The sequence below is a fragment of the Anomaloglossus baeobatrachus genome, chromosome 5, assembly GCF_048569485.1.
Source record: "Anomaloglossus baeobatrachus isolate aAnoBae1 chromosome 5, aAnoBae1.hap1, whole genome shotgun sequence".
NCBI lineage: Eukaryota > Metazoa > Chordata > Amphibia > Anura > Aromobatidae > Anomaloglossus > Anomaloglossus baeobatrachus.
The window spans coordinates 492818089-492890177 of record NC_134357.1 but is presented as its reverse complement, the minus strand read 5'-3'; the positions used below and the strand labels follow the sequence as shown (position 1 = coordinate 492890177).

Below are 72089 nucleotides of genomic sequence, written 5' to 3'. Positions count from 1 at the left end.
TATGTAACTATGTAGAATATGTTGTCTGTCTCCCAAAATATGACTTATTCTGTCTCTTTCCAAAAATATGTCTTATTGTTAAATGAGATTTGGCATAATACTTCTTATCACATCCCTTAAAACCCTTATATCCTTTCGGCCCAATGCTATTCATTCTATTATAATCATATCCTCTACTCCCCTGTATCCTTGGGACCCATACTCCCTTGTATGTTTTTCTGTTCAAGTATTTCCTTGGAACATAATATTGGCTGTTCTTTGTTTATCTCAGAAGTATAACAAAAGATTAACCTTGACCTATGGTATTTGGTAACCACCTAAAATTGTGCAATTATATCACGTCTCATATTATGTAACCAGCTTAAAGGGTATAAAAGGCCCGAAATAACCATTAATAAACAGTGTTATATCGATTTTAGCAAATTACAGACGTGTCTGTCTTAGTTTGTTGAAGCTTCACACTCAGAATCGGCCGATCCACTACATCTACCTGAGAGGAAAGAGAGTACGACTCTAACACTTCCAAGCTTGTCTTTTTTCTAGGTCTGCCTAGCTCCATGCTCTTGAGTCTCGTCTTCCAAATTACGATCCTTATCCATTTAGTTTAACATTGCAATGGCCTTCTGTTCAGAGAAGAATCCTTCAGATCCATTAAACATTGTAAATATATTAGGAGAGTAATTATGACCTGAAAGATTTCTATCCTTATCAAAAAAATGCCAGGGACAAAATTTAAGCCCCTGGCCAGGACATTAATCTGCTCAACTAATAAAACTGTGGGTGTCAAAACCAAAATATTACGTCACGTCAAAGCCTACAGATGCTCAGTGTGCAGCATAACAAAAAGGTAACAACGGAAATGGTAAAAAAGGAAGGCCCTGATGATGAGGAGATGGGACCTCCTGCAACTCGCATGAGTCTGTACCCTACACTCCCTAACATCTATATACGGGTCCTCCCCCACCCGACGTCATCACGTGCCTAGACCTTCGCTTGCCCTGATCTCACCATGGCTAGTGAGAGGGCCGACGAAAACAGTAGTCTCACCACTGCACTAATACAACACAAGGTAAAGGAGACAAAGGGAAAATAGACACAAAAAGGAAAAACACTTCAAACTCTTCCAATGCAGCTAAACATCACAGCTGCAATAGTCAGAACTCCTCAGATTCGACCAGAGACAGGCTCCTTCCATAAAGGTCAGCATAAAATGAAAAGCTATAACCGGTGTCAGGTGGTAAGATACATGAATATTTCTAACAAACGGGAGTGGTCACAAAAGATATGAACCTGAGATTAAGGCTACAAAAAACAGCCAGAATGGAAAGAGTCCTTAACTCCTACAGCACTAAAAAAAAGTGGATTCACTCAAATCAAGTTGTAGACCTGTGAACAATAAGGTGCTGTGACGTTCTGATCCCAGAGTCGTCAGCGGTCTCCCCAGAGCGGGACACACTCATGACACATTATCCATAAATTCATTCATATTCAAGTTCATTTTTTCTCGTTCCGTATTGGAGATCTTCTCATATCCTTCTTATTGATTCTCCTTCCTCCTCTTCATTTTCTGAATTCCAAAATTCTCTGAATAACATATTAGAATGAACATTTTCTCTTTAAATTCTCAGGATTACAGTCTGGAGATGCCAGATTGGAAGATTTTTGCAGTGTCCGTGCAATAGTTATTGTGAGGGATTTTCTATAAGATTTACTTCTGTGAAAGAAGATGTTTGCCCGACATTGCGCTATGAGCCAAATGGCTATCATGGTGCAGAGAAAGGCGGCAATCGCTCTCCCCCTAGAAGTGGACTCCTGGGACAAACAGGGGACAAATGTGGAGTGGGAAAATGTGTGATCAGTGTTGGACAGAAATAAACTCCATTTTAGTATAGGTTATTACTTATGTTGTGCTCTGATCTGGAGGAACAGGAATTGTGAGCACTTTGGGAATGTCACAGAATGGATTAATAAAGGTATAACTAGATTGTGCCCATTATTTAGAGGAATGTAATATGTACATTGTGTAATGTCCAGCAGAGATTTGGGTAACAGAAGAATGACTTTCACTATCTGCAATTATTATTTTACTTGATAAAGGATAAAAATAAATGGTAATCACTGATAAAGGGGAGAATAGATCAATAGAAAACTAATCAATAGATGTAAGGGGAAGGGAAATTCAGAGTTGTCACAATTTTATCGAACTTGGTTGTATATTTGGCTGACAACATCCACTTGTTACACGCCTGTCCCGTGTCTGGGATCTGCTCCTTCCCCCGCTCTGCTAAACTTTCCTGTGCTCCATGTTGGGCTTTGTAAGTAGCCGGACACGCTCCATGTGCTGAGCTTAACTGGCCTATATAAGGCTACCAAGATACACCCCTGTGTCCTGGTATTAGGACTATTAGTCTGTGCACAGCGACCTGTCTGCAGTCTCCAGAACATCTCCAGACTATCTGTGGCCTCCAGCACCTCAGCTACCAATCTGCCTGTGGCTTCCAGTATGTCTGCACCTGTCTGAGGTCTCCAGGACGTCTGCGGCTTCCAATACCTCAGTTACCTGTCTGCCTGTGGGTGTCAGTACCTCTGCAGCCTGTCTGCAGTCTTCAGGGCTTCTGCTGTATGCCTGTGACTGGTAGTGCCTCTGCTACTCGTCCCAGGTTTTCCAGGATATCTGCTCCATGTCCGTCCCCGGCTTTCAGTCTCCTGTCTGCCTACAGCCTCCATTACCTCACTGTGACCTCTGACAGAATCCAAGACCATGGTTCCCAATGGCGCAGTTACACACACGGCTCTGCTCCGTACACCTCGCACACACGCGGCTCCGCTCCGTACACTTCGTACACACGCGGCTCCGCTCCGTACACCTCGCACACTCGCGGCTCCGCTCCGTACACTTCGTACACACGCGGCTCCGCTCCGTACACCTCGCGCACACGCGGCTCCGCTCCGTACACCTCGTACACATGCGGCTCCGCTCCGTACACACGCGGCTCCTCTCCGTACACCTCGTACACACGCGGCTCCTCTCAGTACACCTCGTACACACGCGGCTCTTCTCCGTACACCTCGTACACACGCGGCTCGCTCCGTACACACGCGGCTCCGCTCCATACACCTCGTACACACACGCGGCTCCGCTCCGTAGACCTCGTACACACACGCGGCTCCGCTCCGTACACCTCGTACACATACGCGGCTCCGCTCCGTACACCTCGTACACACGCGGCTCCACTCCGTACACCACGTACACACGCGGCTCCGCTTCGTACACCTCGTACACACGCGGCTCCGCTCCGTACACCTCGCACACACGCGGCTCCGCTCCGTACACTTCGTACACACGCGGCTCCGCTCCGTACACCTCGTACACATGCGGCTCCGCTCCGTACACACGCGGCTCCTCTCCGTACACCTCGTACACACGCGGCTCCTCTCAGTACACCTCGTACACACGCGGCTCTTCTCCGTACACCTCGTACACACGCGGCTCGCTCCGTACACACGCGGCTCCGCTCCATACACCTCGTACACACACGCGGCTCCGCTCCGTAGACCTCATACACACACGCGGCTCCGCTCCGTACACCTCGTACACATACGCGGCTCCGCTCCGTACACCTCGTACACACGCGGCTCCACTCCGTACACCACGTACACACGCGGCTCCGCTTCGTACACCTCGTACACACGCGGCTCCGCTCCGTACACCTCGTACACACGCGGCTCCGCTCCGTACACCTCGTACACACGCGGCTCCGCTCCGTACACCTCGTACACACGCGGCTCCTCTCCGTACACCTCGTACACACACGGCTCCGCTCCGTACACCTCATACACACGCGGCTCTTCTCCGTACACCTCGTACACACGCGGCTTGCTCCGTACACACTCGGCTCCGCTCCGTACACACTCGGCTCCGCTCCGTACACCTCGTACACACGCGGCTCCGCTCCGTACACCTCGTACACACGCGGCTCCGCTCCGTACACCTCGTACACACGCGGCTCCGCTCCGTACACCTCGTACACACGTGGCTCCGCTCCGTACACCTCGTACACACTCGGCTCCGCTCCGTACACCTCGTACACACTCGGCTCCGCTCCGTACACCTCGTACACACTCGGCTCCGCTCCGTACACCTCGTACACACTCGGCTCCGCTCCGTACACACTCGGCTCCGCTCCGTACACCTCGTACACACGCGCCTCCGCTCCGTACACCTCGTACACACACGCCTCCGCTCCGTACACCTCGTACACACACGGCTCCGCTCCGTACACCTCGTACACACACGGCTCTGCTCCGTACACCTCGTACACACACGGCTCCGCTCCGTACACCTCGTACACACACGGCTCCGCTCCGTACACCTCGTACACACACGGCTCTGCTCCGTACACACACGGCTCTGCTCCGTACACCTCGTACACACACGGCTCTGCTCCGTACACCTCGTACACACACGGCTCTGCTCTGTACACATCATACACACACGGCTCCGCTCCGTACACCTCGTACACACACGGCTCCGCTCCGTACACCTCGTACACACACGGCTCCGCTCCGTACACCTCGTACACACACGGCTCTGCTCCGTACACCTCGTACACACACGGCTCTGCTCCGTACACCTCGTACACACACGGCTCTGCTCCGTACACCTCATACACACACGGCTCCGCTCCGTACACCTCGTACACACACAGCTCCGCTCCGTACACCTCGTACACACACGGCTCCGCTCCGTACACCTCCTACACACACACGGCTCCGCTCCGTACACACGGCTCCGCTCCGTACACCTCGTACACACACGGCTCCGCTCCGTACACCTCGTACACACACGGCTCTGCTCCGTACACCTCGTACACACACGGCTCTGCTCCGTACACCTCATACACACACGGCTCCGCTCCGTACACCTCGTACACACACAGCTCCGCTCCGTACACCTCATACACACACGGCTCCGCTCCGTACACCTCGTACACACACGGCTCTGCTCCGTACACCTCGTACACACACGGCTCCGCTCCGTACACACGGCTCCGCTCCATACACCTTGTACACACGCGGCTCTGCTACATCCACACTGTAAACCCCTCCTGACCTCACACATAAACTTCCCCTCATCCAGCACCATGACAACCAGCACAGCAGAGTCCTGCATACACTGAGGAGCTGACCATGTGACCCCTGACTCCTCCCCTCCATGTGACATCATCACAAGTCCTGGAAGCACAGGGCAGCCACATGTATACTGTGGGTTGAGCCTAGAATGTACAGGCTGTAGTCATGCCCAGGAAGGAGCCTGTACATTCTAGCTACTTCAGTAGTGAAGCAGCTAGAATGTACAGGCTGCAGTCATGATCTGGAAGGAGCCTGTACATTCTAGCTGACTCACTACTGAAGAAGCTAGAATGTACGGGCTCCTTCCTGGGCCTGACTGTAGCCTGTATATTCTAGCTGTTTCACTACTGAAGACACTAGAACGTACGGGCTCCTTCCAGGTGTATATTACTGAGGATTTCAGATATACAGGCTCCTTCCAGGACCTGACTGCAGCCCGTACATTGTAATACACTCTTTACTGAAGAAACTAGAATATATGGGCTCCTTCCAGGTGTATATTACTGAGGATTTCAGATATACAGGCTCCTTCCCAGACCTTACTGCAGCCCGTACATTGCAATACACTACTGAAAAAACTAAAGTGTACAGGCTCCTTCCAGGTGTATATTATTATTATTTATTATTATAGCACCATTTATTCCATGGCCATTTACATGTGGAAAGGGTATACATAAAAACAAGCACTATAATCATGAACATTACAAGACACAGACTGGTACAGGAGGAGAGAGCACCTTGCCTGCGAGGGCTCACAGTCTCCTCAGATTCGACCAGAGACAGGCTCCTTCCATAAAGGTCAGCATAAAATGAAAAGCTATAACCGGTGTCAGGTGGTAAGATACATGAATATTTCTAACAAACGGGAGTGGTCACAAAAGATATGAACCTGAGATTAAGGCTACAAAAAACAGCCAGAATGGAAAGAGTCCTTAACTCCTACAGCACTAAAAAAAAGTGGATTCACTCAAATCAAGTTGTAGACCTGTGAACAATAAGGTGCTGTGACGTTCTGATCCCAGAGTCGTCAGCGGTCTCCCCAGAGCGGGACACACTCATGACACATTATCCATAAATTCATTCATATTCAAGTTCATTTTTTCTCGTTCCGTATTGGAGATCTTCTCATATCCTTCTTATTGATTCTCCTTCCTCCTCTTCATTTTCTGAATTCCAAAATTCTCTGAATAACATATTAGAATGAACATTTTCTCTTTAAATTCTCAGGATTACAGTCTGGAGATGCCAGATTGGAAGATTTTTGCAGTGTCCGTGCAATAGTTATTGTGAGGGATTTTCTATAAGATTTACTTCTGTGAAAGAAGATGTTTGCCCGACATTGCGCTATGAGCCAAATGGCTATCATGGTGCAGAGAAAGGCGGCAATCGCTCTCCCCCTAGAAGTGGACTCCTGGGACAAACAGGGGACAAATGTGGAGTGGGAAAATGTGTGATCAGAGTTGGACAGAAATAAACTCCATTTTAGTATAGGTTATTACTTATGTTGTGCTCTGATCTGGAGGAACAGGAATTGTGAGCACTTTGGGAATGTCACAGAATGGATTAATAAAGGTATAACTAGATTGTGCCCATTATTTAGAGGAATGTAATATGTACATTGTGTAATGTTCAGCAGAGATTTGGGTAACAGAAGAATGACTTTCACTATCTGCAATTATTATTTTACTTGATAAAGGATAAAAATAAATGGTAATCACTGATAAAGGGGAGAATAGATCAATAGAAAACTAATCAATAGATGTAAGGGGAAGGGAAATTCAGAGTTGTCACAATTTTATCGAACTTGGTTGTATATTTGGCTGACAACATCCACTTGTTACACGCCTGTCCCGTGTCTGGGATCTGCTCCTTCCCCCGCTCTGCTAAACTTTCCTGTGCTCCATGTTGGGCTTTGTAAGTAGCCGGACACGCTCCATGTGCTGAGCTTAACTGGCCTATATAAGGCTACCAAGATACACCCCTGTGTCCTGGTATTAGGACTATTAGTCTGTGCACAGCGACCTGTCTGCAGTCTCCAGAACATCTCCAGACTATCTGTGGCCTCCAGCACCTCAGCTACCAATCTGCCTGTGGCTTCCAGTATGTCTGCACCTGTCTGAGGTCTCCAGGACGTCTGCGGCTTCCAATACCTCAGTTACCTGTCTGCCTGTGGGTGTCAGTACCTCTGCAGCCTGTCTGCAGTCTTCAGGGCTTCTGCTGTATGCCTGTGACTGGTAGTGCCTCTGCTACTCGTCCCAGGTTTTCCAGGATATCTGCTCCATGTCCGTCCCCGGCTTTCAGTCTCCTGTCTGCCTACAGCCTCCATTACCTCACTGTGACCTCTGACAGAATCCAAGACCATGGTTCCCAATGGCGCAGTTACACACACGGCTCTGCTCCGTACACCTCGCACACACGCGGCTCCGCTCCGTACACTTCGTACACACGCGGCTCCGCTCCGTACACCTCGCACACTCGCGGCTCCGCTCCGTACACTTCGTACACACGCGGCTCCGCTCCGTACACCTCGCACACTCGCGGCTCCGCTCCGTACACTTCGTACACACGCGGCTCCGCTCCGTACACCTCGCGCACACGCGGCTCCGCTCCGTACACCTCGTACACATGCGGTTCCGCTCCGTACACACGCGGCTCCTCTCCGTACACCTCGTACACACGCGGCTCCTCTCAGTACACCTCGTACACACGCGGCTCTTCTCCGTACACCTCGTACACACGCGGCTCGCTCCGTACACACGCGGCTCCGCTCCATACACCTCGTACACACACGCGGCTCCGCTCCGTAGACCTCGTACACACACGCGGCTCCGCTCCGTACACCTCGTACACATACGCGGCTCCGCTCCGTACACCTCGTACACACGCGGCTCCACTCCGTACACCACGTACACACGCGGCTCCGCTTCGTACACCTCGTACACACGCGGCTCCGCTCCGTACACCTCGTACACACGCGGCTCCGCTCCGTACACCTCGTACACACGCGGCTCCGCTCCGTACACCTCGTACACACGCGGCTCCTCTCCGTACACCTCGTACACACACGGCTCCGCTCCGTACACCTCATACACACGCGGCTCTTCTCCGTACACCTCGTACACACGCGGCTTGCTCCGTACACACTCGGCTCCGCTCCGTACACACTCGGCTCCGCTCCGTACACCTCGTACACACGCGGCTCCGCTTCGTACACCTCGTACACACGCGGCTCCGCTCCGTACACCTCGTACACACGCGGCTCCGCTCCGTACACCTCGTACACACGCGGCTCCGCTCCGTACACCTCGTACACACTCGGCTCCGCTCCGTACACCTCGTACACACTCGGCTCCGCTCCGTACACCTCGTACACACTCGGCTCCGCTCCGTACACCTCGTACACACTCGGCTCCGCTCCGTACACACTCGGCTCCGCACACCTCGTACACACGCGCCTCCGCTCCGTACACCTCGTACACACGCGCCTCCGCTCCGTACACCTCGTACACACACGGCTCCGCTCCGTACACCTCGTACACACACGGCTCCGCTCCGTACACCTCGTACACACACGGCTCTGCTCCGTACACCTCGTACACACACGGCTCCGCTCCGTACACCTCGTACACACACGGCTCCGCTCCGTACACCTCGTACACACACGGATCTGCTCCGTACACACACGGCTCTGCTCCGTACACCTCGTACACACACGGCTCTGCTCCGTACACCTCGTACACACACGGCTCTGCTCTGTACACATCATACACACACAGCTCCGCTCCGTACACCTCGTACACACACGGCTCCGCTCCGTACACCTCGTACACACACGGCTCCGCTCCGTACACCTCGTACACACACGGCTCCGCTCCGTACACCTCGTACACACACGGCTCTGCTCCGTACACCTCGTACACACACGGCTCTGCTCCGTACACCTCTACACACACGGCTCTGCTCCGTACACCTCATAGACACACGGCTCCGCTCCGTACACCTCGTACACACACAGCTCCGCTCCGTACACCTCGTACACACACGGCTCCGCTCCGTACACCTCCTACACACACACGGCTCCGCTCCGTACACCTCGTACACACACGGCTCTGCTCCGTACACCTCGTACACACACGGCTCCGCTCCGTACACCTCGTACACACGGCTCCGCTCCATACACCTTGTACACACGCGGCTCTGCTACATCCACACTGTAAACCCCTCCTGACCTCACACATAAACTTCCCCTCATCCAGCACCATGACAACCAGCACAGCAGAGTCCTGCATACACTGAGGAGCTGATCATGTGACCCCTGACTCCTCCCCTCCATGTGACATCATCACAGGTCCTGGAAGCACAGGGCAGCCACATGTATACTGTGGGTTGAGCCTAGAATGTACAGGCTGTAGTCATGCCCAGGAAGGAGCCTGTACATTCTAGCTACTTCAGTAGTGAAGCAGCTAGAATGTACAGGCTGCAGTCATGATCTGGAAGGAGCCTGTACATTCTAGCTGACTCACTACTGAAGAAGCTAGAATGTACGGGCTCCTTCCTGGGCCTGACTGTAGCCTGTATATTCTAGCTGTTTCACTACTGAAGACACTAGAACGTACGGGCTCCTTCCAGGTGTATATTACTGAGGATTTCAGATATACAGGCTCCTTCCAGGACCTGACTGCAGCCCGTACATTGTAATACACTCTTTACTGAAGAAACTAGAATATATGGGCTCCTTCCAGGTGTATATTACTGAGGATTTCAGATATACAGGCTCCTTCCCAGACCTTACTGCAGCCCGTACATTGCAATACACTACTGAAAAAACTAAAGTGTACAGGCTCCTTCCAGGTGTATATTATTATTATTTATTATTATAGCACCATTTATTCCATGGCCATTTACATGTGGAAAGGGTATACATAAAAACAAGCACTATAATCATGAACATTACAAGACACAGACTGGTACAGGAGGAGAGAGCACCCTGCCTGCGAGGGTTCACAGTCTAATTACTGAGAATTTCAGATATATGGGCTCCTTCCAGGTCCTAACTGCAGCCCGTACATTCTAGCTGACTCACTACTGAAGACGCTAGAATGTACAGGCTCCTTCCAGGTGTATATTACTGAGGATTTCAGATATACAGGCTCCTTCCCGGACCTTACTGCATCCCGTACATTGTAATACACTCTTTACTGAAGAAACTAGAATGTACAGGCTCCTTCCAGGTGTATATTATTATTATTTATTATTATAGCACCATTTATTCCATGGCCATTTACACGTGGAAAGGGTATACATAAAAACAAGCACAATAATCATAAACATTACAAGACACAGACTGGTACAGGAGGAGAGAGTACCCTGCCTGCGAAGGTTCAAAGTCTAATTACTGAGAATTTCAGATATATGGGCTCCTTCCAGGTCATGACTGCAGCCCGTACATTCTAGCTGACTCACTACTGAAGAAGCTAGAATGTACGGACTCCTTCCTGGGCCTGACTGCAGCCTGTACATTCTAGCTGACTCACTACTGAAGAAGCTAGAATGTACGGACTCCTTCCTGGGCCTGACTGCAGCCTGTACATTCTAGCTGTTTCACTACAGAATACGCTAGAATGTACAGGCTCCTTCCTTGGCCTGACTGCAGCCCGTACATTCTAGCTGTTTCACTACTGAAGACGCTAGAATGTACAGGCTCCTTCCAGGTGTATATTACTGAGGATTTCAGATATACAGGCTCCTTCCCTGACCTTACTGCAGCCCGTACATTGCAATACACTCTTTACTGAAGAAACTAGAATGTACAGGCTCCTTCCAGGTGTATATTATTATTATTTATTATTCATACCTCCCAACTTTTCAAGAAAGGAAAGAGGGACAAAGTATGCGGCAAATTTTGACCACGCCCCTAGCCACACCCCTAGCCACACCCATTTGGCAGTAAGGGTCATTCAGCAGATGCCGTGGACTGTTCATTCATATTCATAGCAGTCAGAGTTTTTTTATATTTCTGTGTCACTATATGGCATGTTGCTTATTTGTGCCTATCAATCTGTGTTCACACGTTGCATAAATTCTGTTTCTTTTTGTTTCTGTCTGCACCAAACTACACAATAACAATCTTCTCTGTTTTTTCCATTTTTGCTGCATTTTTTCTGCCTTTTCTCCATTATTTAAAGGGTTTTTTGTTCAGATGTGAATCTGCGTTTTTAAGTGTTTTTATGTACAGAGAAGCTTTTTCCTGCATTTTTTAAGCTCCACATAGAAACCTCCAGAGAACCCCCCCCCCCCCGAGAACCGCAGAATTCAGCGGCGTCTTTTCATGGAATCACATCCACTTTACTTGGACAATTAAACACAGCAGAATAAATGTGCAAAAAAACAGCAGAAAAATATGCAGCATTTACACTACATGTGAATATGGACTAATTGTCCAAGCAAAGTGGATGAGACGTCCTGAAATCTCCGCCCCTGGTGCGTGGAAAGACGCCGCTGAACTGTGCAGATTTGGTGTTTCTTTCTTTATAAGCTTCAGGATTCACATCAGCAACAAACGTATCAAATAAGGGGGACAATGTATAAAAAATACAGCAAACACGCAATAATCAGAGAACATTGTTATTGCACTCGTGGCGCGGACACCTGCAGAAAAAATGCAGCATTTACGCTATGTGTGAACACGGCCTCAGTGATCCATTTTTATTACATTTTTTATGGGTTTTAATAAAGAAAAATAATAAATTGCGCCTTTTTTTCCCGCCATTTACCGATCCCCATAAATAATCTGATCGCTGTGTTGTTCAGGTCATTACGATTACAGGGACACCAAATATGTCCATGTTATTTGCTGATTTGTGATGTTTATTATTTTATAAAAAAGTGCAATAAAATTACATTACTCTATTTTTTTTTTATTATTTTTAGTAACTTTATTAGAAGAAAAAAAATCCTCTTTTCCTCTCCCTCTAGAATATAGGACATAGAGATGCTGCTCTGTACAATGTAGCTGTGTCCTGTGTAATCTGCTGTATTGTAGGTTCATTTATGTGAAATCCTCCCTCTGACATCATCAATCCTAGTGGCTCAACAGCTAGAGCAGCTAGGAAAGCCAGGAGGTTGCTGGACACAAGTTTTGAACGTTGCTGGTTTGAATCCAAGGTGGTGAAGATAAAAAAAAAATAAAAAAATTGTATTTGTATTTTTTTCCTCATTTCTTTATGGTAGTTTTATGGGAACAAATGAATCTGACTCTTTCACCAACATTGAAATACAGTATTTATCTATCTATCTATCGCTATCCCTCTATCTATCTATCTATCTATCTATGATTCTATCTCTCTATCTATCTATGATTCTATCTATCTATGATTCTATCTATCTATGATTCTATCTATCTATCTATGATTCTATCTCTATCTATCTATTATCTGTCGTGTATCTATATATCCCTCTATCATCCATCCCTCTATCATCCATCCATCCCACTATCATCCATCCCTCCCTTCATCCCTCCATTCATCCCTCCATTCATCCCTCTATCATCCATCCATCCCTCCCTCCATTCATCCCTCTATCATCCATCCATCCCTGCCTCTATCCCTCCATTCATCCCTCCCTCTATCCCTCCATTCATCCCTCTATCATCCATCCATCCATCCCTCTATCCCTCCATTCATCCCTCTATCATCCATGCATCCATCCCTCCCTCTATCCCTCCATTCATCCCTCCATTCATCCCTCTATCATCCATCCATCCCTCTATCCCTCCTTTCATCCCTCTATCCCTCCATTCATCCCTCCTTCTATCCCTCCATTCATCCTTCTATCATCCATCCATCCCTCTATCCCTCCATTCATCCCTCTATCATCCATCCACCCCTCCCTCTATCCCTCCATTCATCCCTCTATCATCCATCCATCCCTCTATCCCTCCATTCATCCCTCTATCATCCATGCATCCATCCCTCCCTCTATCCCTCCATTCATCCCTCCATTCATCCCTCTATCATCCATCCATCCCTCTATCCCTCCATTCATCCCTCTATCCCTCCATTCATCCCTCCTTCTATCCCTCCATTCATCCCTCTATCATCCATCCATCCCTCTATCCCTCCATTCATCCCTCTATCATCCATCCCTCCCTCTATTCCTCCATTCATCCCTCTATCATCCATCCATCCTTCTATCCCTCCATTCATCCCTCTATTCATCCCTCTATCATCCATCCATCCCTCCCTCTATCCCTCCTTTCATCCCTCTATCCCTCCATTAATCCCTCTATCATCCATCCATCCATCCCTCTATCCCTCCATTCATCCCTCTATCATCCATGCATCCATCCCTCCATTCATCATTCCATTCATCCCTCTATCATCCATCCATCCCTCCCTCTATCCCTCCTTTCATCCCTCTATCCCTCCATTCATCCCTCTATCATCCATCCATCCCTCCCTCTATCCCTCCATTCATCCCTCCATTCATCCCTCTGTCATCCATCCATCCCTCCCTCTATCCCTCCTTTCATCCCTCTATTCCTCCATTCATCCCTCCATTCATCCCTCTATCATCCATCCATCCCTCTATCCCTCCATTCATCCCTCTATCATCCATCCATCCCTCTATCCCTCCATTCATCCCTCTATCATCCATGCATCCATCCCTCCCTCTATCCATCCCTCCATTCATCCCTCTATCATCCATCCATCTCTCCCTCTATCCCTCCTTTCATCCCTCTATCCCTCCATTCATCCCTCCTTCTATCCCTCCATTCATCCCTCTATTCATCCCTCTATCATCCATCCATCCCTCCCTCTATCCCTCCATTCATCCCTCTATCATCCATCCCTCCCTCTATCCCTCCTTTCATCCCTCTATCCCTCCATTCATCCCTCTATCATCCATCCCTCCCTCTATCATCCATCCATCCCTTCCTCTATCCCTCCCTCCATTCATCCCTCTATCATCCATCCATCCCTCCCTCTATCCCTCCTTTCATCCCTCTATCCCTCCATTCATCCCTCTATCATCCATCCATCCCTCCCTCTATCCCTCCTTTCATCCCTCTATCCCTCCATTCATCCCTCCTTCTATCCCTCCACTCATCCCTCTATTCATCCCTCTATCATCCATCCATCCCTCCCTCTATCCCTCTATCCCTCCATTCATCCCTCTATCCCTCTATTCATCCCTCCCTCTATCATCCATCCCTCCCTCTATCCCTCCTTTCATCCCTCTATCCCTCCATTCATCCCTCTATCATCCATCCATCCCTCCCTCTATCATCCATCCATCCCTCTATCCCTCCCTCCATTCATCCCTCTATCATCAATCCATCCCTCCCTCTATCCCTCCTTTCATCCCTCTATCCCTCCATTCATCCCTCCTTCTATCCCTCCATTCATCCCTCTATTCATCCCTCTATCATCCATCCATCCTTCCCTCTATCCCTCCTTTCATCCCTCTATCCCTCCATTCATCCCTCTATCCCCCATCCCTCCCTCTATCCCTCCTTTCATCCCTCTATCCCTCCATTCATCCCTCTATCATCCATCCATCCCTCCCTCTATCATCCATTCATCCCTCCTTCTATCTCTCCATTCATCCCTCCATTCATCCCTCTATCATCCATCCATCCCTCTATCCCTCCTTTCATCCCTCTATCCCTCCATTCATCCCTCTATCATCCATCCATCCCTCCCTCTATCATCCATTCATCCCTCCTTCTATCTCTCCATTCATCCCTCCATTCATCCCCCTATCATCCATCCATCCCTCTATCCCTCCTTTCATCCCGCTATCCCTCCATTCATCCCTCTATCATCCATCCATCCCTCTATCCCTCCATTCATCCCTCCATCCATCTTTGCAGCTGAATAAGCGGCTTCTGGTGTCTCACCTGCAGTATAGAGGTCAACATAACAAAATCTTCCTATTGCTTTCAATAGAGGCAGTAGCTCAGTGGTTAGAGCTGCTGCCTTTGAAACAATGAACTCACAGCTCCATGAGTTCGAGTCCCGGCCGCCCCGAAAATCCAGAGCCGATGATAATTTAATTTAATTTATTCACTTCACTGAGGGGAGGAGCCGGGACATCAGCTGTGAACGCGGGAGTGCGGGGCAGCCCTGATAAATCGTGCAAGTCCTGCAGAATCCGGGACGGTTGGGAGGGTATGTATTATTATAGCACCATTTATTCCATGGCCATTTACACGTGGAAAGGGTATACATAAAAACAAGCACTATAATCATGAACATTACAAGACACAGACTGGTACAGGAGGAGAGAGCACCTTGCCTGCGAGGGCTCACAGTCTAATTACTGAGAATTTCAGATATATGGGCTCCTTCCAGGTCCTGACTGCAGCCCGTACATTCTAGCTGACTCACTACTGAAGAAGCTAGATTGTACGGACTCCTGACTGCAGCCTGTACATTCTAGCTGTTTCACTACTGAAGACGCTAGAATGTACAGACTACTTCCAGCTGTATATTACTGAGGATTTCAGATATACAGGCTCCTTCCCGGACCTTACTGCAGCCCGTACATTGCAATACACTCTTTACTGAAAAAACTAAACTGTACAGGCTCCTTCCAGGTGTATATTATTATTATTTATTATTATAGCACCATTTATTCCATGGCCATTTACATGTGGAAAGGGTATACATAAAAACAAGCACTATAATCATGAACATTACAAGACACAGACTGGTACAGGAGGAGAGAGCACCCTGTCTGCGAGGGTTCACAGTCTAATTACTGAGGATTTCAGATATACAGGCTCCTTCCAGGTCCTGACTGCAGCCTGTACATTCTAGCTAATTCACTATTGAAGACACTAGAATGTATGTGCTCCTTCCAGGTACAGTTGTGCTCAAAATAATAATGTGTTTATTAACATGAGTTAAGGCCAAAATTGTTATAATAGTTTTTATTTCCATGCATTGGGAATGTTGCACACTGTTTTCTAAATGAAAACATGCCGAGAAATTTATAGATTGTTTAACTACTTTACAGAAAATATAAAAAAATGAACATTGGCTGTTAAAAAAAAATACCAGTGTGTTAAAATATATCCCTTAAATATATTTTTCTTCAAATACGTGATAAGGCGCATGAAAGACGAACTTAAAAAAATGTAAAAATAAATAGATATATTTTATATTTAGTAAAAGGTTTGCCAAAAAATAAAGTTACAGTTCAGTTACAGAATGGAAAAAAAATAGCATTCTTTCTTAGCTTACGTAAAGAGTTCAATAATAGTCCAATTCTTACAAAATCAATAGAAATCTTCATTCATCTTTCCTTGGTTCCTGAATGGTTAGGCAAGCCTTAGATACTGTAGCCCTGACAGCATGTGTTACTTCATCTTGCATGGGCTGGATAGATTCTGGCTCAGCTTCGACATGTGCATGTTATATATGCTCGACATGTGCATGTTATATATGCAGCTGTCCAAACCATATAGGGTTATTCTGCTGAGCGCATGAGGTCACTCACTAGCAGCTTCCAAAGAGCCTATATCTAATATATAAAGCTGAATGTGTGTATGTGTGTGTATGTGTGTGTGTATGTATGTATGTCCGGGATTGGCATCCGCACCGTCGCAGCTACAGCCACAAAATTTTCCACACTCACACTTCTGGACCCCGAGAGCGTCATAGGCTATGTTTTGAGGGGAAATTTTAACCCCGCTCTTTACAGTTATTCGCCAAAAAACCTGCCTCCATTAAAGCGAATGGAGCTGGGAGCCACAGTGCACCAGAACTTCAGAAGAATGCGCAGCCACGCCTTTATATGGAATGTTGGCGTGTCACAATGCAGCCAGGGAAAGAGACAGACACAGACAGGGAAAGAGGCAGACACAGACAGGGTAAGAAACAGACATAGACAGGGTAAGAGACAGACAAAGAGACAGACACAGACAAAGAGACAGACTGACAGGGAAAGAGACAGACAGGGAAAGAGAGGGAAAGAGAAAGACAGTTTCAGAGACAGACACAGACAGGTAAAGAGACAGACAGGTAAAGAGACAGACACAGACAAAGAGACAGACAGACACAGGGAAACAGACAGACAGGGAAAGAGAGGGAAAGAGACAGACAGGGAAAGAGACAAACAGGGAAAGTGACAGAGATAGATAGACAAACAGACAGGGACAGAGATTGAGACACACGGAGAAAGAGACAGAGACAGACAGGGAAAGAGACAGACAGACAAAGAGATAGAGAGAGAGAGACAGTTATATATCAGAGGGGGAGACAGACAGAGAATGGGTGAGAAACAGAGAGACAGTTACTATCCCGGGCGTTAATATATTCTATTTATACATTCTATCCCGGGAATGTTAATACATTCTACTTTGTTAACAGCAGTTATTAACCCGGGCATTTACTGTGAATCCCTAACATAATATTTAGCTACATAACCATTTTTTTAGAACTGCTTCCCATCTATATTGCATAGTCACCAAATTCTGATGTGGTGCCCCTGCGGCTTCAGGCACCACAGTGTACTGCACTTCACTTAAGGTCCAGTATTCATCATGGATACGGAGGAGTTCGTCACCAGTAACAACCACCATCACATTCAACCAACACATATACACGGGAGAACTGCCACTGGGACCGGACTAGGGTAGGTGCTGGGGTAGCCATAGCGAGGTATGGGACCTCATGCCCACTAGTTCTGGGACCCGGGAGTCAAGGCAACCACAGGGGAAGCGAGGAGCCATCTAACACACAATAGGCAGTCAGCACCAGACACTGTCCGTGTGAGGTCACACTCAGAAGCAGACAAGCCAGGAAGCAAAGACACGAACAGACAGGGGCCCGTGGTCTGGAGCTGGAGGCTCAACCTGGGTTCTTAGGAAAGAAAGGGAATTCCAGGGTACGCGGGGAGTGCGGAAGGCACCCGTGACCCATTCCACGGCCCAGGAGCTGGGGTGGAGGGAAAACATCTAAAGGTGACGCACAGAAGGAAACACCGGCCTCGTCCTCCGAAGTATCTGGGATCGGCGAAGCCCATCACAGCGTAGCCCGGTGCTCCAAAAGCGGTGTGCTACTAGAGAGAAAAGACCTTGAACTGCATCATCTGTGTCATCCATTTTCTGCTGGAACTTCCAGTATCACGCTCCTGCATCGACAGAGACTACTACCGCCATCATCCTCCCTGGGGCATAGCTCTGCCTGTGGAGAGCTGTACCATCTGAGCTGCGTAGTCATCCACCTCAGAAGAGAGAAGCAATCCCGTAGCGGTGGCTAATAACTGTCCTCACACCACAGGTGGCTTCACAAACTACTACTCCCATAATCCCCATCCCAAAGCTTTATTGACACCGCCGGGCGAGGCCACCGTGGCGTCCCAGGAGAAGAACCGTGGCATGGTGACGAGTAAGCACCCGACCCCATGGGTGCGTCACTGGCACCTGTTGTAAAAACATTAAAATTAATACATCTAGTTATCAAATATTTTATAGTAGGACATATATGTTCACAGTTCTGTTTATGTTGGAGGGCATAGTTTATTGATAAAGTTCTCATAAGGAATAAATATTAAAATATCCATATTGAATATACATAAGTGCTGACATGGAAGGATATATATATCATTTGGAAGTTTCTAGAGATTACACCATGTGACATGCGTCCAGCAGTAATTTCCCTATATGGTTTGAACAGTTGTCATATAACACACGATGGAGGGGGCTACTTCGGCTCCTGCACGTCGTCAGCTGTCCCAGAATGCTTACAGGCTGCAAGATGAACACATGCTGAGAAGCCTACGGTATATCACCCCTGCCTTGCCATTCAGAATCCAAGGAGAGATGGATGAAGATTTTCTATTGATCAGTATGGACTAAATTGAACTATTTTCTTTAAGCTAATGAAGTATATTATTTTTCCTTTCTGTAACTGAACCCTGGCAACCATTTTTAAATAGATAAAATACATTTATTTTTTACATTTTTGGAGTTCTTTCTTTCATGCGCTTTTACGTATTTGAAGAAAAATATATTTAAGAGTATATTTTTAACACCTGTCAACTCGTTTTCCAGCCCAGAATGCTTTGACTACATCCCATAATCTATTTCCATTTGTTGGCTTTGCCTCAGAAACACCATTTTTGATGTCACCCCACAAGTGTTCTATTGGATCATGGGCTCATTCAGACGACCATTCCGTTTGTCCTGCTCAGTTCCTTTTTTTGCCGACCTACTGACAAGACCATCTTTTCAATGTGTTTTGTGTAGGATAGAATGCCATATAGAAGTACTTCTGTGTGCCATCAGTTTGATAAAAATACACATTGGTGTCCGTATGTCCATTCCATTACTATGCAATATGTCCAATTCTGTTCCGCAAATGCGGACCGTGACACAACACAAGTCAAGGGGTCTGCAAAATCCCCGTAAGATACACGGACGTACTTCTGTGTGGCTTTCGTCTATCGGTGCCCCTGTAGTCTGTCTCACACTCCCCCGCCAGCCCCGCAACGGCTCACAGCAGTGTGTAAGCAGTTGAGGGGACGATAAGCGCTGTCGTCTCAAGGTTAGCAAAGTTCATTACCTGTACTGATGAAGTCCGTTGAACTCGTGACGTCAGCTCTCATCACTGAGTTCCATGCTTGCAGCCATATCACCTCAAGTCTCATGAGCAGCCCGAGGCTGTGAGTACCGGTGAGATCACAGGCTGCTCGCCATACTTTTCATGCCAACGCTGCGGTCATTGAACTCAGTTACGAGCTCTAACATCAGAGGTTCAGCGCAGTTCATCACTGCAGCTAATTAACTGAGCTAACCTCACGACGTCGGCGCTTGCCATGCCCTGCCGTGACCTGCCTGACCTAATGATGTTAGCTCAGGTCAATACACTGCTCTCCCAGTCAATGGGGAACATTCTGTTCTTCACTGACTGTGACAGTGAGTATGGATCATCGTAGGAGACTCTTATTGGATTACACCTGACCCGGATTTGTTTTTTCTTTCAATAAATTGGTGAAAGAGGGAAATGTGTTGGGAATTGTTTTTTCAAATAAAAATTTGTTTGTCCTTTATTTTTTTCATTACTGACTGGGTTAGTGATGTCGGGTATCTGATAGATGCCATGACATCACTTAAATCTGTGCTTGATGCCAGCAGACCTTATACAGCTGGTATCAACCCCATATATTACCCAATTTGCCACTGCACCAGGGCAACAGGATGAGCTGATGCAAAGCAACAGGATTGGCACATCTAATGGATACGCCACTTCTGAGGCAGCTGCGGCCTGCTTTTTTTTAGGCTGGGGTGTGTCCAATAATCATGGACCTCCTTAGTCTGAGAATACCAGACCACAGCTGTCCTCTTTACCTTGGCTGTTGATCCAATTTGGGGGCACCCCATAATTTTTTTAATTATTTATTTTTTGGCCACGTACCAGGCTAAACACCCTTTAGTGCCACATCAAAGGCACTAAAGGGTGCAAGATTACAAAATTCAGTGGAGTGGGACATTATATGTCTTTCTCATCTATCTATCTTTCTACTTTTAGACTGTATGTAACCCTCCTTCCGTGTTTTTGTGGTCCGCAAAAAAAAAGGCACACAGACCGTATATGGAATGGAACGAAAGGAATGCGCTTGTCACACGGATGTCCCACGGATGCATCCGTTGAAACACAGGACCGTTGTTTGCAGACTGCAAAAATGGGACGGTCGTGTGAATGTACCCTAAGGTCCAGGTATTGGACTTGCTGCTCCATAACCTCCATTTTGTTGGAGTGGAAACAAAATTTTGGTTAGGGTTGTTGTCTTGTTGAAACACCCATTTCAAGGGCATTTGCTCTTCAGTGTAAGGCAGCATGACCTCTTCAAGTATTGTGATATATGTAAACTGGTCCATGACCCCTGGTATGCGGTAAATAGGCCAGTATCATAGTAAGAGGAACATGCCCATATCATGATGCTTGCACCACCATGCTTCACTGTCTTCATCATGTCCTGTGGCTTTAACTCAGAGTTTGGGTGTCGGCTGACAAACTATCTGTGGCCCTTCGAGCAAAAAAGAACAATTTTACTTTCATCAGTCCACAAGATGGTTCTCCATTTTCCTTTACGCCAGTTGAGGTTCTCTTTGGCAAATTGTATCCACTTCAGTATATGTCTTTTTTTAACAGTGGGACTTCAAAATTCCTGGCGTCACGAACAGGATATGAGCAGGACTCACTTACCTGGGTGACATGCGCCTTGAAGACCGAAAACCGCGAGTTTCCTGCCAACTCCGCCATCTTTCCCGCAAAAGCGCGCAAAGCAGAAGCCCCGCCCTTCGTCCTGAGTGTGAGGCCGGAACCGGAAGTTCCCAGAGGGCCACAGCATCGAGAAGAGTGCTGAGTGAAAACCGAGGGGGCGTGACGGCATGTAGCAGCAGCGGAAGAGAAGCAGGGACTCCAGTACTCTGCCATAACGTTCCTGGAACGTGCTGTTCCCGGGACCGCGACCTGAATCGAAGAAGAGATGGAGCAGCTGTGCAGGAGAATGCGGATGCAGTTCCTGTTTATACTGGACCACTTGAGAGAAGAGATGAGGACCCTGGTGATGGCGGTGCGAGCCCGTGCGATTGAGATCCTACGTGAAGAGAGGGTAAGTAGTTACCCAGTCCCTGTTGATTACCCTAATCCGGCCAATGCAGCTGTGGGATCCGGACCACCCCCAACCCCGTCCTCGGTGGACGCCGAGCTACCTACTTCCACCCCGGCAGTGGTACCATCAGCTCCTATATATGAAACTCCAGCTGCGGGAACCCCGGTTCTGTCCCTTGACCCAGTCACGACAGTGGTCACCCTGACACCGGCCAGACCAGACCCGGCCGCATTACCGGGCCCGTCCTCAGAGGTGGAGCACCCGGACTCTGCAACCTCGGCTGCAGAGCAGTGGGTTCTTCTGTTTAACAAAGCGGAAGTGGAGCCTGGAGAGCTACCGGTTCCTCCGCCGCGCGACATCTCTACGGATGTTGGGGCCGCAAGAGTGCACCTGAAGCCAGAGCCAGCTAAGGAGCCGAGGCCGGACGCTGACGCCCCCTACTGGGAGCGAGCACCACTTTAGCCAATTGTCACCAAGCAGCCCCTGGAGATTGTGGCTCTGGACCATGTCAAATTGACCCCCAGCAGGAGTGGATATATGTATGCACTCACGATAGTCGACCACTGCACACGGTTCTTGGTGGTGGTACCCGTTAAAGATTTGACTGCCAGCACCGCGTTCCAGGCACACTTCTGTAGGCTGCATGGGTACCCCGATCGAGTCCTTACGGATCAAGGCCTTGCATTCGAAATCTTCCATGAGATCTGCAGTCTGTACGAGTGCAAAAAGATACGCACCACACCCTATCATGTGCAGACGAATGGGATGTGTGAGAAGATGAACCACCTAGTCATCAATCTGTTGAAAACCCTTCCTCTTGAGCAGCGGTACCAGTGGCCTAAAAAACTACCAGACCTTGTGGACATCTATAACAACATGCCAGTGGGATCCACCAAGTGTAGCCCAGCTTATCTGATGAGACCTAGACCTGGAAGACTTCCCGTTGACTTGGAGACAGAGGTCGAATTGCCCGAAACCCACGTGCCCGGAGCGGATTGGGACTCGCGTCGCCAGATCCAGTACAAACAGATTCAGAAGTCCGTTGAAGAGAGTTTGAATCAAACCCGGGAACGACAAGAAAGAAACTTTAACAAGCAAGCAAAAGCAACCACCTTCGCCCGCGGCGAGATTGTATTAAAAAGGAACAGAAAGCTGCACAAACTAGATGATCAGTGGGAAAAGGAGCCATATGTGGTAGAGCCATCCAACTTTGATAACCAGAAGACCTGCCTAATCAGCAAGGATCAAGGAAGGACCACATCTACGGTATCCCGAGACCATCTGAAGAAGTGCCCAGAACCCTTAAGGGTGGCAGATGAACCTCAGCCTCAATTGGTGGAAGGAAAGAAGAGGATGATTCGTACCATCCTAGGTGACTTTCCGGAAGATTGGCCTATGCAGAATGGAGCAGTAATAGTCCCTGTGTTAACATTCCCACAACCCATGGAAGAACTAGAACAGAAAAGGCTTACTGACACTGCACCCACTCCAGCACCTAGAGTAGCGCCTGTACCCTTGCCACGCACACGTAGGGTCCTACCAGCTACACCCAGCACTGAGGGCGAGGAACCTGTAGAGGTGTATTGTCATGCCACCAGGGGGGATGAGGGTCTAGAGTTGAGGTCAACCCGTGCTAACTTTGGTCAGCCCCCACGGAGCTATCGTGAAGAATGCTAGAGGTACCAGTAATGTTTAATGTTGTAACAGAAATTGCTAGGTATCGGTGTTTCGTTTGTTATTTTTCATGTAGAGATTTTTAGAAAATGAGTGTCTAATCAACAGGGTCTAAATGAAAAGAGTGAAAGTTACCGTACCTGATTTGCGAGCAGATTGGCAATAATGTGTACACTCGGTACATGGACTTTGTTAATTATATATTGTTAAAATGGACCATGGTCAAAGGACTGGTTGTGACCAATACGAACTTGTGTTTTTGTAAATAGTTGCACCTCCTGTGCCCACCAGTCGTCTATTACAACGCCCATGACCGTAACCTGGTCACGGACCCACAATAGGTTTGCAGGGGGTCAGGTTGTTTGGGTGGCGAGTTAATGGGATTCGGGACATTGGGACTGGACTGTTGCAGGAAGAGGCTGCAACGGGGCAGGTTGAGCCTCCTCTACTACTGAAAACGGTAGCGTTCCACCGTTGGAGAGATTAACTCACAAAGTTTCCCGTAACGTTTAAGTAACCAGCCTCACTAATGAGGGATGTATTGTGTAAATAAAAATGTTTCTTTTTTTCTACTTCAGTTTTAAAAAAATAAATAATAGCCTCTGATGTAATGTAGCTCGAGGACGAGCTACGTTTAACGAAGGGGGAATTTGACGCCCTGGCCTATCAGGTCGTCACAGGGTATTGTGCAATCTGCCCTTCGGTGCAATATCCACCTCATCCTTGGTTATGGGTCCCTAACCAATGGTGTTGCCAAAACCAGCTAATCAAAATCCTAGGAACACTCTGCACCACACCCACCAGTGGACAGCATGACAAGGGGCACAGTATTGTCGTGGAGGACAGTCAGCGGTCTTTTACCATTACCGTGCTGGGACCAGGGCAAGACGGGGTACGTGGACCCTAGGTCAGGGAGTAGCTTCAGGCAACCTGACATTTCACCCGACGAGAACGGAGCCTTCAAGATCCGCTCTCCACCCGCTCCAAAATTGGGGTACTAGCGCAACGAGGGGGACTTTCCACTAAACCGGTCCAGGAAACCTCAAGCATGAACCCCGAGAGCAAGCTCCCTCAGTCACACTGGGGAGCGGGACCCGATTAGTTTCAAGCTATAGGGGCCAACTAGAAGAGAACATGGTGCCAAGGGAAAGGTCACAGATCATCAGGCAACACCAGCAGAAACAGGACCCAAACATGCTCCCAGTCAGCGGCAGCAGCGTCCAGAATTTTTGTTTACGAAGTTGTCGGTGTACGCTTTATGGCCTGAGTGAGTACGCAAGTGACCCCCAACGGCACGTCCCGCCACCATCACAGAGTCCCGGGGCATTCCCCCACCCATGGAGGGGGTTAAACACCTGACTGCCCACTCCATCGAGTACTCCCAGATGCAGTGGTGGTACTCCACCTTACCACACACCACGGGTGGCGTCACAAACTTTAAATACACCATCCCCTGTAAATACCCCCTGTATACGAGGGGCCGCCCGACCCCCGGGTCCGGACGCCCCTCGTGCCACTGCGGATCAGAGCAGCCCGGCTGACGTGGGGACGGCTTAGTCTCCATCTGCCTCATAGTGAATTTTCAGTCAGGGGTTCTGTCTGAAGCCCGTGTTTCAGAGATTTTCACAGATTCTCCTGTTTAAGCGCTCAGCTCTGAGTTCAGGATAAATGTGTGCAGAGCCCTTTTGCAATCTTTGGGAGGAACAATGAACAAATCTACAGGTGGTCAATAATTTATTTTAGTTTTTACACAGTTCACTGTGCGGTATACGTGATTAGACGTTGCAATTACACCAGTTTCAGATTCATATTGTGTGTCTTTAGATTTGGGTGAGAACCCCTTTTCTAAAAAAAAACAAAAAAAAACAAAAAAAAACCCCAAACCTTTTTTGCAAACTATTTTGAGAGCTTTCATTTTTCTTTGTCTAGTAAAACAGTCAAAGATTGTGTTTTCCGCAGCACTAGTTTACATTTTTATTGTTAACATTTACATGCACATACCATTTTTTAATTGCTTTATATTAAGATTTTTAGTAGGCAGAATGAACAAATAAAGAAATAAAAAAAACCCACAAAAACATTAATTCAGGACCTTTTCACACCGTTACGCGTGTGTTACAAGTGAGAAGATGGCTTTATTCTCATGATTACAGGGATACCGGATTTGTATTGTTTTTAGTGACTTTGCACAATAAAATATACTAATATAGAATATAACAAAATAATTATTTTTGTGAGCTGTATATTTAGTTTCTCATGATAGAGTTGTTTGGCATCTTTATTTTTGCAGGACAATTACATTTCTAGGATACCTTTTAATTTACACTCGTTTTTTCGATCATGTTGTAGTCCAATTTTTGTTTGATGCTTTGAGTAAACAGTATAATGTAATTTTTGCCTTGTTCACTGAAGGGGTTAAATATTTTTTTAGTTTTATAGTCTGCTTGTTCCTGATGTTTGCTGAATATATCTACCGTATTTTCGGACTATAAGACGCACCCTGGTTTTAGAGGAGGAAAATAGGAAAATAAAATTTTAACCAAAAAATATGGTCATGACACACTGTTATGGGGCGAGGATCTGCTGCTGACACTGTTATGGGGGTAATGTCCCCAAATTCTCTACTAAGGAACCCCATTCTGATAAGGATCCTCCTGCCTTGTATATGATCCTGCTCATGATATGCGCCCCCCATCCATCCTGCTCATGATATGCCCCCCATCCATCCTGCTCATGATATGACCCCCATCCTGGTAAATGGCGTGTATCCTGTGGCACAGGAAAAAAAAAAAAAAAAAAACCATTTATACTTACCCTTCCTCACTCCCTGAAGCACCGATCTCTGTCTCAGCTGCAGCGCCGCTGTGTGGAGCAGTCACCGGTGTCTGCAGCATCGCATCTTCCTGTCTGTGCCGGCGGTAAGCTGATCAATTCTGGTGGATACTAGCGGCGCGCACAGCGATGACGTCATCGCGGTGCGCGCTGCTAGTGTCCAGATCAGCTGACCGCCGGCACAGACAGGAAGACGCGATGCTGCAGGGGGGAGGCTCCACACGGTGACGGGTGAGTACACTGATTCACTGCACCCCGCGCTGATAATGATGCACGGGGGGCAGTGAATACAGCCGCACATCACTCCAGGCTGTAGTTGCCAGGGGTGATCACGGCCAGCTGCTAATTATGCACGCAACCACCCCCCCCCCATCACCCCGCCCACCTGTCAGCGCCGGTTTCGCTGAGAGATGATGGGCGTGCATATGTAATGAGCGGGCCCACGTGGTCACGGCAGGCGCTGCTACAGCCTGCTTGTGCCGCCGATGACCCCCGGCACCCTCATTCACCGCAGCCCTATAGTCAGACCATAAGACGCACTCCCCACTTTCCCCCAACATTTGGGGGGAAAAAAGTGAGTCTTATGGTCCGAAAAATACGGTACTTTATTTACATAAATGTACCTATTTAGTGACAATATTTATAAAAAGATCTCACTTTTTTTTAACTAAGCGGGACTTTAACTTTTATTACGCTCATTGCTGATATGATGTATAGCAATTAGGGATGATCGAATACTTCGATTATTCGCCTTTGCAAATATTTTCCAAATACCTCTCCGCTATTCGACCATTTACGAGTATTCGATGCACAATGTAAGTCAATGGGAAACCCGAATAACTATTCACTTCTATTCGGGCTTCCCATAGACTTACATTGCGCATCGAATAGTGGCGAGGTATTCGGAAAATATTTGCGAAGCCGAATATTTGAGGTATTCGATCATCCCTAATAGCAATGCTTCTGATTTGAAAATTATTATATCTGCGTTCCTCAATGACAAGCCCCTCAACCCATGCTTGTCATGGTCCGAGAGGATTTCCATAGGCTGGTGACCTGGTGGTTGTTATGAGGTCTCTTGAGCGGCCAAAATACCTGTCGAGAGGCGCAGAAGTCTCATTAACAGTTACAGGAATCGTTTGATGCCTCGAAAGGTTGTGCAACAAAATATTAAGTTACGGGATCATCATTTCTGTCCAGGCATGTATCAAGAGTTTCATTTTTTAAAATAATTCTGTGGAAGCAGAAAAGTAGCAATGTCTGACTGTCATTTGCTCATTGTCATAGATTATTATTTTTGTTAGGTTCAAGTTATTTCTGTGACCAGTGGGTTTTACTTTAAATGAGGGGTACCAACAATTTTGACCATGTAGATTTTAAAATGTACTATATAATTAATCTGCTTTTAAAAAATTTAAACAACAACCTTTTTAATATGCTGTGAAAGTGGCTGTAGAGGAGAGACAGCGGCCGGATGCTGAATTGCGGGACTCTTCAGCACCACGGACAGCAGGAACAGGAGAGGTGAGTTTATGTCCATGTGCAATCATGTATAACAAAGCATGCATGGCGGATTTCTAATGGACAAACCATGTGTGCCGTGAATCACAGCCCACGGAGGGACAGGTGCGGTTTTTTACACGTCTTTGAAAAACGTCTGTTTTTCACTGACGTGTGAAACAGTCCTTAGGTCGGTATCACTTGCGATTGCCTCGTATCTCGCGGTGCATCACCCGTCACGGACTCGCACTCTCCTCACAGGAGCGGGTCGGTTGCATGTATCTCTATGCAGCTCAGACACTCCTGTAAGGAAAGTGCGAGTCTGTGAGAGGTAATACACCGCGAGACTCGCTCGAGATACACGCGAGGCAAACGTGACACCGGCCTTAAGATATTTTCATCCACGCAGCTTTTGCAAGTGAACATCATTGTTACAAAAGTATTTTTCTTGTCCACTTCATGTTCTTATAAGGACCTTAGGCTTTACACAGATGCATCAAACTTCTCCTGCATATGCATGTAATTAAAATGTAAATTTCAATATGGAAACTAACACTGACCAATATTAGAACTACATACTGAATGTGTTAAAGGGGAAGAAGAAAAAAAGCCAAACATTTCCATCACTCGTCGAAATTTAGTAATTTTACTTTAAAAGATAAATTTGGCATAAACATTCACAGAAATATTTAAACAAACAGATTTAAACAAACAGGACTAAATATTGTACAAATACAACTTTATTATATTTATCACAAATTAAACTTTACTACAAAAATACATTTTTTTACATTGTAAACTGTAACTTCACTGTTTTATGTTACTTATTTCTGATGCATTTAAAACTTACTTCAACTTCAGATATTAATGACACAAAAACAGAATCTCCTTCTAAAATAAACTTTTTTTCCTGAAGAGTGAAACTTTATAACCCCCCCCCCCCCCAAAAGAAAATCATTAATTACAAAGCAATAGAGCAACAAACTCAGTATAAAGGCAACTGAAAGGATAAAAATATGTACAGCCCCCCCCCCCCATGTAGGACGCGTCATCCACACAAAGCAAAGAGTACGGCAATTCCATCATCAATTCTGCAGCAGATCTGTGTCAAAACCTGAAAAAAAATAAAATAATTAAAATGATTAGAAGTGCAGAAAGGAAAAAAAAAAAACAAGCAAGTTGTATTATGAAGCAACTTATAACCAAAAAATTAATTTAACCCCCCCAATAAACCTCTGAAATCTCTTTTGAATGCAGCAGTCATCATCATAGCTCACTTAAAACGCTAAACCGATGCCTCTACCCTGCGCCAGCTTCTGCCCATCCGCTACAGAGTACAATCTAAAGTGCTCTCTCAACCACAAAACAATCCACAGAAATGCACCACCTACATCCCCTCCCCATCTGTCCATCATCTACCCGTCCTCTCCACAGATCTGCACCACCTACATCATCTACCCGTCCTCCACACAGTGCTGCCCCACCCTACATCTCATCCTCATCTGTCTCATGTTCGGGGGGAGGGGGAGGGGGGGGGGAAGAGAAGGAGGGGGGGGGGGAAGAGAAGGAGGGGGGGGGAAGAGAAGGAGGGGGGGGGGGAAGAGAAGGAGGGGGGGGAAGAGAAGGAGGGGGGGGGAGAGGAAGAGGAGGGGGGGAAGAGGAAGAGGAGGGGGAGGGGCAACGATCCCCCCCGTAACAGATGCCTCTGCCCCCCACTGACCCCAGCACCGGACCCCCACCATCCCCAGCAGAGGACAGAGCCCCCCACTGACCCCGGCCCCCCACCAGAGGACAGAGCCCCCCACTGACCCCGGCCCCCCACCAGAGGACAGAGCCCCCCACTGACCCCGGCCCCCCACCAGAGGACAGAGCCCCCCACTGACCCCGGCCCCCCACCAGAGGACAGAGCCCCCCACTGACCCCGGCCCCCCACCAGAGGACAGAGCCCCCCACTGACCCCGGCCCCCCAGCAGAGGACAGAGCCCCCCACTGACCCCGGACCCCCAGCAGAGGACAGAGCCCCCCACTGACCCCGGACCCCCAGCAGAGGACAGAGCCCCCCACTGACCCCGGACCCCCAGCAGAGGACAGAGCCCCCCACTGACCCCGGACCCCCAGCAGAGGACAGAGCCCCCCACTGACCCCGGACCCCCAGCAGAGGACAGAGCCCCCCACTGACCCCGGACCCCCAGCAGAGGACAGAGCCCCCCACTGACCCCGGACCCCCAGCAGAGGACAGAGCCCCCCACTGACCCCGGACCCCCAGCAGAGGACAGAGCCCCCCACTGACCCCGGACCCCCAGCAGAGGACAGAGCCCCCCACTGACCCCGGACCCCCAGCAGAGGACAGAGCCCCCCACTGACCCCGGACCCCCAGCAGAGGACAGAGCCCCCCACTGACCCCGGACCCCCAGCAGAGGACAGAGCCCCCCACTGACCCCGGACCCCCAGCAGAGGACAGAGCCCCCCACTGACCCCGGACCCCCAGCAGAGGACAGAGCCCCCCACTGACCCCGGACCCCCAGCAGAGGACAGAGCCCCCCACTGACCCCGGCCCCCCACCAGAGGACAGAGCCCCCCACTGACCCCGGCCCCCCACCAGAGGACAGAGCCCCCCACTGACCCCGGACCCCCACCAAAGGACAGAGCCCCCCACTGACCCCGGACCCCCACCATCCCCAGCAGAGGACAGAGCCCCCCACTGACCCCGGACCCCCACCATCCCCAGCAGAGGACAGAGCCCCCCACTGACCCCGGACCCCCACCATCCCCAGCAGAGGACAGAGCCCCCCACTGACCCCGGACCCCCACCATCCCCAGCAGAGGACAGAGCCCCCCACTGACCCCGGACCCCCACCATCCCCAGCAGAGGACAGAGCCCCCCACTGACCCCGGACCCCCACCATCCCCAGCAGAGGACAGAGCCCCCCACTGACCCCCACCATCCCCAGCAGAGGACAGAGCCCCCCACTGACCCCCACCATCCCCAGCAGAGGACAGAGCCCCCCACTGACCCCCACCATCCCCAGCAGAGGACAGAGCCCCCCACTGACCCCCACCATCCCCAGCAGAGGACAGAGCCCCCCACTGACCCCCACCATCCCCAGCAGAGGACAGAGCCCCCCACTGACCCCCACCATCCCCAGCAGAGGACAGAGCCCCCCACTGACCCCGGACCCCCACCATCCCCAGCAGATGACAGAGCCCCCCACTGACCCCAGCACCGGACCCCCACCATCCCCAGCAGAGGACAGAGCCCCCCGCTGACCCCAGCAGCACTGGCCCCACCACAGATGGTCCACAGCAGCATTGAGCGCCCCAAAAAAAAATCCAGACCAGGCACACAGCATGAAGCTTCCACACACAGTAATGAAGAACTCCAGTTTATAACTATGAAGACACTGACCTTGGTCTGTGCAGGAAAGAGTCATCCATAGCGCGGAGTCCTGAGGGAGAGGCTGCAGCAGAAGCAGCGTCCACACATGCCGAGAAGCAGGAGGAAATGGCGTCTCCTCGTGCATTGTGACATTAGACCACGCCCCCGACCACGCCCCTAACACGTGACGGTAGTGACGTCATGCCGGGAAGGAGCCTGTACACTCTAGCATCTACCATCTAGTGTGCGGCTCTGCAGGTGGAGGTAGGTGCAGGGGCTCTATTATTTGGATTCATCATTATTATTAACCCCTTCATTTCTCAACTATTTTCACCTTTAACCAGTTCAGGACCAGTTTCCTGTTATTCCTGACCGGCTCATTTACATTCAGTTTAACCCATTAATGACGGAGCCAGTTTTATACGTCATGACTCGGCCATTTTCTACAATTCTGACCGGTGTCACTTTGACAGGTTTCGAGAGGTAACGCCAAAAAGTGGACCCCACGGTTTATTACCCACTTTCTTATGAGCGTGCTGGTACCCCACATGTGGCCAGAAACCTCTTTTTGTACAAATGGGAGGAGCCGGAACAGATGGAGCTATATGTCAATTTTGCAAAGGAAATTTGGCTGAAATAGATTGCTGGCACCATGTAGCATTTGTAGGGCCCTCAAGGTACCTAAACAGCAGAAACCCCCCACAAGTTACTCTATTTTGGAATTTAGACCCCCTCAAGAATTTTATCTAGATGTTTGGTGAGCTGGAGACTTAACAGAATTTTATAATGTTGAGCCGTGACAATTAAAAAAAAAAAACATTTTTACCACAAAATTATTACTTTAACCAGATAGCTTTTATTCACAAGGGTAACAGGAAAATATGCACCATACAGTTTATTGTGCAATGTCTCCTGAGTACGCAGATACCTCATATGTGGTGGAAAACAACTGTTTAAGCGCACGGCAGGGCTCGGAAGGGAAGGAGCGCCATTTGACTGCAAAATTAGCTGGAATCATTAGCTAATACCATGTCGCATTTAGATAGCCCCTAAGGTGCCTAAACAGTGGAGCTCCCCCACAAGTGATCCCATTTTACAAACTAGACCCCTCAAGGATTTTATCCAGGGGTATATTGAGCATTTTGAACCCACAGGTACTCCACAGAATTTGATAACATTAGGTCGTCATATTGAAAATGTTCATTTTTTTTTAACAAAAATGTTGCTTTAGCACCAAATTTCTCACTTTTTCAAGAGGAAACACGAAAGAGTAAACCCCACAGTTTGATACCCCACATGTGGCCAAAAATTCCTGTTTGGACAAGCGGGAGGGCTTGGAACGGAAGGAGCACCCTGTGAATTTTGGAAAAGTTGAAATAAATGGCGGGCACCATGTTGCATTTGCAGGGCCCCTAAGGTACCTGTACAGCAGAAACTCCCCACAAGTGACCCCATTTTGGACACTAGACCTCTAAAAAATTTTATTCAGGGTTACAGTGAGCATTTTAACTCCACAGGTAGTTAACAAAAATGTTGCTGTAGTGCCAAGTTTCTCACTTAGACTGTGACGCAGTGTCAGCCCTTCTGTGCAGATGCCAGTGTTTTCCACACGAGAATGCAGCTGCCCGTGCCCACGATCTGGGTTCAGGCCGCTGCGGACTTTATTCTCCAGGCTGCGAAGAACACACTCATCTCCACAGCATAAACTGACATCCTGCGTCTCAGGAAGCCGCGCCGCTGGTCAGTTTATGCTGCAGATAAAAGCACAATGGGCAGGAGATTTCGAAACATCCCGCTACTGCGCTTGTACTGCACAAAATCGCAGTCAAAACACTCTGCGTCCAAACCACTGCAAATCCTGATTGTAGGCACACAGCCTAATAAGCAAGGATGAATGGATAGATAAATAGATGTCAAACACATACATAATGTCCCACCCCCCTGCATATTCTAAGCTGGCACCATTTAGTGACTTTCATGTGGCACTAAAGGGTGTTTAGCCTTGTATTTAACTAAAAAAAAAAAAATAATTAAAAAAACAACAGAACAAAAAAAAACAGCTAGGGTAAAGCAGACGGCTGCAGACCACAGCTGGCAGCTTCATATTGGCTGGTATTCCAAAGTGAAGGTCTCCCCATGCTGTTTTTTTAATATATAAATAATTAAAAAAAAAAGTGGGGTCCCCCTGTGAAGGGGTCTTTCTCCCATATCACACAACAGAGCGAGAGATGAGTGAACAATCCAAAGCATATTTATTCCATGCAATATAGAATGACCATTAAATAATCCACCACACGGAGGGTAGAAATGGCATAAATGTCCCGGAGTTCAGTCATACTCCTCCAGCAGTCCTTCTCCAGGGAAATCGGGGTTTCTCACAGTGTCTTTGGGGTGCTGGCCGCAGCCTCGGCGTCTCCCTCAGAGGTTCAATCTTGCTTCCTCTTTCTTGTAAGTTTCACCCAGAATCACTAATCTCTCAGGTAAACCGAGTTTAGGTGGATTCCAGGTCCCCTCCCCCAGACCTAGGCACAGAAGCACTTCAAGGGGATAAATCCTGACTTAACAGGACAAACAATATATCGAACAGACAGACCACCACGCCCAAAACATGAACCCACACAAAATGGTACTTAACCCACAATATCACACCATGACATCCCCCAAATTGGATTTCCAGCCAAGGTAAAGTGGACAGCTGTGGTCTGGTATTCTCAGGGTGGAAAGACCCATGGTTATTTGGCCCTTCCCAGCCTAAAAATAGCAGGCCGCATCCGCCCAGAAGTGGTGCATCCATTGGATGCGCTAATCCTGGCGCTTCGCCCCGACTCTTCCCATTGCCCTAATGCGGTGGCAAATGGGGAAATAAATAGGGTTGTTGGGGTTAGGGTTAATGATGTCACAGCATCTATCAGATACTTGACATCACTAACCTAGTCAGTAATAAAAAAAGGACAAAAAAAAAAAATATTTGAAAAAACACTCCCCAACACATTCCCCCTTTCAGCAATTTATTGAAAAGAAAAAAAATTCCAGTCTGCCTTAATCCATTTTGGAGGTCCTACAACGATTTTGTACCTTCCAGAATATGGGTCGCACACTTTGAGAACGTATCCCCCATTTTCTGGAAGTGCAAACCCTCCATGGGAGGAGTGTGGGTGCAGTGATATCTGCACTCACACTTCCCGGGTCCACAGCATGGCAGTGTGAGCTGCAGTAAGCTCAGTGTCACTACTAGCAGGGTGCCATCTGAGAGCCGCTCTGCACATGTGGCCAAGATCTTCTGAGAAGGAAAAGGAGGGATTGTGGGGGATCGTCACTGCAGAAGGTAACGGGAGACCTGGGATTGACAGGGGGTGACCTGGCTGGACCTGGGGAGAACTTTGATGTTGTATCTGACATGTCAGATACGACAGAACTCAGAGGAGAAGGATGGTCCATTTTAGTTGATTGGGTGGGGGGGCATTTTGGCCACATTCGGGGACCGGGGGAGGCGACTTATCTCCCAACTGACATGATTAATCATGCCAGATGTGAGATAAATCTTTTTTTTCTGCCCGAATCGTGGTATCTAGGGACTGAGCTACCCTTGGTAGATGAAACCACTGAAATTTTCCGATGGGGGGGCGGCATACACTTGATTTCTTTATTGTTTGCCAGCAGCTGTGGGAGGAGATTAACACTGAACGCTAGGACATAATTTTACTTCCCGCGGTCGTTAAGGGGTTAAAGTCTACAAGCTCCGAAACCAGTTTAGCATATCTAAACTTTTTTATTTACATAATTTTTCTAGTTTAGGAGTGAAATATAATGTGGGCACATTTTGTAATTGGGATAATTTTCACTATTTTGCTGCCTTCAAACAAGAAATGGGTGGTAAATTGTGCTTCAGCGAGTGCACAGATCCGTACGCCATGTGTGGCCCCTCTTCTTCCGTAAGAGACAAGAATACATCGAATCCTAATCCCATTGCCCTGTTCTTAACCGAAAAACTGGGAAATTATTTGTTTTTGCACTTTTTTATTTTCCTACTCTTATTATGGAAGCAATTACTCTTTTATTTTTCCATTAACATTGTCGTATGAAGGATTATTTTTTTATAACGATAATGTGCTACTTTTACGGTTGTACTGTTTACATAGCACATTTCATGTTGAATATTTTTTAGTACCCAAATGATATCTCCCCTCCCTTATCTCTATTAATTTTACATATCGCCTCATCTCCTTCCCATTCAGGTCCTTATAATATCGGATCCTCTCAGTGGAGATCTTCTATAGAAGAGAATTCTCCTGATTTCCCCGTGAAGGATGGATATGGACAGGGACAAGATGGCGGAGAGGATATTACACCTCACCCTAGAGATCCTCTTCCGGCTTACTGGAGAGGTGAGAGATTCTGATGACGTCACATTACATCATTCTTATCTATGGGAATAACAGATGGACAGAACTGGAGAGGTGAGGACTCTGGAAATGTCTGGAGTGAGATTTATTACTGTGTCTCTCCATAACCAGGATTACACAGTAGTGAAGAAGACCTCTAGTGAGCGCTGTCAGGCCCCTGTGTCTGAGGGATGGGGAAGACCCCTGAGCCCAATCACGGGGCCTCCACCTCACCCCCCGATACATGAGGACATCAATGACCAGAAGATCCTAGAACTCACCTACAAGATGATTGAGCTGCTGACTGGAGAGGTGACACTGCTGGGAATGCTGGGACATTATACAGTAGCGCTATGAAGGGATCGGGGGTGATGGTATCATTGTATGTGTCAGGTTCCTATAAGGTGTCAGGACGTTACCGTTTATTTCTCCATGGAGGAGTGGGAGTATTTAGAAGGACACAAAGATCTGTACAAGGACGTCATGATGGAGGTTCCCCAGCCCCTCACATCACGAGGTAATAGACAGGACTAAATACACATGGCCTATAATTCTCTGTATGTAAGGAATGAATTCAGTCCCTCCCTGTATGTGTCTCCTCCAGTTCTATCCGGTAAGAGGACAACACCAGAGAGATGTCCCCGTCCTCTTCTCTCACAGGACTGTAAACAAGAAGATCCCGATGTTCCTCAGGATCATCAGGTAGATGGAGAGAAGGAGCCATGAAATCTCCCTATGATGTGTAGACGGCTGTGAAGGTCTTGTGCTCAGTCTTGTTTTATCCTCCAGTATTATATGGGTTATACTTGTGTAATGAGAGCGGTGGAGATGGCAGGATTAGAGCTGATCATAGATGGCACTTCTCCATCTGCTGTGACTTTTGGATCACATTTATCCCGTTCTCTACACTGAGCACTTACATCAGGGTTTTGACACCAGGTTATCGGACAGAGAGAGGTCGCCCCTATCCCATGGGTCAGAAGGTCACAGCGCACGCCAGCAGTAGTAGCATCTGCTTTGCCTTCCATGTAGCTGTGCAGACTAAGGTTGTGCTGGTGTGCTAGGGTTAAGCAGACCCTTGTGTCTTTCTTGGCTTACCATCCTGAGTTGTCTCAGCTGTTCTGATTTCTGCTCTCCCCCTGGTATAAGTTCTCACCACTTTACCTCAGTAGTTGCCAGTGATAACTTGCTTTTCCATGGTCCTGGCATGAAGGTGAGAGCCATGGAAAGAAAAATTGTTTTGAATTTGATCCTGGAGATTGCTGCTTGGAAATTTTCTTTGGTGTCTTCCTATTGATCATCTCCCTTTTTATTTATTTCTCTTCCATCCCCCTTTTTCACCACTTGTTGTTTGGGAATGCATTTTCTTTTTCCTTTGTTGTTTTCCTTTTGTGTCATTATCATAAAGCAGGACTAGTGTTCCTCCTGTCCTGCTCACTAGACACAGTTGTGATTAGGGTAAGACAGGGATAGACATGTGATTGCTGCACAAGGGGAAAGAACCTGTCTTGGACATCGGGGAGCTCAGGATTGCTCAGAGTAAGTGACAGGGTTTATCCTTCCTGTTCTTCCCTAGAGGCAGTGGTTCCCACCCCATCTTTCTCATAATACACCGCTCAGCCTCTTGGTGAAAAACAACAACCAGGGACTGCCCTGTATTGGTAACTTGTGCCTATTGTTAGCAAAGTCCAACCTCAGAGTCTCTGGTGATGACTGGGTAGGCACTTAATCATGACCCCCTAGATAAGCCTGGTTAAGGGTGCAGTGAGGCTACGCCCTTCTCAACCTATTAGTGTGACAGGTTTACATGTAATTCTTCAAATGACATGATTCAGATGAAACCCCCAAAGGATCCATTCACTGTAATAAGGCAGCAGAGTTAAGGGGGCTTTACACGCTACGACATCGCTAATGCGAACTCGTTGGGGTCACGGATTTGGTGACGCACATCCGGCCGCATTAGCGATGCCGTTGCGTGTGACACCGATGAACGATTTTGCATCGTTGCAAAAACGTGCAAAATCGCTCATCGGTGACATGGGGGTCCATTCTCAGAAATCGTTACTGCAGCAGTAACGAGGTTGTTCCTCGTTCCTGCGGCAGCACACATCGCTCCGTGTGACGCCGCAGGAACGAGGAAGCTCTCCTTACCTGCCTCCCGGCCACAATGCGGAAGGAAGGAGGTGGGCGGGATGTTACGTCCCGCTCATCTCCGCCCCTCCGCTTCTATTGGGCGGCGGCTCAGTGACGTCGCTGTGACGCCGCACGGACCGCCCCCTTAGAAAGGAGGCGGTTCGTCGGTCACAGCGACGTCGCCAAGCAGGTAAGTATGTGTGACGGGTTCGGGCGATGTTGTGCGGCACGGGCAGCGATTTGCCCGTGTCGCGCAACAGATGGGGGCGGGTACCCACACTAGCGATATCGGGACCGATATCGCAGTGTGTAAAGTAGCCTTTAGTCTGGACTCCTCACGGCAGCGCGGCAGTCATCCCTATCTAGTGAACGGTTATCTCCAGTAATTGTATTATTACAGTGGATTCTTCTCCTCATTCAGGTCCCTACAATATCGGATCCTCTCAGTGGAGATCTTCTATATAAGAGAATTCTCCTGATTGACCCATCAAGGATGGATATGGACAGGGACAAGATGGCGAAGAGGATATTACACCTCACCCTAGAGATCCTTTTCCGGCTTACTGGAGAGGTGAGCGTTTCTGATGACGTCACATTACATCATTCTTATCTATGGGAATAACAGATGGACAGAACTGGAGAGGTGAGGACTCTGGAAATGTCTGGAGTGAGATTTATTACTGTGTCTCTACATAACCAGGATTACACAGTAGTGAAGAAGACCTCTAGTGAGCGCTGTCAGGCCCCTGTGTCTGAGGGATGGGGACGACCACTGAGCCCAATCATGGGGCCTCCACTTCACCCCCCGATACATGAGGACATCAATGACCAGAAGATCCTAGAACTCACCTACAAGATGATTGAGCTGCTGACTGGAGAGGTGACACTGCTGGGAATGCTGGGACATTATACAGTAACGCTATGAAGGGATCGGGGGTGACAGTATCATTGTATGTGTCAGGTTCCTATAAGGTGTCAGGACGTCACCATCTATTTTTCCATGGAGGAGTGGGAGTATTTAGAAGGACAGAAAGATCTGTACAAGGACGTCATGATGGAGGCTCCCCAGCCTCTCACATCACCAGGTAATAGACAGGACTAAATACACATGGCCTATAATTATCTGTATGTAAGGAATGAATTCCGTTCCTGTATATGTCTCCTCCAGTTCTATCCAGTAAGAGGACAACACCAGAGAGATGTCCCCGTCCTCTTCTCCCACAGGACTGTAAACAAGAAGACCCCCGATGTTCCTCAGGATGTGTCTCCTCCAGCTCTATCCAGTAAGAGATATCTACTCATGTACTTTATGCACTAATTTTGTGATTTAATTTTTAGACTTTCTGCTCTGGGGTTTTTTTCAGCTGTATTTTTTTTTGCTTCTGCTTCTTCTGATGTTTGTTTCTAGTGCCTTCTCTATGTTGTTATGAAGGCAACTCAAAGACCTGCAGAGGGTTCATAATGCCCTGTTTCCCCAAAAATACGACCTACACCAAAAATAAGAGCTAGCATGATTTCTTGGGATTTTTGGAGAATGGTTGAAATCAAATAATAAGATCTAGTTACAGTCAGGACCAGTGTTGGGAGGCATCAAACTGAGCAATTTCTCAGGAACCGCACTCTCTTAGGGACGCCATCAGTTGTATTCTCAAGTTGATTGTTTAAGGACCTTTGATGACTTCAGAGTCATGTGACATGATGTTATTAATCTTTCAACATTTCCACATCTTAAGCGGGCTTTACACGCTACAATATATCTAACGATGTGTCGGCGGGGTCATGTCATAAGTGACGCACATCCGGCATCGTTAGTGTTGTAGTTGCGTGTGACACCTACGTGCGATTCCGATTGTACGCAAAAACATTGATCGCATACACGTCGTTCATTTTCTAAAAATGGAACATCCGGTTGTTCAATGTTCCCGAGGCAGCATACATCGCTGTGTGTGACACCCCAGGAATGATGAACACCGCTTACCTGCGTCCCGCCGGCTATGCGGAAGGAGGTGGGCGGGTTGTTTACGTCCCGCTCATCTCCGCCCCTCCACTTCTATTGGGCGGTTGCTGTGTGACGTCGCTGTGACGCCGAACGTCCCTCCCCCTTCAGGAAGTGGATATTCGCCGCCCACAGCGAGGTCGTATGGCAGGTAAGTACGTGTGACGGGGGTTACAGCATTGTGCGACAGGGGCAACAAATTGGCCATGCCGCACAAGCGATGGGGGTGAGTGCAATCGCAAATGCGATCGCACGTTTAATTGAAACGTGTAAAGCAGCCTTTATTCTGGCAGATTGTGCGGGATTAACCCTTTTTCTTCTTTTGGTTTGAAGACATATTTGGATAGACCGCAAGACCCTGCTACCTGCTTTGGTTAAAAAGCTTCAGAATAGGCCATCAATGTTACAGTCCCGGACAACACTGTTAAATATCCGACATCTGTCTCTAACTATTTTATTTTCGTCTTAAAAATTGAAATTGTCTATGTTGTGTGTCAATGTTACTAGGAGAATTTTGCAGCTTCTGACAACTGGCATGGCAGCGTCAGGATCTGTGGATACTGCACTCTGCCTGCTAACTTCTTTGATATTTGTGAGCAGCTCAAGTAGACACAGGCATGAAACCACAGGCTTAGGCAGGCTAGCAAGAGTTAATCTCTGCTAGGCTGCTTGTTAATATTTTTCATACATGCTGTAGGGGAGCCAGTGTCATTCGCTCCCCTCCTGTATATACTGGCTGGACTATTCCATTAATGCCAGCTGTAGTTTACCTATACTGGTCTGGTCAGGTGTTGTGAATTGTTGCTGTGACCTGTTTTCGTGTTAACCCTTGTTGTCTTTTTGTTGCTGCTTTCCTGCTCTTACTTTTCTCCTTAGTCTCTCATTGTTTAATTCTGTGAGTTTGCAGTATGTATGAATTTTGGTTTTCTTATTTGTTTTAATCTTTTTCCATCATACTCCTGCCCCTTCCTTCCCTAGGGGGATAACAGATTACATCTGGTCAGGAGAATAGTAAGGCCCAAGACTGGCATCTCCACTTACAGGAGTAATCCAGAAGTTAGAGAGAGCCTAAGGTCTCCTAGCATGAGGGACAGTTTAGGAGTCCCTTGTGCCTCGCTATCCTGCATTCATATCGTGACAAATTAGATTATTTACTGTAGGACATTTCAGAGAACTGGTGCTACTGGAGAGATATTTTGGAGACAGGAATGGGAGGTCCGAATTAACGAAGATGTAACACTAAGATCTCGAAATTAGAAAATAGATTCAGAATAATTTGTTTCCTAGTTTAATTTCGGATGTTATGGTTTAAAACACAATGTGCTTTCAAAACATCATTAAAAACTAATAACATTGTGTTTATATTTAGCAGATGACTGTATTGGGAGTTCAGATGGACCTCTAATATCTTCAGAATTTATAACAGATGATGAAAGTATCACACATGATACAAATGAGGAGCATGCTGTTGTCCCAGATATACCTCCAGTCCTTCCTAGGATTGATCTATCATCTGATCTTTTCAAACAAGTCAAAAATTCCAATCATCAAAAAACTCACACAGGGGCGAAGCCATTTTCCTGTTCAGAATGTGGGAAATGTTTTATTCAGAAATCAACATTTGTTGTGCATCAAAGATCTCACACAGGGGCGAAGCCATTTTCATGTTCAGAATGTGGGAAATGTTTTATTCAGAAATCAGACCTTGTTAGACATCAGAAAATTCACACAGGGGAGAAGCAGTTTTCATGTTCAGAGTGTGGGAAATGTTTTATTCAGAATTCAGAACTTGTTGTGCATCAAAGATCTCACACAGGGGAGAAGCCATTTTCCTGTTCAGAATGTGGGAAATGTTTTATTCAGAAATCAAACTTTGTTACACATCAAAAAATTCACACAGGGGAGAAGCCATTTTCATGTTCACAATGTGGGAAATGTTTTTTTGGGAGATCAAATCTTGTTACACATCAGAAAATTCACACAGGGGCAAAGCCATTTTCATGTTCAGAATGTGGGAAATGTTTTATTCAGAAATCAAAACTTGTTGTGCATCAAAGATCTCACACAGGGGCGAAGCCATTTTCATGTTCAGAATGTGGGAAATGTTTTATTCAGAAATCAGACCTTGTTAGACATCAGAACATTCACACAGGGGAGAAGCCGTTTTCATGTTCAGAGTGTGGGAAATGTTTTATTCGGAAATCAAAACTTGTTGTGCATCAAAGATCTCATACGGGGGAGAAGCCATTTTCATGTTCAGAATGTGGGAAATGTTTTATACGGAAATCAGATCTTGTTAGACATCAGAAAATTCACACAGGGGAGAAGCCATTTTCATGTTCAGAATGTGGGAAATGTTTTATTAAGAAATCAGATCTTGTTGTGCATCAAAGATCTCATACAGGGGAGAAGCCATTTTCATGTTCAGAATGTGGGAAATGTTTTATTCGGAAATCAGATCTTGTTTGGCATCAAAGATCTCATACAGGGGAGAAGCCATATTCATGTTCAGAGTGTGGGAAATGTTTTACTAGGAAATTATGTCTTGGTTACCATCAAAAAAATCACACAAAATAAAAAATAAATCAAAAAACCATTTTTATGTTCTGAATGTGGAAAATGTTATTCTCAGAAATCGGATCTCGTTAAACATTTGCTGAAGCCATACAGGGAAGGAACCGTTTTCATGTTGTGAATAATTGAAATGTTTAGGGCTCATGCGCACGTTGCTTTTTTTTTTTTTTTTGCGTTTCTGCAGCATTTTAAGCTGCAGCATCACATTGTCAAAATTCATGCGTGCTGCTTCACCAGCAAAGTATCTATGAGAATCATGCAAAATCCGTGCGCACGGTGCTTTTTTAAACGCAATGTTTTGATTGTCAAAAATTTGAGAAAATCTCTGCGTTTAAAAAAAGTAGCATGACACTTCTTTTGTTCATTTTGGCAGCGTTCTACACCCATTGAAATCAATGAGTTGTAGAAAACGCTACCAAAATGCTAAGCAGTGCGTTTGCATGTTTATTTGACAATAACAAACGCAGGTCTTTTGGTCTCTCTCTCTGTTGATGTCGGTCTCTCCCTCCCACCCCCTCTCTCATACTCCCCGATCATGGGTGCGGCGCTGCACGGCGTTCACACTGTGGCGGCTTCTCTTTTGAAATTGCCGGCCGCTCATTATTCAATCTCCTATTCCCTGCTTCCTCTGCCCACCGGCGCCTATGATTGGTTGCAATCAGACACGCACCCACGCTGAGTGACAGCTGTCTCACTGCAACCAATCACAGCTGTCGGTGGGCATGTCTATATCCTGCAGTAAAAAAAAAAAATAAATTAAAACCAACGTGAGGTCCCCCCCAATATTGATACCAGCCAGGGTAAAGCCATACGGCTGAAGGCTGGTATTCTCAGGATGGGGAGCTCCACGTTATGGGGAGCCCCCCAGCCTAACAATATCAGCCAGCAGCCGCCCGGAATTGCCGCATTCATTAGATGCGAGAGTCCCGGGACTCTACCCGGCTCATCCCGAATTGCCCTGGTGTGGAGGCAATCTGGGTAATAAGGAGTTACCACTTTATTAACCCCTCAAAAACACCTCCAGTTCCGGCGTAATCCACACACGGTCCCACGACGCTTTCAGCTCTGCTACATCGGAAGCTGACAGGAGCGGCAGTAGAACACCGCCGCTCCTGTGAGCTCCATGCAGCAACTGAAGTGAGTCGCGCGATCAGCTGTGCTGTCATTGAGGTTACTCTCAGCCACCGCTCTCAGGTGGAGGACTCCAGCTGTGGACTCTAATCACCTGAGTGAAAGCACAGCTGATTGCGTGTCTCACTGCAGTCACTCAGGGGATTTGCGATCACAGGTGAGTCCTTCACGTGTGACCGCAAATCAGGCTGCGACACAGAGAGAGAGAGAGACGCGCGATGTCAGTGAAATCGGGTGAAACTCTGACGTCACTGCTGCGGACTCCTGTGTCCTGTCACTGACCTCGGAGGTTCATCTGAGTTCATGACAGCACACAGAGAAAGAGTTGCGGGATGACAATTAAGTCGGGTGAAGTTCATCCGAGTTCATTCTCATCGCCCGGCTCTGTCTGTGTCTGCTGTCAGTGGGCATGTAGCAGAGCTGAATTGCTGGGGGACCGCATTGACAAAAAAGCATGTAAAATGCATGCAAAAAGCATCCAAAATACATGCGTTTTGGATGCATTCTTTTTGTCAACTCGCAGTGTCAAGTGTGCCAGAGGGTACATTTATTTCTGCACTAGTCAGGACGCAGTGTGCGCATGAGCCCTTAATTTGTAAATCAAGTCTTGCCAACCATCAGAAAACCAACAGAGTGGAGCAGCAATTTTTGCTTTCAGAATTTGCCAAACGTTTTTAAGATTAGTCAGGTCCTGTTGTCAGATGAGTGACACGGGAGAAGCCATCATGATGTACCATAATTCAAAGGGTTTTATCCAAAAATCTGCTACAAAAGGAAGAATTAGTGAGGGAAAGAACCATTTATTTTCTTTTTAAACTTATCATATTTTTCAGACCATAATACATAACTAGGCTTTGAGGAGGAATATAGGGAAAAAGATTGACGCAAAAAATGTGGTCATGAAGCACTGTTATAGGGGGATCTGCTGCTGACACTGTTACGGGGATAAAATCCCCCAATTCTGTACTAATGTTCCCCATCCTGGGCCCCTTCCAGATATACTGTATGTGTCTCCCATCCTCATGTATATGTGCTTAATCCTGGTATAGGTGTTGCCCATCTTTATCCCATCCTAATATATATGGCACTTGTCCTAGTATACTGTATATATTCCCATTCAGTAAGGTAAAAAAAAAGGAGGGGTTGAATCCGCTCACCTGTTCCTAGAGCCCACTAGATTGGATCGTGCATGGATGCAGAAAGACTGCCAGTCTTGTCAATAAGCATAGAATCCAGGAAGAAAGCTCCAGCACAGAATATAGGGAAAAATATAGGTAAAAATCGTAGTTTTATTTATAAATCCTTAAAAATTGCATCATTAGGTCATTTAAACATATTCAAAGAGTACGCGTTTCGAGCATAGTTGCTCTTACTCCTCTCAGAAGCAATTATGCTCGAAACGCGTACTCTGAATATGTTTGAATGACCTAATGATGGACTTTTTAAGGATTTATAAATAAAACTACGATTTTTACCTATATTATTCCCTGGATTCTGTGCTTGAGCTTTCTTCCTGGATTCTACAGTTAGGTCCAGAAATATTTGGACAGTGACACAATTTTCACGAGTTGGGCTCTGCATGCCACCACATTGGATTTGAAATGAAACCTCTACAACAGAATTCAAGTGCAGATTGTAACGTTTAATTTGAAGGTTTGAACAAAAATATCTGATAGAAATTGTAGGAATTGTACACATTTCTTTACAAACACTCCACATTTGGAGGCAATCACTGCCTTAAGTCTTGAACCCATGGACATCACCAAACGCTGGGTTTCCTCCTTCTTAATGCTTTGCCAGGCCTTTACAGCCGCAGCCTTCAGGTCTTGCTTGTTTGTGGCTCTTTCCGTCTTAAGTCTGGATTTGAGCAAGTGAAATGCATGCTCAATTGGGTTAAGATCTGGTGATTGACTTGGCCATTGCAGAATGTTCCACTTTTTTGCACTCATGAACTCCTGGGTAGCTTTGGCTGTATGCTTGGGGTCATTGTCCATCTGTACTATGAAGCGCCGTCCGATCAACTTTGCAGCATTTGGCTGAATCTGGGCTGAAAGTATATCCCGGTACACTTCAGAATTCATTCGACTACTCTTGTCTGCTGTTATGTCATCAATAAACACAAGTGACCCAGTGCCATTGAAAGCCATGCATGCCCATGCCATCACGTTGCCTCCACCATGTTTTACAGAGGATGTGGTGTGCATTGGATCTTGTGCCGTTCCCTTTCTTCTCCAAACTTTTTTCTTCCCATCATTCTGGTACAGGTTGATCTTTGTCTCATCTGTCCATAGAATACTTTTCCAGAACTGAGCTGGCTTCATGAGGTGTTTTTCAGCAAATTTAACTCTGGCCTGTCTATTTTTGGAATTGATGAATGGTTTGCATCTAGATGTGAACCCTTTGTATTTACTTTCATGGAGTCTTCTCTTTACTGTTGACTTAGAGACAAATACACCTACTTCACTGAGAGTGTTCTGGACTTCAGTTGATGTTGTGAACGGGTTCTTCTTCACTAAAGAAAGTATGCGGCGATCATCCACCACTGTTGTCATCCGTGGACGCCCAGGCCTTTTTGAGTTCCCAAGCTCACCAGTCAATTCCTTTTTTCTCAGAATGTACCCGACTGTTGATTTTGCTACTCTAAGCATGTCTGCTATCTCTCTGATAGATTTTTTCTTTTTTTTCAGCCTCAGGATGTTCTGCTTCACCTCAATTGAGAGTTCCTTAGACCGCATGTTGTCTGGTCACAGCAACAGCTTCCAAATGCAAAACCACACACCTGTAATCAACCTCAGACCTTTTAACTACTTCATTGATTATAGGTTAACGAGGGAGACGCCTTCAGAGTTAATTGCAGCCCTTAGAGTCCCTTGTCCAATTACTTTTGGTCCCTTGAAACAGAGGAGGCTATGCATTACAGAGCTTTGATTCCTAAACCCTTTCTCCGATTTGGATGTGAAAACTCTCATATTGCAGCTGGGAGTGTGCACTTTCAGCCCATATTATATATATAATTGTATTTCTGAACATGTTTTTGTAAACAGCTAAAATAACAAAACTTGTGTCACTGTCCAAATATTTCTGGACCTAACTGTATGTATATATCCCCATACTTGTATATAGCTCTCATCTTGGGCCCATTCTGTTATATATTTCCCCATAATGCTGCACACATAAGATGATGCAGCGTGTGCAGCTGCACACATTGGTGCATGGTGTACTCTTCTGATGCTGGCAAGTGACTTCAGTATGTAAGCAGTGCATGACATTACTTCCATGCGTCCACAGTTACATGCGGACATCAGCTGCCGGAATATTCACTGCTCCCCACGCCCGGGATTATGGGCTTGGGGAGCAGGTAATATTTTTTCTCGAATAGTCAACACATGTGACTGACCAGCCATAGCAGTAAGCCGGTGGCTGGGTGATGTGTGCCCAATATTAAAGAGAATGAATATTCACTGCTCCCCATGTTAATAATACCGCCCACATCTTGGTTGGCGCTGGCTTCACTGCCTAGAGGTGAGCGGGATTATGGCATGGGGAGCAGTGAATATTCATTTTCTTTTTTAGCTGCACACTGTTAGCCCTTTTGAGAGCCTTTAGGAACATTTGTGAAAGGTTTTGATACTGGATTATATTTAGATAATTCACTAATCTCAGGTTGCCCACTGCTTTATTTACTAAAAAGCGCAGCCCCAGATTGGAGATAGGAACTCTTAAGTATATCACATTGTATATAATTGTATTTAAAAACTTCTTGTTTTGTTAATAAATGCTTGTAAATATATATTCTTCATGCCTGTCTTACTCTATTGTCTAGATGTGATGATTTTGCCTCAGAACCTCTGGAGATGGGACAGAGCTATAGACATTTCGCACAAAATACCTATGCTGGGATTTTGGGAATTAAATGCCAATCTGTCACTAAGTGTTTAACCCTTAATTAAAAATCAAAATAATATATAAAGACAGTGCCACATTAGGTACGGGAAAGTACCAAGCGAATGAAGTAAGGGAGGGCAAACCCTGTGTTTAGGGAAGGGGGAGATGGTGACCACTGACCAAGCCTAACGCTGGGCCCTGGATTCCCTCACCACGCTGAGCCGGATAAATAATCCTAGTCTGACCCTGATCAGGGCCCTAGGTAGAGAGCGGTTCAGATGAGCTCTTTGTCAACCTCACTAGGCACTAAAGGACACACGGATAACAAAGAAAGGAAAACAACAAACAACTTATCGCAAGACGACTCAGTAAGAAGTTCAGTAAATAGCAGCTACTATCCTACTGATGCGTGCAAGTCGCCTGCTTGCATCCAGACTTTGTGAAGGAAATGAATAATTCCAGCACAATTCCAGAGAAAATGAGTGTACATAAACCCAAGGGGAAATAAAGACTATTAGCAACTGAAGTAAAGAGGAGCTTCCGTGGGTCCTAAAAAAACAACAAGGATGAAAACCCAGCAGAGGAGATATCAGTACACTGAATACTGGCAGCTGCAAAATTAAAAAGTCAGCGAGTATTTTGCACACACAAATGCTGTGACCTTCTATTGCCGGACACCAAAGGTCTGTCTGTTACCCATGACCGATAGGGACTCTGATTCCAATGATGTGTCATTTACTGGGCTGCTTGCTGTAGTTTTGATAAAAACACTGTATTATCCCTAGTGGATTATCACTAGAGAACTAGTAAAACTACTGCCATGTATCCTCCATCTTCATTAGCTCTGTATAACCCGCCATCACTTGATTGGCAGCTTTCTGTCTATGCTCATTGTACATAGCTGCCAATCAATGGTGGTTATACATAGAGCAGCACTTCGAGAACTGGTAGATCTTAAGCAAATAAAAATGATCCTTATCAAAACTTCAGCAAGCAGCCAAGTAAGTGACACAAGGCTGGAATCAGGATCTCTGCTTATATAGTTTGATTGGACACACGTTACAAGTAGCTTTGTTTCTCTTAATCTATAAATCACATCCGAAGCCATACGCTATTAAATGTTATATATTTAATCTGAAAAGTAGGCAGTGTTTATAAAAATATACATATTACAAAGGAGAACAAAAATAATAATACAGTATATACAATTACATTAAATAAAAGGGAATAACCAAAGGGAAATTGATGAACTTGGGTCACAGAAATTACTTTTGATTTCTGGAGAGAAGGACTCCAATGGAACGTGGAGCAATCCTACACAGCAATGTTCCTTTCACTGAACAAGGATGATAGTGATATAGAAGGGTTAATAGTTTCTCTATTTCTTCATTAAAGATTTATTGTTATTAGTAAGTATATCTGATGGTAGTTCATAGTCATGGAGCCTACGGAATAAGAGACAGGCTCAATGATTATTATGGTCTCTAAACGTTCTTCTTATCTTCTTCTTATCTCATATGCATGACTCTACATTTTTTGTTTTGCTAAAACTTAAAGGTCATATGAGCAACTAGTAAAGTTCAGCTAGAAGTTTTTTTCTCTTTCTTTTGCAATATCACATTGATCTGTAAATGGTATAAATAAACTGTACTTTCATTAAATAAACAGAAGAAATTGATCATGCCCACATGGATGCTGGTCTTTTCTCTCCGAGCGCTCGATCTGGATTAAGGTCTGAAGAGGCCTAATTCAGAGGACCTCACTGGTGATCCCATAAGCTGACTTGTGACAAAACAGAACAGCTACAACAATAGTCTGCATTAGTTTTTTATAAACACAAGTTACACCCACATACTTCTCCTCTGGTGATTCATAACGCGGCTGGACTTCAGATAATTATAGGATGTGTCTAAGTCTTAGAAAATGATGAGCTCTCAATTCATATTTTCTATAAGGGGGAAAGGATTTGCATTTGTCTATTTTTCTATTCAACTGCTGCTCTTATCTCTATCGGAAATAAATCTGTCCTTTTCTGTATTCTTGTGCATTTGAGCTGAGATTGGCCTCACATCTGCTAGAGGATTCTCTATAGTTACCTGTTTCCAAAGGAGGGGGTCAGATTCATAATCATCTTATTGAGTCTTTATGGATTTTATCATTTCTATGAGACAGGATTACATATTGATGTTTTTCCATAATCAAGGTTTTATCCCCTTGAAAGTCGAGCTCAGTTTTTTGGACACTTGCCTCAACTTGGTGCTTGAAGAGTTCAATAAAATCAGACATTTTACACTCCCATCTACAGAAAATAACCTAAATAAAAAAGAAAAGGTTGCACTTCCGGATCCGGTCCTGGCTGAGGTGGAGGCATAGAGGAGAAGTTCCCGCCACCCCCTGGAAAAATCAGTCTGACAGAAGCCCCTCTGCACCAGAGATCGGGACGAGAGTGATCCAGCTGGGAAGCGGAGGTCGGCAGCAATGGACAGGTACCTGCTGCGGAGTGCCAGCGGCGTTGAGAGGCCCGGGAGAGGCGGTGACGCTGCGGACACGAGAGGAGTGGAGGAGATGAATATGGCGCCGGCAAGCCTGCCTGGGGCGGAGCCAGAGGTGCAGGGGAGAGATGCGATGGATCTGTGTCAGAGCGGGAGAGTAACGGAGGACACGGCTGAGGAGTCAGAGGAATGCGGAGCTGGAGACAGGTGGATGCAGGGGTCAGAGGAAAGCAGCTCACAGTGGGAGGATGAGAGAGATGTGGGGGGAGAGATGAGAGAGGACGCTGGCGATATGGAGGGGCATATGGAGGAACGGGAGGGCTGGAGGAAAAAGCAGGCAAGCGGAGCAGAGAGAACAGAGGGGGACAACCTCACCACAGGAGGAGCTCAATCTCTGGCACCCCTTGTAAAGGAGGCAAAAGGCAGCAAAATCCACTGACATCTCAATTCTACAAGACACCAGAGGGAGGCAGAGGCTCAGCACAAACAAGAAGATCTAAGAAAACAGCACCACCTGCTGGCCAAAATAAGCAATTACAAGAGTTCTATGTGGATTATAAAAAATTGGCAATAGAAGTGGCATCTCATCTGTCTAAAGAAATAAAAATAGCCATTGAGGCAGCAGTACAAACTTCACTAGTCGCCATGCAGAAACAATTGACCGATCATTCAAACAGACTTACAGAAACAGAGCAGAGAATCTCTAGTTCTGAGGAGGCAATCTTGACCATGCAAGAACAGATAGCAACTCTTGTAAAATCTAATGAATACTTGAAAGACAAGGCAGAGGACCTAGAAAACAGGTCGAGACAAAACAATCTTCGCATTGTGGGGCTGCCAGAATCGGTAACACTGGGACAGCTAGACAGCATTTGTGAGGCGGAACTACCACAGGCGTTGGGTATAAAAGCGAAGTTTAGAGTGGAAAGGGCCCACAGAGTGGGACCATTGAGGCAGCAAGAGGCGAATAAAGGAGAAGGACAAAATTCAAGCAATAAATCCCCACCAAGAGCCAGATAGGTGATAGTCAAATACCTCAACTACAAGCACAAAGAAGAAATACTGAAAGCTTTTAGAGAACGAAAACGGCCTTTACAATACCAAGGAAATAGACTGTTGATCTTTGAAGACTACTCTGTTGATGTATCTAAACGTAGGAAGGAACTCAGCAAACTTTGCACATTTCTGTACAACAAAAGAGTAAAATGCCAACTGCTTTACCCGGCAATATTAAAGGTCAGGAACTCCAATGGTTCGTTCTCATACTACAAAGACCACAAGGAAGCGAAAACATCCTCATGTCAGAACATAACAGGAGCCAGACGGAGGAACAAGAGAGGAGATCTAATGGAGGAGGAAACTACAGAAAAGGTTCCCCTACAGGCTCGGGAAGAGAGGGTGGCCAACACAGCAGGCAAACACAACCCGAGACCAGCGGAGAAAGGAGTCGCAGTCCAGTCCAACAGCCTAGCCCTGGGACAGAGGGGGAACTAATCGAATTACCTACCCTCGGTGGTAAGGGGAGGGGGGGAAGAGAAGCCCCCCCTTTCTTCTTTCTCTTCTTCTTCTTCTCCCTTCTCCCCTCTACCTTCTCCCTTCTCTCTTCTATGTTCTCTCTTGTACTCTCTTCTCTCCTCTCTCTTCTCTCTTCGATGTTCTCCTCTCTCTCTCTTCTCTACTCTTCCCTGCTCCCATTCTCTTTCCCTCTTCTCGGCTCTGCTCTTCTTCTCTCTCTTCTTTTCTCTGCTCTGCTCTCTTTCTCTTGATTCTCTGCTGTGTTGTTCTCTCTCTCTCTGCTCTGCTCTTCTCTTTTTCTCTGCTCTTCTCTTCTTCTCTCTCTTTGGTTTGCTTTACAGATTCAAGTACAGTGGATCTGACCGGGTTGGCAGGAAGGTTCCATAAAACCAGGACTAAACCAGTGGATGAACTCTCGTTAAGGTCCTACTACTCATAACATAGTGTTTTAACCCTTGCATAATACTTAAGGCCGTTGTGTTTTACTCGGGGAATAAAGCATAGAACTTGTTTATTTGGGGGGTGACTAGGGAGATTCATATTTTGGCCAGGAAGAAGGGAAGCCACTAACATGGCAAAAAGGGCCGAAAGTCCCGTCAAAAGGATAACTTGTTCTATTGTTGTAGGATTTATATTTTACATATTTTGTTTAAAAGTTTACATACAAGTTGGGGAAAAGAAATGCCATTCTGGCGGAACCACATGTGAAGGCAATGTTGATAGTCGTGTCTCTCCTACAGACGGGGACCTGAAGGGTGGTATTGACAAGAGGAAATTATCTAGACAAACATGGTGCAACTAACAACGTGGAATGTTAAGGGCCTAAGATCACTTAACAAACGAACAATGATACTAAGACATTTGAAAAGATTAAAAACAGATAGTGCTCTACTACAAGAAACCCACTTAGGGAGGGAAGATTTTTTTCGCATGAAAAAATACTGGGTGGGCTCAGTGTATGGGGCAGCGGCACAAGGAAGGAAGGCGGGCACAATGATTTTGATAAATAAACAGCTTAGCCACAAAGTAGTGGCTCAGGAAGAAGATGACCAGGGAAGATGGCAACATTTAACAATCACTAGCCCAGCGGGAACACTCAGTATATATAATATTTATGGCCCAAACTCGAAGCAGAATCAGTTTCATGACACCATAAAAGCCATAATTCTCTCAGACAAGGAACCTAACATCATAGTGGCGTCGGACTTCAATGCAGTGCCAGACTCAGCGGAGGATAGACGCAAGGGAGAGGGTGAGTCAGGATCCGGGGACAAAGGTTCAGTCCATAGAGATGTCTCACTTAAGGATGTTCGCTTAAAAGACATCTGGAGACTAACTCACCCGCACGACAGAGAGTATACGCACTTCTCTCACCCGCACAACAGTTGGTCTCATATAGACCAGATTTGGTTGTCTATGGAACTTGTGAATAGTGTACAAAACTGCACGATTGAGAGTATGGTGATCTCAGATCATAGTCCGGTGAGAGTGGACCTTAGAGAGAAATTCAAGAGAGGATCAGACATCATTTGGAGATTCCCGTCGTTTCTCCTTAGACAGGATAATTTTCACAAGATAATAAAAGAATGGTGGGAAGAGTTCTAAGAGGATAACAAGGAACACAGGGCGACCCCAATATTATTTTGGGAAACTGCGAAAGCGGTCTTGAGAGGGCGCTTGGTGGGGTATGCGGCCATGGTCAAATGGAAGACGAATGTGAACTACAACTTCCACAGCGAAGCAGTGCGACTAGCGTATACTAATTATCTGGCAGACAGGTCTAACATGGCAAAAGACAGGTGGTTGGCAGCCAAGAGAGATTTTTTTTTTTTAAACACCAATTTTTATTCCAAATTTTCATGTGCATTACATCTTATGAAACAATATAGCAAGTATAAATTCACTATTTCCATTAACAGGTTATTGTCAAGTAACTAGTAACTATTCCTCCCGTTTCCCTTGTTTCCCCCCCCTTAACTGTGTTTCGCCTTCCTTCTATTCTAAAATAACCCCCCCCAACAGCTTAGCACACTTTTCCTCCTGCCTAGCCCACACGAAGAACACCCAACAACGCCACATTTTGTCATTTTATCATCACCCCATGTCTCTGAATGAATCATTTGCCTTCCTATCACACCTTCACATTATCGCTGCTTTAATTTCCCCAATGTTCCCTTAATGTCCTCTAGTAGATACCACTCTGTGTACGTGAAGGGGGTAACTATTGTTTGTATTTCTGTAGCTTCACATTGTTTTTCCATGAATTTTCTCCATTTTTTTTTTTTCCAAACAGTTTTTATTGATTTTACAAATTCTACACAATATCGTATCATAAGAAGTATTATCAGGTTACATTGACATAAAATAAGTCAAAATTATAGAATCCGAACATAACATACATGAAACAAACCCTTAAGCCCCTGTGCCATTCTTTAATATTTCTAATGTTGATGCCGTGCCTTGATCATGTCATACCATCTTACCTTTGTCCTTCACCTTAGTCCCCGCTAAGTAATCCTCAATTTTCCCAAGCTGCCCTGGATTTCACTCAGAAGGTACCACTCCGTATGCCCAAAAGGTGCCACTAAATGGTCTTTTTCTTCCTGTTTGAAATAAACTTCAATAAAAGTTTTCCACCTACTAAAAAACTTGGTAGTCTTATTGTCTTTGTCCCTTTCTGCTTCTAGTTTCTCCATCCTCAAAAGATTACGTAGTTCCCCGATGACTTCCCCTGTGGACGGAGCCTCCTCCTGTATCCAGTGCCTTAGGATGCACCTTTTAGCTATCATGGCTATGTCATGTATGATTGCAAATGTCTTTTTGTCCTGAGGATTCAGTCCCCCTCTAACTCCACCCTCAAAGAAGTGAAAAATCCACACCATTAACTCTGATTTGCAGGAAATTTTCCATGTTGTCTGGGCTAGTGCTCCGACTTGATTCCAGAACCTCTTTATCGTCCTGCATTCCCACAGGCCATGTAACGTCTGTTTTTTCTTTATGGCACTTAGGGCACCGTGCCTCCCTGCCCGGTATGTTGAAACCCAAAACTGCCCTGTGTAATATCCTAAATTGGGTGTCTCTCCAGCTCTCATTGGTGACTTGTTTCCGCATCTGAACCCATCCTTTCAGTATGACCTCCACCACTTCTTGCCCTTTCAGTTGTTTTTTCCATGCTAAAAGTGTACGACTATCTTCCCGGGATATTAGCACACCTCTAAATGTTCGGTATATTCGAGAGACATTCAAATTTGTTACATTGCCTTCCATAAGCTCGTCAATCATACTCTTGTTCAGTTCCCTTCCAATCTCACCCAGCCCTCTAATTATTCTATGTTTCAATTGTTCGTACTGAATAATGTGGAAGCCATTGAGGTTGTATTTATCAAGCACTTCCCGACCTGTCATCCACCTTCTCTCTGCCACATTCATTACATCTATCATTCTCCTAATGCCCTTCTCTTTCCATTTGAGGAATAGTTTATTCTCTCTCCCCTGGGGGAAGTTTGGTGATGCCCAAGGATTTAGGTATTTTGATACCTTCCATGAAAGTCCCAATTTCCGTCTTACCAATCTCCAGGCCAACATGGTGTCTCGGAATATAACGGAGTTTCTTATGTGACCTTCAACCTTGGACAATGGGGAGTGAAGAATAGACGTCAGATCCCATGGCTCTACGTACTTGAGTTCCATACCATAATCCGAGTGTCTACTCGTTCCTCAGCCAATCAATCACGTGCCTCATGATGCACACAACGTTATACCCTCTGACGTCCGGAAAATTTATCCCTCCCTCCTCCACAGACTTCATCAGCGTACGCAGCTTTATTCTGGGTTTCCTTCCCCTCCAAATAAAATCTGCATACGCTGAGTTGAGTCTGTTGACATCCCTTAGTGTTAACAATAATGGAATCGTTTGGAAGGGGTACAGCAGCCTAGGGAAGCTCATCATTTTTATGAGGTGACATCTTGCCAGTAATGGCAGGGGTAGTCCCTTCCAGCCCTTCAATTGATTTATGATTTTTCTGATCAGTGGACCATAATTCATTTTATAAATTGATTGCACCGTCCTTCCTACATGCACTCCCAGGTATTTGACTGATGATTGTGCTACCGGAATTCCATTCACATGCCCTTCACTTAAGATACCCCCAGCTGGCCCTTGATCCCCGCTCAGGAATAGCAGCTCACATTTCTTTTTATTTAATTTAAAACCTGAAAAGGTGCCAAATTTTTCTATCATGCTAAGTGTCCGGGGCAGGTCCGCACCAGGGTCCCCCAAAAATAGAATCACGTCATCAGCAAAAAGCGCTATCTTCATTTCTGTACCCCTTATGTTGATCCCTTTGAAACTATTATGACCCTGCAGCACTCTTGATAGGGGTTCAATTGCCAGGTTAAATAATAGTGGGGATAGCGGGCATCCTTGTCTCGTCCCTTTCATCAGAGGGAACACGTCGGACAAAAAACCCGGGGTGTGGATCCTTGCTCCTGAGTTGGCATATAGGCTGTTAATATAGAGTCTCATCTTACCCAAGATCCCCGCGACCTCCATCCACTTGTCTAACCAGCTCCAGTTAACATTGTTGAACGCTTTCTCGGCGTCGAGTGTGACTAATGCAGGACTTGCCCCCCCCTTCGTGCGCCCCAATCTCACTGCGTCAACCACTAGAATCGTCTTCCTAATGTTGGTCACCACATTTCTCCCTTTTATAAACCCTACCTGATGTTCTGAAATTAACCTAGGTAAGACCGTGGCCAATCTATCCGCCATGATTTTAGACATTATTTTTAAGTCCTGGTTGATGAGCGAGATGGGCCGATAGCTCGAAGGGTCGTCCAGGTCCTTGGTTCCCTTAGGTATTAATTTAATGTATGCTATATTGGCATTTTTAGGGATTTCTGTTCCCCCCAGAATTGCATTAAAGACTGAAGTTAGGTCCGGTGAGATCAGATCCTTGAGGACTTTATAAAATTCGCTGTTGAAACCATCGGGCCCTGGAGCCTTATTAGTACTAAGTTCCCCAATTGTTTTTGAAACCTCCTCCTCTGTGATATCTGCGTTTAAGGCTTCCAGTTCCTCCTCCGTTAAGCTAGATAGTTGGGCTTGTCTTAGCCACTCCGCCTCATCAGTCATGTCGTTATGTCCTGGCCCGTACAACTTTCTGTAATATTCTCCCAGCACCTTATTAATTTCCTTGGGATCCGATGTCACCCCTCCACCCTTTGTTTTCATTTTAGAGATTACCGTCATCTTTCTGTTGCCCCTTGCTAAATTTGCCAGCATCCTCCCCGCCTTATTCCCAAATCTATGAAGATCAGCCTCTTTATGTGACCAAAATAATTGTTCCTTTTTTTTTGCCCACTCGTCAAAGTCTCTCTTGGCCGCCATCCACCCATCTTTTGCCGTGATAGACCTGTCTGTCAGATAATTAGTATACGCTAGTCGCACTGCCTCGCTGTGAAAATTGTATTTCACGTTCGTCTTTCGTTTGACCATGGCCGCATACCCCACCAAACGCCCTCTCAAGACCGCTTTCGCCGTTTCCCAGAATAATACTGGCGTCGCCCTATGCTCCTTATTATTTTCTGAGAACTCTTCCCACCATTCCTTTATTATCTTGTGAAAATTGTCCTGTCTTAGGAGAAACGACGGGAATCTCCATATAATGTCTGATCCTCTCTTGAATTTCTCTCTAAGGCCCACTCTCACCGGACTGTGGTCTGAGATCACCATACTCTCAATCATGCAGTTCTGCACACCGTTTGCCAGTTCCAAAGACAACCAAATCTGATCTATACGAGACCAACTGTTATGTGGATGAGAGAAGTGCGTATACTCTTTGTCATGTGGGTGAGTTAGTCTCCAAATGTCTTTTAGTCCTACATCCTCCAAAGAAACCTCTCTGTGGGCTGAGCCCTTGTCCCCGTGTCCCAACTCACCCTCTCCCTTGCTTCTGTGCTCCGCTGAGTCTGGCACTGCATTGAAGTCCCCCGCCACTATGATGTTAGGTTCCCTATCTGAGAGAATTATGGTTTTTATGGTGTCATGGAACTGATTCTGTTTCGAGTTTGGACCATACACATTATATATACTGAGTGTTCCCGCTGGACTGGTAATTGTTAAATGCTGCCATCTTCCTTGATCATCCTCTTCCTGAGCCACCACTTCATGGCTAAGCTGTTTGTTTATCAAAATCATTGTGCCCGCTTTCCTTCCCTGTGCCGCTGCCCCATATACTGAACCCACCCAGTATTTTTTCATGCGGAAAAAATCTTCCCTCCCTAAGTGGGTTTCTTGTAATAGTGCAATATCAGTTTTTAGTCTTTTCAAGTGTCTTAGTATCATTGCTCGCTTGTTAGGTGATCTTAGGCCCTTAACATTCCACGTTGTTAGTTGCACCATGTTTGTCTAAATGGTTTGCTCTTGTTGATACTGCCCTTCAAGACCTCGACTGTAAGAGAGACACGACTGTCAACAATGCCCTCACAAGTGGTTCCTCCAGAATTACATTTCTTTTCCCCAACTCGTAAATAAACCCCTATACAACATATGAAAAATATAAATCCTATAACGACCAAACAGGTTTTCCCTTTAAAGGGACTTTCGGCTCTTTTTGCCATGTTAGTGACTTCCCTTCTTCCTGGCCAAAATATGAGTCTCCCTAATCACCCCGCTGATAAACAAATTCTATGTTTTTTCCCCCGAGTAACGCACAACAACCTTAAGTATTATGCAAGGATTAAAACAATATGTCGTATATAGTAGAACCTTAGCGAGAGTTCATCCGCTGGCTTAGTCCTGGTTTTGTGGGACCTTCCTTTCAACCCGTTCGGATCCACTGTATTTAGATCTGAAAGACAATCCAGAGAGAGAGAAGCAGAGCATAGAAAAGAGAAAGAAAAAGAGAGAGAAGAGGAAAAAGAGAGAGGAGAGGAAGAAAAGAGAGAAGAAGAAGAAGAGAGCAGAAGAGGGGAGAGAGCAGAAGAAAAAGAGATGAGAAGAAGAAGAGAGAGGAGAAAAGGAAGGAGAGAGAGAGAGAAGAAGAGGGGAGAAAAATAAGGAGAAAGAGAAGAAGAAAAAGAGAGAGGAGAAGAAGAAGAGGAGAGAAGAGAAGAAGAAGAAGAGAGGAGAAGAAAGAGGGGAGAAGAAGAAGAGAAAGGAGAAGAAGAGAGAAGAGAAGAAAAAGAGAGAGAAGAAGAAGAGAGAGAAGAAGAGGAAGAGAGAGGGGAGGAAAAAGAGAGAAGAGGAGGAGAAGGGGGGGAGGAGAAGAAGCAGAAGGAGAAAGTATAGCAGAAGGAGAAGAAGAAAGAAGAAGGAAAAGAAAAAGAAGGAGAAGAGGAAGAGGAAGGAGAAGAAAGAGAGGAAGCAGAAGAAGAACCTCTCATCCTCTCCTCTCCCCCCGTCACCGAAGGTAGGAAAAACGATTGGTTCCCTCTCCGTCCCCCTTACACCGGCCCCTCCCTCTCGGCCCGCTCTCCCTCTTTGGTCAAGGGGAACAGAGAAAAACCAGTAAAAGTCAGTTCAAGAGTCATCACGTGTCTTGGTGGCTCTCAAGAGTGCTGCTCCCTGAAGTCCGGTCTGGGGCTGGGTTGCTGAGCTGGACTCCAATTCCCCTCTCCGTTGGTCTCAGGTTGTGTTTGCCTGCTGTGTTGTCCATCCTCTCTTCCTGAACCTGTAGAGGAGCCTTTTCTGTAATTTCCTCCTTCATTAGATCTCCTCTCCAGAGCCTCTGCCCGGCTTCTGTCGTGTTCTGACATAAGGATGTTTTCCGCTTCCTTGTGGTCTTTATAATATGAGAATGTTCCATTGGAGTTCCTAACCTTTAGTATGGCTGGGTAAAGTAGTTGGCATTTTACTCTTTTGTTGTACAGAAATGTGCACAGTTTGCTGAAGTCCTTCCTCCGCTTGGATACATCAACCGAATAGTCCCCAAAGATCAGCAGTCTGTTTCCTTGGTATTGTAGGGGCCGTTTACGTTCTCTAAAGGCCTTCAATATTTCTTCTTTGTGCTTGTAGTCGAGGTATTTGACTATCACTTGTCTGGCTCTTGGCGGGGATTTACTGCTTGGGCTTTGTCCTTCTCCTTTGTTCATCTCTTGTTGCCTCAATGGTCCCACTCTGTGGGCCCTTTCCACTCTGAATTTCGCTTTTATACCCAACGCCTGTGGTAGTTCCACCTCACAAATGCTGTCTAGCTGTCCCAGTGATACCGATTCTGGCAGCCCCACAATACGAAGATTGTTTCGTCTCGATCTGTTTTCTAGGTCCTCTGCCTTGTCTTTCAGGTATTCATTAGATTTTATTAAAGTTGCTATTTGTTCTTGCATGGTCGAGATTGCCTCCTCAGAATTAGAAATTCTCTGCTCTGTTTCTGTCAGTCTATTTGAGTGATCAGTCAATTGCTTCTGCATGGCGGCTAGTGAAGATTGTATGGCTGCCTCTATGGCTATTTTTATTTCCTTAGACAGATGAGATGTCACTTCTATTGCCAATTTTTTATAATCCACATGGATCTCTTGTACTTGCTTATTTTGACCAGCAGGTGGTGCTGTTTTCTTAGACCTTTTTGTTTGTGTGGAGCCTCTGCCTCCCTCTGTCGCCTTATAGGGCTGAGGTGGTAGTGTGTCTTGCTGTTTTTTGCTTCCTTTACCAGGAATGGCAGAGGATGAACTCCTCCTGTAGTGAGGTTGTCCCCATTTGCCTCCTCTCTCCCTCCTTTGCTGGCATGCATCTTCCTCCGGCCCTCCTGATCCTCCACTGCCCCCCTCCACATCGCCGGCCTCCTCCTCTCTCAGCTCTCCCTCCATATCTCCCTCATCCTCCCACTGTGAGCTGCCCTCCTCTGACCCCTGCATCCACCTCTCTCCCGCTCCAGATTTCTCTGCCTCCTCAGCCGTGTCCTCCATTACTCTGCCTCTCCGGCATGGATCCATCTCGTCTCTCCCCTGCACCTCTGGCTCCGCCCCCGACAGGCTCGCCGGCGCCATGTTCATTGCATCCACTTCTTTCCCAGCTGCAGCGTCTCCGCTCCTCCTGGGTCCTTCACTGCAGCCAGCGCTTCTCAGCAGGTAACGATCCATCGCTGCTGACCTCCGCTTTCCTGCTGTGTGACTTTCGTCTTGTTCCCGGAGGCGGGAGGCTTCTTTCAGACTGGTTTTTCCAGGGGGTGGCAGGAGCTTCTCCCTCAAGCCTCCACCTCAGCCAGGACCGGATCCAGAAGTCTTTCTCCATTTTTTAAAGAATGCGTCGGTCAAACCGTCTTTGTTTTTTCTGCTGTCCTCTGTTCGATTCTAAGTAGCACTTTAATCTGCCTCATTACCTCGTCTTCTGACGGAACGTTCCCTTTGAGCCATTTGCCCAGTAAAGCCCTTTTTCCAATTATAGCTATACTATGGAACAGCTTTGGTATTCTATCTCTTTTTTCACTCGCTCTTGCCATTTGTTCAACATGGTCATCATGAAAAATCCATATCAATGGGTCCATCGCCACCTCTACCCCCGATATATTAGTTATTAGCGCCTGCATTTTTTTCCAGAATTTATGGTTCTCTGGGCATTGCCAAATCCCATGTAACAGATCCGTGTTTAACGTCTTACATTTGGGACAATGTGCTATCTTATTAACCTTCTGTTTGTTTGGTATGTTGAAGCCATAGATCGCCCTGTGCATCAGTCTAAACTGTGTGTCCCTCCAGCTCTCATTAACCACCTCTTTTCTCATTCTCATCCATCCTCTTAGTATCTTATCCCCTGCTGTCTCATCTCCCAATTGTCTCGCCCATGTTCCCAGGGTCTTATCCATGCTTAAGGGAACTAACACCTCTCGTAAAGCTTTGTACAGTGAAGTTATGTTAATCTCCCGTTGCTCCTGCATAATAAGTTGGTCCATGTCATTCATCTCTTGTTCCTTCCCGACATCTCTCAGTAGCTGCATTATACCTTTCTCTATCTGTTTATATTGTATAACTTGGAATGGAGATAGCCCATATTTTGTCACAATTTCTTGATAGGACAACCATCTATTTTCCGTCTCATGAAGCAGATCTTTCACCCCTTTTATACCTTTTGTCCTCCATTCTATAAATAATTTGTTTTCCCTGCCCACTGGGAATTCCGGGAAACTCCATATGTTTAAGTATTTAGAAATTCTCCAGGGTAAGTTGAATTTTTTTCTCACCGCCTTCCATGCCATCACTGTATCTCTGCATATTAGTGAGTTTTTAATGTGCCGTGGTATGTTAGCAAGTGACGTATGCAATATTGCCCCCAAATCCCAGGGTTTACAGAACTTGCCTTCCAATTTTATGTCCGAGTAGCCGTTTGTCTTCCTTAACCAGTCTATTACATGCCTCATGAGGCACGCCAGATTGTACCCTCTAATGTTTGGCATTTTAATACCCCCCTTCTCCAGCGTCTGCATTAATTTCTCAGCTTTTATTCTTGGCCTTTTTCCCCTCCACAAGAAGGTCAAAAACGCCTTGTTCAGGCTGTTTACGTCTGTGTGTTTTAATAATATAGGGATAGTCTGCATTGGATATAGAAGTTTTGAGAAACTCATCATTTTTAGAAGATGGTTCCTACCCAGTAGGGACAATGGAAGCCCCTCCCACATCTTCAATTCCCGTTCTATTTTTGTTATCAGTGGTTTAAAATTTAGCTCGTATATCGATGCAGGTTGGCGTCCCACCTGGATTCCCAGGTATTTAACGTGGGTTCTCGCTATTGGTATCCCATGGACATTGTCTCCTATTCCCTGAGCTGCCAGCACCGCTGTGCTCTGTTGGTGTAGAAACAATATTTCACATTTTGCCTTATTTAATTTGAAACCTGCCAAGTTTCCGAATTCCTCTATCCGTTGCAATGTCATTGGGAGTTCCTTTTGGGGTTTATTCATAAACAATATAATGTCGTCCGCAAACAGGGCTGACCGTAGCACCTCCCCTCCAATGTTAATACCTTCAAAGCAATTTCCCTCATTCAGCATTCTTGATAGGGGCTCGATCACCAGGTTGAACAGGAGAGGGAACAGTGGACACCCCTGTCTAGTCCCTTTAGTCAATGGGAAAGGTCTCGACAGAAATCCTGGGGTCACCACCCTGGCTTTAGGATTCGCATATAATACTCTAATGAATGTTCTAAATGCTCCCTGAATGCCCACCTCATCCATTACTGTTTCCAGGCATTACCACCTTAAATTATCAAATGCTTTTTCGGCGTCTAATGTGATCATGGCTGGAAATGCCCCCTTCTGTGTTTGTCCGTGCCTATTAGCATCCATTACTAGCATGGTTTTTCTTATATTGGTCACCGCCGATCTCCCCTTTACAAATCCTGATTGGGCCTGAGAGATTACATTCGGCAATATCTCCGCCAGTTTGTTGGCCATCAATTTGGCCAGTAGTTTTAGGTCCTGGTTGATCAAAGAGATCGGTCTATAATTTGCTGGATTATCTAGGTTTTTCTCTCCCTTAGGTATGAGTTTTATATATGCCGTGTTGAGGTGACTCGATATTTCAGTACCACCCAATATTTTGTTAAACATACATGTCAATATCGGTGAAATCTGCTCCTTCATCACTTTATAGAATTCCCCATTGAACCCATCGGGTCCCGGAGCTTTATGCACGTTTAACTCTCCTATCGCCTTTTGGACTTCTTCTATTGTGACTTCGGCATTCAGACTAGTCAGCTCCTCTGTGCTGAGTCGGGTGAGGTTTATTTGTTTCAGCCATTCTGCCCCTCCTTTACCACCTTCATTCCCCTTACTGTACAGTTTCTCATAATAGTCCCCCAAGATCTGGTTAATTTCCTGTGGTTTTGTGGATTTGTTCCCCCCCCGTCCAGTCATGCTGGTTATTGAAGTCATTGGTCGCCTTCCCTTAGCCAAGTTGGCCAGTAATTTCCCTGCTTTATTGCCATATCTGTGTAGGTCAACCTCCATTTGTGACCCTTTTTCCTGCCCAATGCTCGAACTCTTGTTTCACCCCCCTCCATTCCTCTTTTTCTTTTTGGGACATAGTTTCCATATATTTCATATATTTTTCTCTAAGCGTGTCACTAGCTTCTTGGTATTGTGCATGTGTATGTCTCTTGATTGTAGCTGTATACCCCATTAGCCTCCCTCTCAGCACTACTTTTGCTGCTTCCCAGAATAACATTACATCTGTCTCATGTTCGCTGTTGGTGTTGCTATACTCTTCCCACCAGCCTTTCAGAATTTTGACAAAATCTGTATCTCTGAGTAGAAAGGACGGGAACCTCCACAAATAATCCGATCCCCTCTGAACTGTGTCATTTATTTCTTTTTTTTTTTTTTAAACATATTTTATTTGATGTCAGCAAGCACATATCATCAACAAAAGAACATGTTGTTACATTCCATTAAATGTCTCTGGATCGTACAATGCTTCTGTTACATCATTTTCTTTTTCATTGTCACAACAATTTCATCTCCATAGAATTATCTTAACAATAATTTACTCTAACTTAACAACCTAACTAGAGATGAGCGAACCAGTCCCGGTTCGGCTCGAGGTCGGTTCGCCGAACGGAGGTCCCGTTCGAGTTCGGTTCGTCGAACGTTCGACGAACCGAACTCGAACTGCATAGGAAACAATGGCAGGCAATCACAAACACATAAAAACACCTAGAAAACACCCTCAAAGGTGTCCAAAAGGTGACAAACAACTCACAACACAACACAAACACATGGGAAAGTGACAAGGACATATACACATGCGAAAACAAAACAGCTGGACAAGGAAAAAGAGGAGGACACACAGATATAGGCATGGCACGCCCTTCTAAAATCATGTAAAACACCGCAAGGTTACTCCAAGCGGAGCCTCCCTTTTTTCAAAAAATTGTGCCCCACACACACCCACCCATTCAGTGGCAGCACTTGTGCCCTAGTTGTACACTTCACAGCTAGATTTGCATCAAGCACATTCAAAAATACGCCATTCTTATCCGTCCCCAGGATGACACCGAGGTAGGTAGCAAAGTCTTTCCTGATCCCAGCTCTGTTCATCTTGGCTTCTTTTAAAAACACATCAAGCAAGGGTTACTCCAAGCGGAGCCTCCTTTTTTTCCAAAAATTGTGCCCCACACACACCCACCCACTCAGTGGCAGCACTTGTGCCCTAGTTGTACACTTCACAGCTAGATTTGCATCAAGCACATTCAAAAATACGCCATTCTTATCCGTCCCCAGGATGACACCGGGGTAGGTAGCAAAGTCTTTCCTGATCCCAGCTCTGTTCATCTTGGCTTCTTTTAAAAACACATCAAGCAAGGGTTACTCCAAGCGGAGCCTCCCTTTTTTTCCAAAAATTGTGCCCCACACACACCCACCCACTCAGTGGCAGCACTTGTGCCCTAGTTGTACACTTCACAGCTAGATTTGCATCAAGCACATTCAAAAATACGCCATTCTTATCCGTCCCCAGGATGACACCGGGGTAGGTAGCAAAGTCTTTCCTGATCCCAGCTCTGTTCATCTTGGCTTCTTTTAAAAACACATCAAGCAAGGGTTACTCCAAGCGGAGCCTCCCTTTTTTTCCAAAAATTGTGCCCCCCACACACCCACCCACTCAGTGGCAGCACTTGTGCCCTAGTTGTACACTTCACAGCTAGATTTGCATCAAGCACATTCAAAAATACGCCATTCTTATCCGTCCCCAGGATGACACCAGGGTAGGTAGCAAAGTCTTTGCTGAACCATGACTTGTTCATCTTGGCTTCTTTTAAAAACACATCAAGCAAGGGTTACTACAAGCGGAGCCTCCCTTTTTTTCCAAAAATTGTGCCCCACACACACCCACCCACTCAGTGGCAGCACTTGGGGTCACCACCCTGCCTTTAGGATTCGCATATAATACTCTAATGAATGTTCTAAATGCTCCCTGAATGCCCACCTCATCCATTACTGTTTCCAGGCATGACCACCTTAAATTATCAAATGCTTTTTCGGCGTCTAATGTGATCATGGCTGGAAATGCCCCCTTCTGTGTTTGTCCGTGCCTATTAGCATCCATTACTAGTATGGTTTTTCTTATATTGGTCACCGCCGATCTCCCCTTTACAAATCCTGATTGGGCCTGAGAGATTACATTCGGCAATATCTCCGCCAGTCTGTTGGCCATCAATTTGGCCAGTAGTTTTAGGTCCTCGTTGATCAAAGAGATCGGTCTATAATTTGCTGGATTATCTAGGTTTTTCTCTCCCTTAGGTATGAGTTTTATATATGCCGTGTTGAGGTGACTCGATATTTCAGTAACACACTATGAAGAAAAAGACATGGATCGCACATCCCAAAAATACAATGATCTAAAGCCGCTAGGCAAAAAATTAAATAGAACATGAGGTTCTTTTGTTACCATTCTGATCAGATTGTATTAAGCCCACTGCCACGTCACGGCAAACCTCTGAGTGGGTCCCTAACCTGACCTTTTTGTGCGGCACTGTGCACTGACCACCGCCGCAGCGACAAAGCGCCAGCAGGGCGGGCGACCTGGTGCCTCACAGCACCCATGCTGCAAGGCGAAGCCCCCAAGGCTCCAGGCCGCGCCGCCCCACTGACACGACACCACCACTACAGCAGCCACCACACAGCACCAGCACACAGTGAGAGGAGCTGTGCACTCACCCCCCACTGGCTCCCATATGTGGACTGGGAGCAAAAAGAAGGCTGACCCCTCTTGCAGTCTCCTGCTGATTAAAATCACCTGTGCCAAATGGGGAGAGTGCAGATCCAAGCCATATTTCAGTACCACCCAATATTTTGTTAAACATACATGTCAATATCGGTGAAATCTGCTCCTTCATCACTTTATAGAATTCCCCATTGAACCCATCGGGTCCCGGAGCTTTATGCACGTTTAACTCTCCTATCGCCTTTTGGACTTCTTCTATTGTGATTTCGGCATTCAGACTAGTCAGCTCCTCTGTGCTGAGTCGGGTGAGGTTTATTTGTTTCAGTCATTCTGCCCCTCCTTTACCACCTTCATTCCCCTTACTGTACAGTTTCTCATAATAGTCCCCCAAGATCTGGTTAATTTCCTGTGGTTTTGTGGATTTGTTCCCCCCCCCGTCCAGTCATGCTGGTTATTGAAGTCATTGGTCGCCTTCCCTTAGCCAAGTTGGCCAGTAATTTCCCTGCTTTATTGCCATATCTGTGTAGGTCAACCTCCATTTGTGACCCTTTTTCCTGCCCAATGCTCGAACTCTTGTTTCGCCCCCCTCCATTCCTCTTTTGCTTTTTGGGACATAGTTTCCATATATTTCATATATTTTTCTCTAAGCGTGTCACTAGCTTCTTGGTATTGTGCATGTGTATGTCTCTTGATTGTAGCTGTATACCCCATTAGCCTCCCTCTCAGCACTACTTTTGCTGCTTCCCAGAATAACATTACATCTGTCTCATGTTCGCTGTTGGTGTTGCTATACTCTTCCCACCAGCCTTTCAGAATTTTGACAAAATCTGTATCTCTAAGTAGAAAGGACGGGAACCTCCACAAATAATCCGATCCCCTCTGAACTGTGTCATTTATTTCTTTTTTTTTTTTTAAACATATTTTATTTGATGTCAGCAAGCACATATCATCAACAAAAGAACATGTTGTTACATTCCATAAAATGTCTCCGGATCGTACAATGCTTCTGTTACATCATTTTCTTTTTCATTGTCACAACAATTTCATCTCCATAGAATTATCTTAACAATAATTTACTCTAACTTAACAACCTAACTAGAGATGAGCGAACCGGTCCCGGTTTGGCTCGAGGTCGGTTCGCCGAACGGAGGTCCCGTTCGAGTTCGGTTCGTCGAACGTTCGACGAACCGAACTTGAACTGCATAGGAAACAATGGCAGGCAATCACAAACACATAAAAACACCTAGAAAACACCCTCAAAGGTGTCCAAAAGGTGACAAACAACTCACAACACAACACAAACACATGGGAAAGTGACAAGGACATATACTCATGCGAAAACAAAACAGCTGGACAAGGAAAAAGAGGAGGACACACAGATATAGGCATGGCACGCCCTTCTAAAATCATGTAAAACACCGCAAGGTGACTCCAAGCGGAGCCTCCCTTTTTTCAAAAAATTGTGCCCCACACACACCCACCCATTCAGTGGCAGCACTTGTGCCCTAGTTGTACACTTCACACCTAGATTTGCATCAAGCACATTCAAAAATACGCCATTCTTATCCGTCCCCAGGATGACACCGGGGTAGGTAGCAAAGTCTTTCCTGATCCCAGCTCTGTTCATCTTGGCTTCTTTTAAAAACACATCAAGCAAGGGTTACTCCAAGCGGAGCCTCCCTTTTTTTCCAAAAATTGTGCCCCACACACACCCACCCACTCAGTGGCAGCACTTGTGCCCTAGTTGTACACTTCACAGCTAGATTTGCATCAAGCACATTCAAAAATACGCCATTCTTATCCGTCCCCAGGATGACACCGGGGTAGGTAGCAAAGTCTTTCCTGATCCCAGCTCTGTTCATCTTGGCTTCTTTTAAAAACACATCAAGCAAGGGTTACTCCAAGCGGAGCCTCCCTTTTTTTCCAAAAATTGTACCCCCCACACACCCACCCACTCAGTGGCAGCACTTGTGCCCTAGTTGTACACTTCACAGCTAGATTTGCATCAAGCACATTCAAAAATACGCCATTCTTATCCGTCCCCAGGATGACACCAGGGTAGGTAGCAAAGTCTTTGCTGAACCATGACTTGTTCATCTTGGCTTCTTTTAAAAACACATCAAGCAAGGGTTACTCCAAGCGGAGTCTCCCTTTTTTAAAAAAATTGGGCCACACACACACACCCCATCAGTGGCAGCAGTTGTGCCCTAGTTGCAAACAGGATGTTTTGATTTGCATCAAACACATTCCAAATCCACAAGCATTTACTCTCCCCAGGATGACACAGGGGTAGTAAATTCCTTCTGGATCCATGACTTGTTCATTTTGATGAACGTCAGTCTGTCCACATTGTCACTGGACAGACGCGTGCGCTTATCTGTCAGCACACACCCAGCAGCACTGAAGACACGTTCAGAGACAACGCTGGCAGCTGGACACGACAAAATCTCCAAGGCGTAACTGGAGAGCTCTGGCCATTTTTCTAGATTTGAAGCCCAAAAGGAGCAAGGCTCCATTTGCAAAGTCATGGCATCGATGTTCATTTGGAGATACTCCTGTATCATCCTCTCCAGCCGTTGACTATGTGTCAGACTTGTTGTCTCTGGTGGCCTTGCAAAAGAGGGTCTAAAAAAATTATGAAAAGATTCCATAAAATTGCTGTTACCAGCACCAGATACGGTCCTACTGGTACGGGTAGACTGTTGAAGATGACGAGACCGTCCCATGTTTGTCAAGTTACAACTGGGAGATTCACTCCCTGCACCTGCACGGTTGTTTGGTGGAAAAGCCGATCTAAGATCGAGTAACAGCTTCTGCTGATACTCCTGCATACGTGCGTCCCTTTCTATGGCTGGAATTATGTCACAAAATTTGGACTTGTACCAGGGATCTAATAGTGTGGCAAGCCAGTAGTCATCATCACTTCTAATTTTGACAATACGAGGGTCATGTTGGAAGTAGTGCAACAAGAAGGCGCTCATGTGTCTGGCGCAGCCATGCGGACCAAGTCCACGCTGTGTTTGTGGCATAGAGGTGCTAACCGTTCTTTCTTCCTCTGACATCTCCCCCCAACCTCTTTCAACTGAAATTTGACCAAGGTCTCCCTCATCTGCTGAGTCATCTATGTCCATGGACAGTTCGTCCTCCATTTCTTCATGTTCTCCTGCACCTTCCTCAACATCTCGCCTGCTAACATGCGCCCTTGTTGATCCCTGTCCCCCATGGTCCCATGCCTGGCGCCTTGGTGATGATGAACGTCTGGACCTTGGTGATGTTGTTGTGTCTTGCGCATATGAATCCTCCTGTAGTTCATCCCCTTCCTGTTGTCCCACCCCCTGACTCCGAATAGTGTTTAGCGTCTGCTCCAGCATGTAAATGACTGGAATCGTCATGCTGATAATGGCATTGTCAGCGCTAAACATATTCGTCGCCATGTCGAAACTGTGCAGAAGGGTGCATAGGTCCTTGATCTGAGACCACTCCATCAGGGTGATCTGACCCACCTCTGCATCTCGTTGGCCCAGGCTATACGTCATGACGTATTGCACCAGGGCTCGGCGGTGCTGCCACAGTCGCTGTAACATGTGGAGAGTTGAATTCCAGCGTGTCGCCACATCGCATTTCAGGCGATGAACCGGCAGGCCGAAAGACTTCTGGAGCGATGCAAGTCGCTCAGCTGCGGCGCTTGAACGGCGGAAGTGAGCAGACAGTTTTCGTGCCCTGTTCAGAAGGCCATCTAGGCCGGGATAGTGTGTTAAAAATAGCTGCACGACGAGGTTCAACACGTGAGCCATACAAGGTACGTGTGTCACCTTGCCCAGGCGAAGGGCCGCACCCAGGTTTGCAGCATTGTCGCACACGGCCTTACCAGGCTGCAGGTTGAGCGGAGACAACCATTTATTAAACTCGGACCGCAGAGCTGACCACAACTCCTCAGCTGTGTGACTCTTATTCCCAAGACATGTCAAGCTAAAGACCGCCTGATGCCGTTGCGCTGTGCTGCCAGCATAGTAATGAGGGGTGCATGATTCCTTCTGCGCAGTGAGAACGCTGGTGACCTGACCAGGCAGGCTTGGGGCAGAGGTGGAGGACCCAGATGAGGTGGAGGAGGCAGAAGCAGTGGCGGAACTTGGACAGACAGAGGATTGACACACAAGTCGTGAGGACGGCAAGACTTGTGCTGCAGACCCTTCACCATCTATCACCATAGTTACACAGTGCCCAGTCAGCGACATGTAACGTCCCTGTCCATGCTTACTGGTCCAAGTATCGGTGGTGAAATGCACCCGTTCACACACAGAGTTTCTCAAGGAAGCGGTGATGTTGTGTGCGACATGCTGGTGTAGCGCGGGCACACCTTTCTTAGAGAAGTAGTGGCGACTAGGCATCTGGTACTGGGGCACAGCGACAGACATAAGGTCTCTAAAATCCTCTGTGTCCACTAGGCGGAAAGGCAGCATTTCGGTAGCCAACAGCTTACAGAGGGATAGAGTCAACCTCTTAGCTTTGTCATGGGTCGCAGGAAGTGGCCTTTTATTTGACCACATCTGAGGGACAGAGATCTGGCTGCTGTGTGTAGACGGTGTTGAGTAGGGTGTCCCTGGAAAAATGCAGGTTTGTGAGGAAAGTGCAGGCGGAGACATGATGTTGCCTTCATCCAACATTGGTGCTATCGATGTCTGAGAGAGCTGTACACACTCACTTGTTTCCCCTTCCAAACCAACTGACGACCTACCAAGCAAACTGCCTGTTGCGGTTACAGTGGTGGAAGTTGTGGGTGGAAAAACAGGTGTGACAGCTGTCCCCACAGTCCTAGAAGATGAGCGCGCGGATGCCATGGAAGGGGCAGGCGGTGGATGGTTCGCTCCGCTAGGCCGCATTGCAGCACGGTGAGCTTCCCACCGGGCCATATGATATTTATTCATGTGACGATTCATGCAAGAAGTTGTCAAACTGCTGAGGTTTTGACCTCTACTAAGAGAACCATGACAAATTTTACAGATCACATAATTTGGGCGATCTTTTTCTATGTCAAAAAAGGACCAGGCTAGGCAAGGCTTAGAGGCCATGCGACCTGTTGATCCACCCCGAATAATGCTCAGAGGCAGAGTGGTGGCTGAGGATGCAGTTGTAGACGTGCTACCAGTACTCCGACTGTGTCCAGGAAGGCGCAAGGTAACTTCGTTATCAGTTGCATCCTCCTCCACCACCTCTGTTGACCTCCTCGAGTGCCTGACTGTGGGTTGACAGTAGGTGGGATCTAGAACTTCATCATCAATTGTTGTGTTTGCACTCCCCTCCCCCTCAGACCGAGCCTCTTCTTGCCCTGACCGAATATTTAAGTTGTCATCCCAATCGGGTATCTGCGTCTCATCTTCATCAGTATGTTCCTCATTGTCTATAATCACAGGTGTTACAGTTTGTGACAAAGGGTCAACATTATGCTCAGAAACTTGGTCCTCACGGCCTGAATCAGAGTCACAAAGGTTCTGGGCATCACTGCAGACCATTTCCTGTTCTGTACTAACTGTAGCTTGGGAGGAGCAGACCTCTGATTCCCAGGCTATAGTGTGACTGAACAGCTCTGCAGACTCAGCCATCTCAGTTCCACCATACTGTGCAGGGCTGATGGAGACTTCAGAGCTGGGAGAAAGCAAGTTTGATTGGGAAGACAACTCAGAGGACTGGTGTTTTTGGATGCGGTAGTTGAGGTGGCGGAGAGGGCACTTGTTGGACCACTTGAGATCCACTCAAGCATTTTCCTTTTTTGGCCATCATCTACCTTTGTTCCTGTTGTTCGTGTCCGTAAAAAAGGGAGCACATCGGATTGTCCACGGTAAGTAGTAGACATCTTACTTTTGCTGGTAGATGGTCTATCTTCAGCAGATGATAATGGAGCTTTGCCACCTTCCCCACGGACAAACCCTTTTTTTCCTTTTCCACCACGCCTCTTCCCCTTTCCACCAGCATCTGTCATTTTGCCACTCATGTTGATTGCGACAAGATTGTGCATTGAAAATGTGGTAGTAAAAATTGAGAGGTGGTGTAGATTGCAGCGGTGGTCTAGCTTTATTAACAGCAGAATAATAAAGAATAAATATCCCTGACAATGCAACTACGGCCCTTAAACTGGCAGCAAAAATTGCTATTATAATGGCTTAGTTATAATGAGTTGGAGTGTGCAA

General features: G+C 46.5%; 1 protein-coding gene and 1 long non-coding RNA gene across 2 annotated transcripts; both read left to right on the top strand.

Moving 5' to 3' along the window:
* Positions 1-35917: 35917 nt before the first annotated feature.
* LOC142310389 (uncharacterized) lies at positions 35918-41379 on the top strand. The gene is made up of 3 exons (XR_012754148.1): positions 35918-36040; positions 38825-38939; positions 41022-41379. It is a non-coding gene; the product is annotated as an uncharacterized LOC142310389 (long non-coding RNA).
* Positions 36731-38581, top strand: LOC142310530 (oocyte zinc finger protein XlCOF29-like). The gene is made up of 3 exons (XM_075348052.1): positions 36731-36736; positions 38078-38227; positions 38357-38581. Exons 1-3 carry the CDS (start codon positions 36731-36733, stop codon positions 38579-38581), a joined length of 381 nt encoding a protein of 126 aa, XP_075204167.1.
* Positions 41380-72089: the final 30710 nt, after the last annotated feature.

What these genes read in the sequence shown, in the direction of transcription:
- LOC142310530 (XM_075348052.1), top strand. An exon ending in TTTTCCGGCTTACTGGAGAG is followed by an intron (nt 38,228 to 38,356) that starts GTGAGCGTTTCT and finishes CTACATAACCAG; the next exon opens with GATTACACAGTAGTGAAGAA.